Source organism: Ixodes scapularis, unplaced genomic scaffold (assembly GCF_016920785.2).
Source record: "Ixodes scapularis isolate PalLabHiFi unplaced genomic scaffold, ASM1692078v2 PGA_scaffold1__304_contigs__length_218370807, whole genome shotgun sequence".
NCBI classification, from domain to species: domain Eukaryota; kingdom Metazoa; phylum Arthropoda; class Arachnida; order Ixodida; family Ixodidae; genus Ixodes; species Ixodes scapularis.
In genome coordinates, this window is record NW_024609846.1 from 127,079,578 (window position 1) to 127,141,793 (window position 62,216).

Genomic DNA, 62,216 nt, shown 5'->3' on the forward strand with positions numbered 1-62,216 from the left:
TCAAGTAGCTCTTTTCCACGACGCGTAGTTTTTTCGCTCCCCCAGGCCGCGTTATGAGCGTTAAAGTCTCCTGTCAAAAACGGGCCCTGGGCACTGTCTAATAATAGCATCCAATCTAGAAACGTCAAACACACAGGACGGGGCTACATATGAAGCAATTATTGTGAATGAAACCTTCCCCCTACGAACAGTTACACAGACGTATTCATGATTCGGGTGTGATGAGACATCATGGTGAACATAAATTAGGTATTTCCGAAGAGCCATAAATACCCACTAATGCCAGAATCCCGAGCCGACTGAAACACTTCGTATCCGGATAGGGGGAAATCTGCGGCTACACGCGATTCACAGATGGCTAGGATCGGGAACCGGCACTTGAATGCATACTGCCTGAAGTCTGAAAGACGTGAAGGTAACCCTCTTGCATTCCACTCGAACACTGTGGCTTGTTTTACATCATCTTCAAAAGAAGAGGCATTAGCCATTAGACTGATGCAATCTGGTGATCACTGTTACAATTGCGGGTTTAAAGACAATATTTCCCTCGAGGTTGCTCTTAAAGGCGCAGGATGGCAGCTTGGAAGTAAAACTTTCAAGGAAAGAAAAGATACCACTTATTATGTCGCCGACCGTCATCAATCCGAGCGCTGGGAATTGTGGATCCCTTGTGGACCCAGCATGGGTATCTGTGTTCTTGTTAGGCTGCTTGTTGCGTTTAGATGGAGGTGGCGGAGCAGTTCTTGATGTCTCTGTAGCTCCTTGTGGTTCTTTTGGCTTAGGTTTTCTGGGGGTCCTCTGCTGTACTTGCTGCTGAGGGGTCGTCGAGGTTGATGATTCCTGAAGAGCATCCAGTGGTGGGAAAGGCGACAAAGGTGGAGGGTCGTCCTTAATGGGAGGGGTCAGTCGCGGGCCATGCACGAAGTTTTTTGTCTTGTTGAGCGCAGCCAAACGTACTTTGCAATTTACATAGTCTGCTGGATGTTCTCCGCCGCAGTTAGCGCGCTTTGGTGGTGTCCCGTTTTCACAGTCTTTGGTAGAACGTGGTTCACCACATTTCTTGCATTTTAAGGTGTTCTTACAATATTTTGCCCAGTCTTGGGTAAGTTACTTTTAAAAAGTAATTCGTTACAGTTACAGTTACTTTCAGAAAAAAGTAGCGAAGTTACCGTTACAGTTACCGCAACAAAATAGTAACTCGTTACAGTTACAGTTACTTTTAAAAGTAACGACGTTACTTTTCAGTTACTTTTCTATAACACCAAAAAATAGGAAAAACTGGAAAACGCCCCTCACCAAGCTCTATTGCATAAAATAAACAGTACGCTTTTTACTTCATATTGTAACTTAGCAGAAGTTGCTTCTCAAAACTAGTGTTTGAAAATTTCCACGCCAGAGTAGTGGCGCAAATCAAAATACGAAACATGCGCAGTGTGGAGTTCAGGCGCTAATCAAAATACGAAACATGTGCAGTGACCTCCGGGTGTATTGTTGTTTCACGGTTGATTCACCCGATTAAAAAGCGTTTTCACACAAAAAGAAAAACCACAAAATAAATAGTGCTTCAAGACACTAAGATGTAAGTGTTCAGTCACAAAGTACAAGCGCGTGCGTGAATATAACTAGATTTTTTTTTCATGATATCTACACGTGGCTATATTCGGGTCGTGACTCGTGAGAAGGAACGTATTCACAAGTTTGTGCAAGGCCAACATGACACTCAAAATGTCGGAATAGACGATTTTAAAAGTGCAACGAGAATCTAAATTGTACTCGATCAGTGATGTATTATTCATAAAACACTGAAAAGTAACGACAAAAGTAACGTCGTTACTTTCATCGTTACCTCAGAAAAAGTAATAGAACTACAGTTACAAGTTACATTTTAAAGAAGTAACTCGTTACAGTTACAAGTTACCAAAAAAGTAACGAAATTACAGTAACGCGTTACTAGTAACGCGTTACTACCCAAGACTGATTTTGCCACATGGCCAAGGGCTTGACAATTGAAGCACTTCGGAGGAGCCTCAATGTACTCGACGACTTCGTGCCGAGTAAATCCTAGGTTCACTTTCGTCGGCCGCTCTGTGTTCGGACGAAACGTGAGAACGACGCTATCTGATGGACTTGCGGCGTCGCCAGGCTTCCCTCGGCGATGATAGAGGCGGCGAGCCGCGATGACACCTTCTGGTTGTAAGTATTCTCTTAATTCTGCATTCGTATACCACGTGGGCACTGCCTTGATCAGTCCATAGTTCTGAAGGTAGGCGCTGGGTATGGTGACTTGTATGGGTATGTCACCGAGACAGCGAACTTGCAAGAGATTGTTCACTGAAGTGGCGTCCGCTACTTCCGCCAGGAGACCCTGCATGGCAGTGAAGCGATGGCGTATGATGGGGCCGCCTGCTGCCGTATTGACTTGCGTGCTCAATATCAGCGGATTTTGTTGCTGGAGGCGATGGCTCTTGTCGGCCGGTGTCAGTAGTACCGGGATTCGCGAACGGTTTAAACATTTGTGGAGGGCGGAAAAGCATTTCCTGTGATTTCAGATAAAGCTTCAGATAATTGGAAACCTTGATTTTAAGACACAATATGGCCAAGTGTCGTTACTCTGAAGCGTAGCTTATTTAGTGGCACTACATGGCCCCTTTAGCACGGGTATGCGTGCCACACCAGATAAAAACAGACATTTTGCATGCCGGTAAACTTCCGGACGACCACTTGACCCGTTGGCAAGAACACCTTGTATCCGGCGTCCGTCTCTTTTGATGACGTTAACAATCCTCTGTAGACCACCATGCTGTCCTTCTCGGTTTTACTCCGTCGACTGTTCATCGCCCAAAATGAGGGTGATACTGTCGTCGACGTCGCTCCTCGCCAGTCGGTGAGATAATCTCATCTTGAATGAATGATTGGGTCTTGGTGTATGGTGCTAAGCATACACTCTCTTACTATGGGGCAATAGGCCTCCTGCGCTGAAGCTCTGAACAAACTGTAGCGCCCTCATTTTGGGTAGTACAAGCTCACTAGATTGAGCCTCGCACTACTTATGGCACGTTGGTTGAGCTTTTTTAATTCTGTCCGGTGCTGATGAACGAAAAAAGACCTTTGGAAGCCAGAAATCGGCCAGACCCAACGCCGCAAGACAATCAAAAGTGTCGAATTCATGACACCACCGCTAGGGTACGCGTCTCTTATCTCTGGGTGGTGACGTCAAAACACCTGTGTCGCGACGTTTTCATTTTTCTTTTTATTTGTCATGTCTACTTTGGAACACGTGAAAGGGCATCTCGTGGCTCACGCTCTTAGCGTCTTAGGTTTGACGGCGTTCGAATTTTCATTGTTTCTTTGTATTTTCATCGTGATCTCGCGCTGCGCACCAAAGCAGGCACGCTTCTGCATGCGTGACAGTTTGAGACGCTAAAGTTTGTACTACCCAAAACAAGGCCTAACAAGTCCCTTTTCACAGCACCCCCTGGGCAACGCAGGAGGCCCATCGTCCTGTCATGGCCGGCATAATCGGATTTTGTTCCATAGGAGCGAAGTCCGAAAGTACAAGAACGGTACGTTCGTCCCACGAAGCGGCCGCCATCTCGGCGGCGCGGGAAACCAATCGCCTTTTCCGTGCACGCTGAAAATCGTCTCATTTCACAGAAGAATCAGGCACCGCTCCTTCAGAGGCCCGTGCCGTACCGCCATGCAAAGCGTCTTTTAGGTCTTTTACCACTTTTCGATGGACCTTTTGGCGAATATGTGCTGTCACCTATGGGGCGATGGACGAACCTGAGGCGCACTGGGTTGGAGATTATTTGTAAGAAAACAACGTCCACGTTAGGCTTCTTGTGTGCTACCGGTTCGTTTTCTTTTTGCTGCTCTTAGTTTTCTTTCGCTGCTCGCATTTATACATCGGCCAAACTGGCCGACGTAGGGTGCCTCAATGTCCTTCTGTTTAGGGTGATGCCACCCTTTGTAGTATCAGATGCCGACGGCACGCGCTCACGGGGAAAATACAAAGAAATCGACGAAAACAAAATGTCGCCATAGCACAGTCAGCGCCACAAGCGCGTGCAGGGACACGCTCTTTCACGCGCTTCTACACAAAAAATAAAAATAAACGTGTGTGACAAAATGGCGAGATGCCACCACCCTAAGCAAAGCACACATGAAGGCACCCTAGGCCGACGTATAAATGATAGAGCAAGGGAGCACGCAGCCTCGGTGAGAAGCACATCAGCAGGACATTTGTCAGCTCATTGCCGGATCTGTGGATGCAATGCCGAGCTCACCAGCATAACCGTCCTTCATAGGAATAAGAACTCCTTCGTGCGTGAAGTGCTGGAGGCCTTGGCCATCGAAGAAAAAGGAGAAGATTGCGGTCTGCCACACCCCGTTGAAAACTAGGGTAAAAGGTTTTTATAAGTGTTTATTCTGCCGTTAGACGAAGAAAAAGAAAGAAAAAAAGGGCCTAGGCCGGGAAGAAGACAAAGTAAAATTCAGTTGATAGTCAGCGTTGTCTTTGTCCAGTCCTTTCCTTCGTGTCCTTGTTTTTTCGTGTTCAGCTGACCTGATTGCCAACAAACAAACGAAAACTGCGTCGCTCGGATGTATGCGCTCGTCAGCAATCAATTCGTCCATGGATATTTGAATTCGCGTTCCTGGCCAATGAATGCCCTTACAGAACTTATCGTGCACTTGTGAATGCCAAGTTCTACGGTGTGCTTAAAAAGCGCGGTGGAACCTTGGGGTGACATGTGTGAACATGTCATCGCACCGGTGCCCTAGCATGTCACGCCTGCGTGATTTCACAGTTCCCTTTTGAGTTGAGGATTACAGGTAAGGAAGAAGAAATTTAAAAAATAATTTCATGGCCCTTTTAACACGGATATCTGTGCTACACCAGATAAAAATAATGACTTTTTGAATGCCGGTAAACTTCCGAACGACCATTTGGCCTGTCGGAAAGAACACTTCATATCCGGTGTCCGTCTCTTTTGATGGCGTTAACAATCCTCTAGAGACCACCATGCCGTTCTTCTTGGTTGAACCCCGTCGGCTGTTCATCGCCCAAACGAGGTTGAGACCGTCGTCGACGTCGCTCCTCGCCAGTCGTTGAGAAAATCTCTTCTTGAAGGGATGATGGGGTCTTGAAGAAGTATGATGCTAAGCATATACTTGCTCACTATGGGGCAGTCGAGCAGCAGTCATGTCCCGAGGCAATCGTTCTCTCGTGGCCGGCGTAATCGGATTTTGTTCCATCGGAGCGAAGTCCGAAAGTACTAGGACAGTACGTTCTTCCCACGAAGCGGCCGCCATTCCGGCGGCGCCGAAAACCACTCGCCTTGTCCGTGCCCGTAGGATACCATAGCAGCTCTCGTCGCCCGACAGTCCCCGGCTGCAAATCGTCTCACTTTTCAGAAAAAAAGAGGCACCGTTCCTCCAGAGGTTCTTGTCGTACCGCGATGCCAAGCGTCTTATACCACTTTTCAATGAACGAATGGAGATATCAGCTAGAACTATAGACTAAAAAAGTTGCCGCCCGGCGTCGCTAGAAGCACGGTTACCATGGCAACCTCCCAGGCCCGAAATGAAGACCACTATCAGCGCTTCTGACGTCGTGCATCTAGATAATTTTGCGTCGCGTCGCTACTCTGGCAGCTACGCTGCCATATACAGTGGTTCTAGCACATCTCGGCGGCACAAGCTCTCGTGACTTAAGGGGTATTGACACGAGGGAGAAATCCCAGGGATTTCTCCCTCGTGTGAATACCCCTTTAACGCTATGCGCTCGCGCCTCTAGCCTTCGCTGCGGTACAACACGTGAAACGAAGTATAGTCGTTCGGTGCTCATGAAGTAAGCACGAGCGATTGCAAGCTTGCCAAAGGTATACCCTCGCGTGCATGATGCTCGTGTTTGAGCATAGCCTTCTTTATTCTACAAAGCCTCTCGAATCGCGAAAGACTGGTTTGAGGCTTGTCGCTGTCGTTTGTTTCTGTCTGTCACTCTAGTGGGACACGGGCACTAGGCGAACGGCGGCGGAGCATCCACTCGTGACACGTGCATTGCGCATTCCCACGACACTGGTTGGCGTAACAAACGCCGAGCGTGAATTTTATAAAGAAGCTTTACTATTCTCCGTTCACCCTTAAACAGGTACGGAAACAAAATGACAAAATGGCTGACCTTTTTCACAAAAGCGCAGCCATCTAATACCCCTGTCAGATGGGCACGTTAAATGACATTTCAGCAAAATGACATTGCAGGTCGGCCAATCCGCGTGTTTAACATGCCACGCGGAGCGTGCACGCGCCACGCGCAGTACCATGGATCACGAGCTGATTCGCCGAGCGGTGAATGACATTGGATCAAAATGACATTTACTTTCCCGTCTGACAGGGGCATTAAATGTCGTCACTTCTGATATGCAGCAAAACATCGTTTTGGTCTTTCCACGCCGCTAGAAGGTGCTTACGAAAAATGCGTGATTGTCACACATTCTTCTTCTGCCTCACCTATATTTTCTTGCATATTCCAGGTTGAAATGTTTTATTGTTTTTTCGTCCCGCATACCAGTTACGTGACTGAGAACGAAAGGAAACAAAAAACGTCTATACTGAGAGAGTTTGACCAGTGGGCGGAGCTTGTTGTCCGCTAGAACCAGCGCATGTAACGATAACACAAAATGGCGTAACTTCTTTGTCTAGTTCATTCCTGAGAAATCGCATACAGTTCCCATGAGTCAGAGCCACAAAATGGCGGACAGAAGTAGTCATCCCCCGGATGTCAGACTACACTGCTGTGGTTGCCAGGCTGTTAAAATATCCTTAAAGGGCAACACCGCTTCATTTTTGATATTTAGAAAATTATGCAGCCCTCTTCGGTATCATAAAGGAAGACCCCACGTCAAAGATTACGATCTAATTCCGTCTATATACTTAATAAACTGGCCAGCAAACTTTCAAATGAGGCAAGTCGCCAAAATCTGCCAACTCCAGCGTACGACGTGAGACGCAATCGTCAGGGCAGTCAATGTGACGGAGTTGGAGCGGCCAACGTTGATCCAATACGTCAGAGGCATGTCTACGTCATTCTCACGTTTCGTTTGTTTTTTACTTTTCAGAGCAAAATTGAACGATGACGTCATGAGTTTCTTCTCCCGGTGTTGGCTGAACGGCGTCCACGTGATCACCGTAACGCGGATGCGCTGGTTTGCGCTGCCCTGCGTGCTCATCGGTCTCTTTCTCCGCTCCCCCTCTCCTCTTTCCATCACCTTCCACGCCATGCGAAGCGACCTGCCCGCGTCGCGTGTCTTGTACCTCGCCCCCACGAACGTCGCAAGACCACGTGGCTCGACGTGACGTGGCCATGATGGATGGATGGATGTTAATGGCTATTCCCTTTGTAACGAGCGGTAGCTTGCGCCACCTAGCCTAAGTCTAAAAAGAAAAAAACGTGATTCCTCCCGCCCTTTTAAGACCAATATTTCTCCCCCTAACTATCACCAGGCAGTGTGGGATATCACCAGGATATATGACCTTCGGGGGATCGGGAAAAAAAACTAAAAAACATCACCCCCCTGCCTCTTCCCCCCGGCGAGGGAGTCGCCAATTTTCCTCTGGTCAAACCTTTTCGGCGTTACCCCAGTACCGGACCCACTGGGAGACAGGGTTGAGACTTTGGGCCGGAGCCACGCCGGAGGGAGTCCCAATTTTCCTCTGTCCCGCCTGTTCCCAGCTGTGCTAGTTAGTTGTCCATCATTTAATTTTCCCTAGATAGTTTCCACCAATCTTCTAATCGTCTCTTTGTCACTGTAATCTTTTTCTCTACCGTCCTTCCATCGTTGCTAGTGAAACCCAGGGCCCCGGCCAAATCCGTTACCCCTTCAGGGAGGGCAGGACGAAGCCCCGTGCACTTCAAAACCAAGTGCTCCAGTGTCTCGCTATCATTATGGCAGGCGGCACATAATGTGTCGGTCTCCTGAAATTTAGCCCTATACGTCCTCGTCCTCAAAACTCCCGTTCTTGCTTCGAACAGCAAAGCACTTCCCAATGAATTGTCAAATAGATTTTCCTTTCTTATCTCCAGCTTTCGTGACCTGTACACTGCTAAAGCTGATTTCTCCTGTAATGTCCCCTCCCACATTTTCCTCTCCGCCTCTTTCACCTTCTTTTTCACTGACGTAGTCTGTTCAGCCCCATCACCAGTGTGTAGATATTTAAATGTAAGCTTTCGGGTTCGGTTTGTCCATTTTGTGTTTAAACTTTTCATGTATAAATACTTCAATACCTTCCGTGCCCACCACGTATCATCCATGACTCTGACACGATACCAATGTTGCCTGACGTAACCGAAGTTTCGGTTTCGCTATCAGCTGATGTTTAAATTAAGAATACACAAATGATATTCCACATTTCGCGAATCCGAAGACGTAGAGCTGTATAGACGCTTTGCAGCAGCTGTGCATGGACGCCGCCATAACTGACCTTCAGTTTTTGTTTCCTCTCATTCCGTTTATTTCACTTCATCATTACCATGGCAGGCCAGGCTATTGCCATATTAGATTCAACTGTGTCCTTTTCTAAAGCATCGGCCTTTGTAGAGGATCGTCAACTACCGTTTCAGTTGCTCGGCATCTCAGTAAGACAAGAGAAGGTCAGCAATGGCGGCTGTAATTTGGCGCGTGCGTAAAGCGTCTATAGTAGTGCTTTGTGAAGTGGAATCACATGTAAGCCTAAATTTTTCGGAATTGAGCAGAGTTGCCCTTTAAGAAGGCCAAACTCTCTCAGCATAAACGACTCTGGGACAGAGTTCAGCCCTCCGCCGAACACGGGCCTTGAAGACTAAAGATGCCTCCATCAGGACTTGACCCCTTTTTCCGGACAAGCGGTGAGCGAGAACACCACAGACTGTAGAATTTGATCCCAACTGATTACAAGCAGTTTCATAGTGTCAACTGAATGCTTTGTAAGCTCGCTCCAGCACCCGCGCAGCAGCACGAAACGAATGCGCGGCCTAGTCCACTTTAGAATTTGTGATTAGTCAGGGCTGATTTCAAAACAACTTCAACCTCTTACTTTCGTTCTGATTCTAAGCAACAAATTGCTTAGCTGGCTAACAAGATACTATGTATCTGGTGTGGCTAGACTGATAGCATGGGCACCGCCGTGCAGATCATACAGAGGTGGTGTTTCGGCCACAATTTCGGAGAAGCAAAAAAGACCCGCACCATTAGTTCCAGCCTGCTATGCCGAGCCAGGCAACGAGCACACCTCCCCTTCCAGCCCCAAACCCCTCGATGTGTTTGTGTTAACTTTATCGAGGGACTTTTCCCGGCCCACCCTATCCGCGCCAACGAATGTCCATCATTCATTGGTCATGCCGTCGAAAATGTCACAAACATAAAAACTATTTAGTTGGTTTAGTTGCACGATGTTTTACACGAGCGAGCGGTCTTAGTGCGGGCGCGTCGGTTCCTCGTTCCAAAAGCGAACCTCAGACTCTGTACACAGACGCCAGCGTCCTCCGGCGGCATACCGAACCCAACAGGGATCGTCAGCCCCCTGAGGTGAAACCGAAACTGAACTTGTTGACCAGCCCCTGGAAACATATCCGTAACTGAACTTGTGTGATGTCCACACTCACATACCCTGAGCATGTATTGGACGGGATGGCTGCGTCAGCGTTCGGCGTGCGTATTGAAAACGAGCGACGCGTCAGCGTTCGGCAAGGACTCGAATTCAATCACGCGCTCCGTGTCCATGCAAGGGCAACCACCAATGTTGCTTCATGCTTTTTTTTTTTAATGGTTCGACAGCTACAGCACTAAAGGTTAAACTTCGTTCCGTTCAGCACAAGAGTATTAAAAACACGAATAATGGATACACACACAAGAGATAATGGATATACACACACACGTTATAAAATTGTAAAAAAGAAATACTAGCGCACATTGATGTGGTTTTCGTAAACAATGTCGTTAAAACAAAGATTTGTAAAAAATTAAATAAGTCATCAAGCAGTCAAAAAATCACTTTCGGTAAAAATTATAAAAATGAAGAAGGTAGATCATACATTCATAAATGCCAGGCACGTCTGAAATTAGCAATTTGGCATTGTCCAAACAGTAAAATCTAAAAATAAACGTTATCACAAGGTATAGAAGATGTGAAATAAAAACGGATGCACAAAAAATGCTGGTTAAAATACTCAAAAATGTGTTGCAACATATCTATAGAATTATTAACTCACTGGCAATTAAAAAGAAGCGTAAATCATTTTTAAATGTAGTTTGGTTTCCAGTAATTGTGAACTTATTGCCGACTGCATTTACGAGCTGGGGAACCTGTAAATTGACCATTCGTTTGCCGTAGTTAGTCCTAATAGATGCTAGTCTGTATTTCCTTATTTCCCTTAAATTATGTTCACACAGATTTGCAGAAATGAGGTCAAAGCCGCTTACTCCGTTTCTATAAATAAACTGCCCAAGCTTATAATGCTAAAATTTAGAAAGTAGAAGGATATTTATATGTCAAATAGGCTTTCGGCTTCACTACCATGATTCGAGTTGGCCATTATTCTTAACTTAAATGTAAACTTATATGTACATTACAGTTGGGTTTAACCGTGGTGCCCCAATCTGGTAAGCAGCAGTGAAGGTTTTCATAAAAGAGAATGTAGTATTTTTGTAACTTCTACCATGTCGGTAAGAGGTCTTTTGTCTTACAAATTATTTCTATTGTTCTAGAGAGGTCACCTTTTATGTGCTCAGTTTGTGTTATCCAGAATAGTTTGTCAAAAACCATACCCTAGGAATTTTCAATCAGTTATACGGTCTACATTGACTTAAAACGAAAGAAACACACAAGAGGACGTTGTTTATTGTCAAACATGGCTGTTCATTAATGTTTTAAAATGTTTTGGCATGAGCCGCCTGCTCAAGGCCACGGTCCCACTGAATGTGGCAGTTTAGGTACTTTTTGGCAGGTCATTACTCATCTCCTTTTAAATACTGTTTTGTAGGATTGATGTCATTCGAAAGGCAATGCAATCCTCTTTCATTTGATATTATGTGTGTGTTGGTTTTTACAGTTCATGCGCATTTATAGCGTTGCGAATATAATGTCGAAGACCCTCACTTGCTCCGCTAGTTCATGTTTTATGAACGATCCATTAAAGATAACACGGTTCCAATATAGCAGTTTTGTTAAGATGATGTCGGAGCAAAATGTAACGATACGCTTTTTTGGTATTTGCTCTACTTTGTTTTTTTCATCCCTCCAAATATTGCCCTAAAATTGACATTTTTCAGTACAAATATGTTTTTAATGACAAGCGCTAGGACAATGAAATTAGATACAGATGTAGTGCTTATAATTGGTAATATGCAGAAAATATATAATGTTGTGTAATTTGTTTTTGTTTAGATATTTTATATCAAACGTAGCACTTTTTGATGCTTCGAGTCATGGTACTTCAAATGCTGTTGAGGAAATAATTAAACTATGACAAAATCTTTGATAACATTTAGAGCTACAATGGTTGCCCAAGGGGTGGACGATGGCTTTGTTTCATTTTCAAAGTCATAACGCTCCAGGAGCCCTTCAAACTTACCTGTTTTTGACGCATATCTTTTTTGGACATCAAACAGATTTATTGGCATCTAATAACATTTATTGCTTGGAATAGATATACATTGCAATGTATTAAATTGTCACAATGATCTTGCTTTGGTTTTTTAATAGGTGTAGAACTTAGATAATTTTAAAAACAATTAAAAACTGTTTGGGTGTTTTGTTGCGCTAGCTGGCAAATGGCAGACAAACTGCTGATTTCTAATGTTCAAAAAATTTTCGAGGGCGGCGTTGGCGTCTGTATCATCATCAATCTCCGTGTCTTTTTACCTTCACATTATAAAAATATATTGGAAGATTTAGTATCGATAAATGAATGGTTTAAGTAGTGAGTCAGGTTAATAAATCTAAGACAAATAATCACACACGCGTAGCGTGATATAATGTGTTCATTATTCGATATCATTGAATCAATACACAATAAAGACGAAAAGGAAAATAAAACACCCGAGTTCACTTCATGCCTAGAGTCACTAAATGAGCTTTAGAGTATCGGCACTCCGTTCCCCAAAATTGTTTTGGGCGCCGCCATTTTGGGTCTTGTTCAGAGCAAACGCAACGGCCGATCCTCATGATCCAAAAGTACGACTTCCTCAGCATTAGATGCGGTGCTAGGAAGCTGATGCAATATTGCAATGCTCTGTCGCGGGTTGTTTAAACATTTCTGGGGGACGGAAAAGCGTTTCCTGTGATTTTAGATGAAGCTTGAGATAACTGGCAACCAATTTTAAGCCACAATATGGCCCAGTGTCGTTACTCTGAACCGTAGCTAATTTACTGGCACAAGCGGGAACAATGAGGAAGAGGCAGCTAGGTGACAAAAGGTAGTGGCTTGTGGAATCCACGGGGCTTACGTCATAGCCCCTCCAGGTATGACAAGACTCTTGAACAAGAGCATGAATAATGTCATTAAATAAGCTACGCTTTAGTGTAGCGACACTTGGCCATATTGTGGCTTAAAATCATGTTTGCCAGTTATTTGAAGCTTTATCTGAAATCACAAGAAACGCTTTTCCGTCCTCCACTTTAAACCGTTTGCGACAAAGCAAAGCAACATTACATGAGCTTCCTTACACCGAATCTAATGCTGAGGATGTCGCACTTTTGAATCATGACGATCGGCAGTTGCGCCTGGTCTGCACAAGCACCAAAATGGCGGCGTTCACGACACTGTCGGGGAAAAGAGTGCCGATATTCTAAGCGCCGTTCAGTTATAGGCTTTAGTTCCCGCGAAACCCCTTTTCCCTGATTGAAACTGAAACTAAATACGAATAATACACCATTATTATATCTTATTTAGTTATAACCAACTACACATAATGAGGGGAGGAAGCGGCCGGTAGGAGAAACGCGGGTTTTATGTGCGACCGTTCTAACCGTCTCAAAAGAGAGAACGCGCGAGCTTTCGCTGGTTTAAAAAGGGCATCCAAAGAAAAGAGGCGACACGCTGTGTTCTTTGTTATTATGCGTCTAATTGCAAATTGTTGTGTGTATGTTTATACAGCCGGAAGTTAGTCTAACTTATGGCGAATTCGGGTGGTCAATCTCCGGCGAGCTCACGCCGGCGGCACAGGCAACGAAAACCGCGCCAGCGGCGCACCACGTGACCCTCTCCACCCGAACACAAAGCGCCTGCAACTGGCGTTTTCGTCTGCCTGGGTCGCTCGTGAACTTCGTTAACTTCTTCCACAATTATTTTATGATACAATAGGCACGCTCTAGGCATCAGCAACATATATTCGGACTCTGAGATGTGGGTAAACAAATTGTAATATATTTTGTTTAGATTCTCGAGGAACTGTTGCCATCTCACAAGGATCCTAGAAGGCTCACCAGCGTCGCCATTTTATATTCCATTTTCTTGTTATTACCTTTTTTCTGGAATCCTCAGCATTTTGATTTGACCCAGCCCTCTAAAATAGTAATGCGCGTTCAAGTGTCGAGCTGCAGCACTATCAATACATTTTTTACAGCGTTGTAATAACACGCTGTGTCCCATAGGAAACTGATCTTGCGGAAGCTTCCTTTAAAATATTTTATCTTTATCTCCGTTGTTTTTGCTGTCTTTCTCGGACCACAGAGGGGTGTCTGTCTCAATGGCTTCGTTTTCTACTAGAACACGCTCTCGGCGACCATTGTTTCGTTTGGTTCCCTTTCCCGATTCGGATGTGACGATACCGGATACAGTCTGGCAGACAAGCTGCCCGACCTCTTGGAGCTCGGGCAAAAATTGTGCCGGTAAATTGCCAGCACACGCCTGAGAACTGCCACCCGAACGGCGCGCACTCGCCAGCCTTTGACCACGCGAACGCCCTTGGCGGAGATATGGCAAAATATTTTGCCGGGAAATGACCACGCGAATTCGCCATTAGTGGGCGTCTGGTGTCTCAGCTGTAGATGAGCAATTTAGCCAGTGCGGTACAACCGCAAACCTTGGGTCTTTAACGTGCACCACGCAGTAGGGATACACGACCGCACGCCGATGCTCATCCAGATCGAAACGGGCAGGGGCGGGGTGGGTTCTGCAGCGCGAGCTTTCGCTCCAAGCGCTCCGAGCTGGTGTGCGCTAGACCATGCACTCGGCCACCAACTCCCCCCCCCCCCCCCCCCCTTTGTGCGTCTAAAATATATGCAGGTATAGGTATTTGAAGATCAACGATGGACGTCGATCGTCTCGAGGCAATGTAACGTAATAGCATCATATCAATAATAAATTTGTTGAAGGACTGAACGACTCAATTTTTCAATTCTTTTATTGTAATATGGCGGCAGCCTATTGTACTTACTGTTGATGAAGAGCAATATGAGGTGACGAGGTAATGATTAAATGATGAGGCTCTATAAGGACGACGACATTAGTGGAAGTCGAACCACAACCTACAGTGCCAGACTTGTTTCAAGTGTCGTGTACCCAAAGACTTCCTTCACCCGCAACATAATATGGTAGAATCAATGAGGATGCTGCTTTACAACTGTACGTAGAACAGGAAAGCTGCATTGTGCAGACGTGCGGTCTATTCGTTAATATGAGGGACGGATTTCTAGCAGCATTCCCTGATTGACTACTTGGAACAAATGGCCTCGTTGGCGTAAAGTGTCCCCGTTCCAAAAGATTCTTGAAGCATACTTAAACCGCAAAGGAGTATGAGGCGAAAAATAAGAAATAGGAGCCTGGTGTGAAAGGTCCAAATCACCACAATAGCTTCTACTGTCAAATACAAGGGCAGTTACACAATACACAAAGAGAGTTTTGTGATTTAGTTATATTTACACTCAAGGGCATTGATATCCAACGTATTCAGAGAGATGACACCTTCTGGTCAACCAACATAGAGCCTTTTCTACTCAAGTTTTACATGGAAGGCCCGACTTTCGCTGAAATTCCTCACGTAGACGAGTTGTCCGACCGAATAAACTGCCATTACTCCCGATCTGGGAATCTCTCGATCTTCGTTCGTATGCCATAGTATCATGAGATCGAGGGGTGTGGCTCTTCGTCCGCCGAATATTGCTTCGGCGGGTGTTTTTACCGTGTAATATGAGACCGTCGCGTGCTGCTGGAACAAGAACCTGGCGATTCTTCACTGAACTGCTTCTTCCGTAAGCTTCAAAAAGGCATTTTTCCGTTTCGCACACCATCTGTTCTGCTTGCCTGTTAGTTGCAGGATGGTATGGTTCACTAATGTGATGCCTGATGCCGGTTTTTTTTTTCTTCAAAAACTTCTTTATTTTATTTGAAGCAAGATTTGGCGCGTTATCAGAGAAAAGTATTTTCAGTAGGGCAAAAGTAGGTAAAAGAGACCGTAGAACATCAATGACGTGCTTGGACGTCGTGGCAGGCATCGTGTAAACTTCCAGCCACTTAGAGTACGCATCGACCATGACTTCGCAGATGTGGATACGTTTCGCCACCCACCGACTGAACAGTGGATCGTTTTCAGTTTCTGTTCATGATGGCGTTGGACTCTAGGAAGACGATGAGTCTTTACAGAAAGTTTCTGGGAACCCCCTATAATGTAACAACCTTTACAACATCTTCCGGACCCCGTGAAACACAATATTTCTTGACGTTATTTTAGTCGTCATTAAAATGGTGAGATAAGTTCCGTAAATCGCGAAGCAGTTTACTTGACGTCCGCTTCCACTGGTGTCTTGGAAGATTGAGTCTACTGAGCGTGCATTCCTGCAGAAGAAATTCCCATTGATAGAATATTGACACGTCAATCAACATTTGATTCCTTCTTGGTAACATTTATTGCGAAAGCCCGTTACAACCGCCGAACCGCACCTCCCTATATCAGAGAACAATTTATACCCAGCCTGAAATTCTCGCATACATCCGTTTGCTGGGCCACGCTACTTGAGCTAGCTGAGCACAGCTGGCAGCGGCGCGAGCAAGGCCCCGAGGGGAACGTGATGGTGCTCGAGCCATCCCACCGTGAACCGGTATTTCGGCCACCCCACGGGTGTGTGTCGCCATCTATTGGTTGAACTAACGCCTTGTTCAAGATGGCTGCCGTGGGACCGCAGCCTTAAATCTCGTAGGTGGTTATTAGCTTCTTCTATATTATCTACGGAGGTACCAGAAAAAAAGAGACTAATATCATCAGCATACATGACAAGGTTTGGAGAAACTTCGATGATTACAATGTCGTCTAAATAGATTACAAAAAGCAGTGGTCCCAACGCTCATCCCTGAGGGACCCCATATTTAACGGTCTTACGACCAGAATTATTGTCATTAATTTGTACGAACTGCTCGCGATTTTGTAGGAAACTCTTTATTAAATCCAATGATCCAATAGGATGTTATGAAGGATAGTGTCAAATGCTTTTCGAAAATCTAAGTATATGCCAAGAGTAAGAGGCATCTTCTGTTGATTTGCCCTTTTGAAATACGTACTGAGCTGTAGATAGAACTAAAATATTTTTTATGAAACTTTGAATTTGTCTGTTTATTTATTTTTCAAAAACTTTTGATTGTACGGGGAGCAAAGAGATCGGACGGTAGTTGCTAATATCCTTTTTATCGCCCATTATATGAATTACAGTTACTCTCGCAGTTTTGAAGGCACGTAGGAAACTACCAGCTTCAAATATAAGATTCTTAATATGTAGCAAGGGCCCACTTATAATGGTAGATATGTGTTTTATCGGTTTGGCTTTTATGTTATCATCCCCGGAAAGCACTTTTATTTTTAGTGATTTTATGACTGCCTCAACCTCAAAAGAAGTGGCAGGATTCAGCATAATAGTATGTTCTAGGTGGGCTCGTGTAAAAATACTTGATGACGTGGTATTCGGGCGATTGTATGTACCGACGTTTATAAAATAGTCATTGATCGCATCTGCCATGTCACGTCCACTGAAAACGCCTGACCCAATCTGCAGTTCATTGGGTGGCGCATGGTTAGAATTGGGCTTGATGCTAGAGTTTAAGGCGTGCCAGGCACACCCGTGAGCGATATGAAGGTGAACAGCCCTCTTCTTGGTTTTTGACGCTCCTGCAAGTTTTGGAACAAGCTCTGTTCCAGAAGAGGGCTAGAACGCAAAGTTTAGACCCCACGCCACGTACCATATGAGACGTTGGGAGTTAATATAGCTTTAGGGAGCCGTAAAACAGGCAAGAAACCAGGTAAGGTGTTCACCTTCATATTGCCGGCGGCTGTACGTTTAGAATCATATTGAATACAAACTTGTGCCCGTTACTTGGAAATTGTAATGGATTACAATCACAAATTACCGACCCTGAAATGTAATGGATTACCGTTGCAAATTCCTTTCGGTGAAAAGTAATGGATTACTTTACTCGTTACGTTACAAATTACTTTTACATTACTTTTCCCGCACACCCATCAAGAAAACAACAGAACCAATCTTGATGTTAAAAAAAAATGTTCAGCAATACTACTTTCCATTTCTCGTACTCAGGAGAAGAAAACACGATGAAAGGCGATGGAATGAGGCAGATCCTCTCAGTGTTGTCTTCTTGATCTTTGTTTTTCGCATATTTGTATAGGACTTGCACGTTTTTTGAGTGGTTGTAATGACCGGTCATACAAAACTCGTGTTTTCTTCTCGGTTGTTCTACTCTTCACAACGTTTTTTTTTTAGCTTGCTAGGTTTTGTGCTGCTGAATTGCCTGCTCCCTTTTCTGTATTATGTTCATATTTTAAGAAAAAGTAACGAATAATTGAAGTAATCCGTTATTAATGATTGTAACGAAATAACATTAAAAATTACTGCCCCAGAAACGTAACGTGACATTTACATAATTACTTGAAAAATTTACGGATTACTTCCCAAGTCTAATTGAATGTTAATAAAATTGCTAACGTGGTAATGAGATTTAACTTTTTTAAAGTCACGGTTCAGTGCATTTCTAAATTGCTTATATTCTAGTAGTACGAAGTTATCCCTAGGTTTCTGGAACTTTTCAAACAGTTTGTTTTTCTTCTTGATGTGCTGTAACAATTATCTTGATTTCCATGATTTCCTACGCTTATATCACCGTGTTCTAAATTGTTCTAGAGGAAAAGCTGCGTCATAGCATCTTTTAAGAGCTGTCAAGAAAGCGAAATAGAATTCATCAACATCACGACTAGCCATCACACAATCCCAGTTAGTATCGGAGACCATTTTGTGAAATGCCTCCATGCTATGTTGATTGATCTTCTGAAAAATTTGGCTCCCGGTTGGTGGAAAAAGTTTGGTTCTGAGTAGTTGGGCTCTGATAAATCATGTTCAAATAAAAATATCGGCGAGCATAAATACCCTGTCAGTGTTCTTTAAGGTAAACCAACCTTAAGCTGACTTGAAAATCCCTTTTAACAAAGAGAGGCGAGGAGGTATTATCTGGACTCCCAGTACCTTTGACGTCACAATTTCCCGCGGTGGTTTTTCACTTCTTGGTTTTACCTTGTTTGCTGTTCTATGTATATACTTGACTCTGCAGCGAGAAACCTTTTACGGTATGTTTCAGCACCAATATCTAGCGTTTAGCATTTTTGTCAGTTTCCTTGTAAAAACTAATATATTGTGTCCACTAATACTCGGTCTCAAAAAAAAAAAAAAGAACACCACGCGGTTTTGTTTGTGTGTCAGTTTAGGCGGTAAACCCTTCGCCAAAAATTCTGTATTTTTCTAATAAAATAAATCAGACCAGCTCTAGGACTGCTCCAACAGTTGGTATTATGTAATCAAATAAAATGCCCTTTTTTTCCTTTTTTTTTTTTGTGACGTGTTTGACGGGGCCTTTTGCGGGATTTTGCCGGAGCGCTGCTAAACGCGAAGCCTCAAAGTGTCCGTAACGACTTCCGTTCTGCGGTAAAACCCCGGAGTAAATACATGCATCCCACCCCTTCTTTCTCTTTCATCTAACGTATCTCTCTCGACAGCACAGTGAGAACTATGCTCTCGCTTAACCAATCAACTTTCCCCCTTTCATCACCCGACTCCATTTTCTGCGCGCGGTTAAGGGGCGGGAACGTGTCCACGTGACGAAAGATTGACGCGAGACAGGTCCAACAAGCAAGTATAGTTCCCCCCGCACTGTCGGCTTGGTGGTGAACGGAGTATATATCCAGCCGTACGTGACGAATTCCCTTGCGGAGTCACGGAATCGTCGATCCTTAGGCTTCGCAAAAGTAGCTTCCTGTCACGAACGCGACACGACATTGTGATCGTAATTCCTGCCAAGTAGTCTACCGCGGGTCGTGCGTTTTGACTTCCGGTGGTAAAGGTGAGGTCTGAGAGAAGGACAAAAAAAGGGAAATGACGAAACCAGGACGCAGTCGTCGCGCCGATTTATGAGATATGCTTGGCGACCCCCTTGGCGGATATGCGGGATAACATCACTGCTGGTGTTATATAGCAGCTCGTCCAAATCTCCGCTTCCCTGTATCGTGATCTGTGAACGGCAGTGCAAACTAAGAGGCCGCCGAACACAACATACTACAATCTCAGCTTAGTTTTCGGCATGTGCCCATGTGCATCGCTTTACCACCAGTTGCAAACTCTAAAGTGTTTAGAATCTTAACGTCTCTCTACGAGTTTTATGCTTCTCGACATATTGGCTACCCAAGGCTCCCCGATTTTCATTTATTAACTCTCTTTTCCTCTTCATTTTAAAGTAATCCTGGCTTGAATGAGTCCGTAACATACTTCATCTTGTATTACAAGATTGCTCTCATTTCCTGGCCACATCAGGTCAGGCGAGGACCACGCACAGATTTTTTTTATAAGAATTCACAATAAGTTCACCCAAGATACAATACAAAGAGCAAAGATAAAAAAGAATATTAGCATGGCCTCGTTAACCAACGATCGAATGTCGCAGCACTGGATGTGGTGTTTACTTAAGCTACAAAAACCGCAAAAGAAAGTAACTGTTATTAATGTCAAGGTAATGTTTACAAAAGCTGTAAACGCGTTTGGGAACCAGTCACGTGTTTCAAAGGTGACGCTTAATTTTTAGCAAGGCGTTTTGCGAACGTCGTTTTTTAGTGTGAAAGAATTGATTTGTAACTTTCAAATATCTTTAGAATTAACGAGCAACCGCTCTTTCGGTTAGGATCAATTGTTGGAATCCTGGAAGTTTGCATTTTGAACAAATATAGATTACTAAAAGATGTAATACAAAAGGCGTTTTTGCCTTTTGTATTATATCTTTTATATAAAGAAGAAAAAAAAGTTTTTTTTTTCTTTTTTTCATGATATACCGATGGATATCTGTTTTTGTTCAACATATTTTACGGTCTGTTATAATACCTTGACGTGTATTACTGTTTTTTTTTAAAATTATATCAGCACGTAAAACAAAAGGTAATTCCGAAAATAACCTTTTTCTTTTTTACATAGGTTTAATGAAATAAAATGCCTCCGTAACAAACAGTTATAAGCGAAGCACATCTAGAATTTTTCAAATACATATTTTGTTTTATAACTACCTCGTCATCACATCAAGCAGCTTCTTCTTTTTTGTCACGTTAAATTTACATCATAAAACGGTACGAGGAGGTCACAATTTGCCAGTTTTTATTTATTTATTCATTTATTTACCCTCAAGGCCTAGGCATTATAGAGGGGAGTGGTTACATTTCATAAGATATTACAGACATTGTGCTGTTATTAGTACAGACAAATAAGAGGCTCCTAAATATAGAATAATAGCTAAGGCGTGCCTGAAAGTTTATTTGTTATCTTGTTTTGTAATATTTTTATGAGCATAAAAATGTATTCTGACATCGTCGTTATTGTTATAATGTGTAATTCCGTTAAGAATAATTGAATCTCTTATTTGACTTAAAAACGCAAAACATTGTAAGATCGCTGCCGGTGGAGCCCGGCGCTTTAGTATTAAAAAGAGTATACACACTAGTTCTGGCAGATTGAAGTTTCCACCTGTCATCCAGACTTTATCATGACCTCTACGTTTTTTTTTTTTTGTTTTTTTTTTTCTACAATTTCAGCTATTAGAATGCGGAAGTCGGATCGGGTCTTACCTCTTTCCTCACGATTCAGTGGCATCACCGCTTTCCCACCGTGCGGCAACCAACGTCTATAAGGAAGTGAACCCTAGTTTCCCTACTTAGTAAAACCTTGCCGCGTCCGGCAGCAATCGTCACATCTAATTCGAGACCTCAATATGACCCCGACGCGTATTCAACATCAGCCTACTGCCTCGCCTGCGAGTTGAAGGGCGTTCTGGACATTACCGATGTAAATGAGCGACTAAATTGTTTTAGGGCGAGGAAAAGGAAACGATCAGCTTTTCACTACATTGCAAGAGTTTGTGATTAACCTATACTCCGTCTCACCTTAGCATGGACTAACTGCGAAGGCTCTGCGAGCGCGAGCAGCTGGCCTTGACTGCTTCGACTGGAGCACTCGTTGCACGAGCGCCGGTGCAGCCACCGAGGCTTCATCCAAAGCAACAGCTCGCTCTTTTAGCATGCGCGGCTAACAATAATAGTTCACGCTAAGGTGAGACGAAGTATATAGGCCAACACGCTGTTTACAAACGAGCCCTGCACGAGGTGTGGGCAAACGCGCAGTTTCCGCACGAGGTGTGCGCACTGCGCGTGCACAGGAACGCATGCGCAGCATCTGCGCATGCGCCTTGCCAATAGCTGCACCTAGAGCCACTAAGTCAGCTGCGCTTAAAGTATCGGCAATCCGTTCCCCGACATTGTTGTGGGCGCCGCCATTTCGGCTCGTATGCAGAGCAGGCGCAACTGCCGGTCGTCGGGATTCAAAAGTGCGACTTCTTCAGCATTAGATTCGCTGTTAGGAAGGACATGTAATATTGCTTTGCTCTGTTGCGAACTGTTTAAACATTTGTGGAGGACGGAAAAGCGTCTCCTGCGACTTCAGATAAAGCTTTAAATGACTGGCAAACATGATTTTAAGACAATATGGCCAAGTGTCGTTACTCTGAAGTGTAGCTTATTTAGTGGCACTAGTTGCACCAGCGCAGCGGCCTGACGTCAGCGCCGCGTGTTGGCGTACAGACCTTTGTTTTAAGGGCGCCACTATCTTGAAAATTTCGGCGCCGACGACGCCGTTTAGCGGCTTAAAATATCGGCTCGTTCTGGCAATTCATCTATCTAGGTAGGCAACGGTGTGGATATGTTCGAGTGTACTTGGCTAGACTTGGCTTTGGCGGCTACAATAACTTGGCCGGAACTTGGCCGGAACTTGGCCGGCTGGATCGAGCTGGCTAATGACATACCATCACCATGCCTCCTCGAAGGAAGCAGGACAACGACGGTGGGGTGCTTTGATTGAGTTTAACAACAAAGGTGTATATGAGCATTTTAATGTAGTCGATGGAGTTAAGCTTTCGACATTTGACAGCTGCGCATCTTGAGTAATGGCACGTAGACAATTTTCATGGGATCAGTTACACCAGGTTGGAATTGGTCCTCTTGCCACAGACGAATCCGTGAGCGTAAACGTGAGGATGAGTATGACACAAAGCCCTCGCGATTCATGCTCGCAATCGATTGATTTCATAGAAAACGATCCTTGTAGTACGTTTGAAGGTCAATAACATTGCAGCCACACTCGCGCTGCAGCTTCTTGTGCTCATTGCACATTTTCCGCGATTGTTTTTATTCTTATTCAAATGATTTGTTCACACGACGACGACGCAGTAATTGCCAGACAACAGTAGATTTTGGGAATTGTAATGTGGGTAAAAAGAAGCACTCTGAACTCACGCACGACGTCCGTTTCTAAGCCTTTTCGCCCATACCTTTGCGGCTGCATACCCTGAGTCAGCGGGCAATCCAAAAATGCGCCGGGACGAGGGTCCATCAGTTAAGCGCTGGTATGAGGTTATCCGAAGAAGGTCTAGAGTCTTCGTCAGTTATTTCGCGCTATGTTGTAAAGGCTTATACTCTTGCTTCACACTTGGTGTATAACGCTGTCAAAGCTGCTGGCGCGAGGAAGGGGTTTTATTTCGCAGATCATTTGCTCGCGTTCTCGCGCACGCCCAAAAGAAACCATATACCTAGATGAAGCCACGCGCTCGCGCCAGTGGCTTTGACAGCGTTGTACACCTAGTACATTGTACTCAGCGTTGTAGACTACGCATAAGTACTAAGCAGTGACGATGTAGAAATCAGGAGTGACGTTTAACATGTCTTGTCATTTGGCTGATAAGAAACAATTCACAAAATTATCAATCACTGACATGCTTCGTGTGAGTGGAAGTCTGTTTGCAATTAATAACAACACTTAAGTCACCCATTCACAAGTTCGCTCTATTTCAAAACAATGAAGGGGATACATGCTAAAAAAAATTGCTTGTTCGCTTCTGCAAATTGAATCACTTTTATTTTATTTTTTCTGGGTTAAATACGACATTGTCATTTTCGGAGAACTTTAATTTGGCTGTGAGGTTGTGTTGCATTTGCGAAGAGGTCACCAGTTGCGTAATCCCTCGAAACATTGTTACGTTAACAAAAAACTGTAACAAAATGAAATATATTAGGAGCGACACAGCGTTGTTTCCAAAGACATTAAAAAAAATGGAGACGTGCTTGATCATCGGATATTCTAGCTAAAAGACCTGCAAAAGTACAATCTCCAACAATATGAAAGGCCTTTTGATCAGGCAGTTTTAGGCGGCTGTACTAAGGCCCCTGTACAAGATCCAGTTTTGTCAAGCCACATTACACCGGCTGAGGAAAAAGAAACGAAACTTTGCTCCATTTTCTCTCTAAAGTAAAGTGTCTCTAGCGAAATCGTGCTAAGTACGACCGCATAAACTGTCTCGGCGAATGGGTCCTCCATACTGTGGGAGGCTGTACCATTGGCATCAGTAGTAGGCGAGAGCACAAGTGACTATAGTGGTCGCAACAGCTTAAGTGAAATTGTTTCCTGACTTATCAATCGCGCTTTCGTTTAGTACACAAGGCCAGAAAAGCTTGGAGATACCAATAAGGAAACCGGTGTTTTCTTTGTTAAAAAACAAACAAAAAAACTTTGAACCCGTGGTACAATCCACTCCAATGACGAATCGCTGTGCTTCGGCTACAAAACGTTTCCTGTCAGCTAAAAAAAAAAAAAAAAAACTATGTCTTTTTTTTTGAAGTTTTGAGATGATCAATCTTGCTTTAGTTGGTACACTATACTAAAGCTTTTTAGGGCGCAGAACTTAAGTGCCCATGTCCGGGTTAAGCGGCGTCGGCGTCGGCGTAACCGCACGTTGCATTATGGAACGTTTCCCCGTTAAAGTTAGCAGGGAAATTTTTCCACTAAATTTAGAGGGAAAAATTTATTCGCTAAATTTAGCGGGGATTTATTTTTTTTTTTTTTTTTGCTAAATTTAGCGGGGAGAGGTTTCCGCTAAATTTAGCGGGACAACTTCCCGCTGAATTGAGCGGAAACATTTTCCCGCTAAATTTTACGGAAAACTTTCCCCGCTAACTTTAGTGGGTTAAATGTCCCCGCTAAATTTAGCGAGGAAATCGAAGTCACCTGACCTCAACACCAATTTAAATTCCCCGCTACATTTAGCGGGGAAAATGACACCCCGAATTCGTGTCACGTCGCCCATGAACAAATTCAGTGGCAGGAGGAGAGGAGGCGGAGGGCAGAGGAAGACGGGATCGGTTCGGAGGAGGAGGAGGAGGGGCATAAATTATTTCCGCACCCTCCCCTCCTCCTCCTCAAGAGCTGCTCACTAGTTTCACATTACAGAGATTTGCAAACGTCTTTCATTTTCAGAGCACAGCTCTTAGGCGCCCGTTTCCTGGATGAGCGGCGCCGCTATCGCCGTTGCCGTCGGCACAACCGCGCGTTGCATTACGGGACGTCTTTCATAATGACGCCACACGTGACGTTACGTGGGTAAACTTTTTCCGCTAAATTTAGTGGAACAATGTTTTCGCTAAATCTAACGGGTAAATTTTCCCACGCAATTTAGCGGGAAAATTTTACACTCGTGACGTTACACGTGACGTCACTGTGACGTCACGTGACTGAATGCGGCGTCACGTGAAATTTAGCGGAAACATTTCCCCACTAAATTGGGCGGGGAAATCGACGTCACGTGACCTCAACACCAATTCAACTTCTTCGCTAAATTTAGCGAGAAAATGTTCGCTAAATTTTCCTCTAGGTTCAGCATTAAAATGTTGGTCGATTTCCCGCTAAATGACAGAGGAGCGTTAAAGGGGGGAGGGGAGGGCACGGCGGGGAGGAAGGGCATACCCTCCCCTCTCTACCCTCATCTCCTTTTCCTCTAGAACCGGGCTCTAATTTGGCATTACAGAAAATTGTAAACGTCTTTCTTTGATATTGTAGTGAGTGCGCAGGCGAGCTGGTGGAAATTAACCATTCTGATGTTAGCCTGAGACTGAGGCAGGAAAAGAGGAAATTTCAAAGTAGAAGAGAAAGGAACAGTCGAGGATACGTCTCTAACACAGCTTTCTCTTCTACTTGAAATTTCCTCTTTTCCTGCCTCAGTCTCCGGCTAACATCAAAATGGTCTTTCTTTCTTTCTTTCTTTCTTTTTTTGCGCATTTTAGCCATTTTTAAAATTAATATACCTGAGTCTTAGTCGTCACAATGCAGATTCCAAATTTTCAGTATATACACACGAGAATTTAAAAAATGGAAGAAAATCAACCAATATTTAAAAGAAAACGTGAGAATGAGTTTTCTCTGCTTGGGAGAAGAGCGTGTTGGTTTAAGTCATGGATGAAGAAAGAATAAAACAATTAAAACAGGGACAACACAACCACACCTTTCAACTAGCAACAGACGAGTAAACTTTCAAACAGCGAGCAGCCGACTATACCCAGTAGGAGTAGGGGAGAGAAGGGGGAGAGAGAAGGAAAGAAAAGAAACGCGAAGTGCAAGTCAGGGTGGTAGGGTTATCTCGGATTTTAAAAATTCAACCTCAGTTTTCGTCAGCAGGAGGGAAGGGTTAGACACGTTGTTTTTTGCTGTGGTCATCGCGAATGATTCTATGATTTCCCTGCCGAATCTGCTGTCATGCCCCCCCAGGATTTTTGTGTCATCAAAGAGGGGATGACAACGCAAACACGAACGGGCATGTATGACTATGGGATGATAAAAATCTGGAGAGGCCTTAGAAACTCCGTTGTGATGTTCGCGGAGTTTGTGATTGGTGCATCTGCCGGTCTGTCCTATGTATTGATGGCCGCAGCTCAAGGGGATGGAGTAAACTTTCTTCTCTTTGCATGGAATGAATTTCTTTTCGTGTTTGACGGTGCAGCCGATCGGAATCCGGTTGTTGTTCACTTGTTGAGACGCATGCGGCACGAGAAGACAACATTCGTGTCGAACTTTGAGGCACCATAAAATGCCCACCGGATAAAATCCATTGCCTCAAAGTTCGACACGAATGTTGTCTTCTCGTGCCGCATGCGTCTTAAACAACTCTGTCAACAAGTGAACAACAACCGGACTCCGATCGGCTGCACCGTCAAACACGAAAAGAAATTCATTCCATGCAAAGAGAAGAAAGTTTACTCCATCCCCTTGAGCTGCGGCCATCAATACATAGGACAGACCGGCAGATGCACCAATCACAGACTCCGCGAAAATCACAACGAAGTTTCTAAGGCCTTTCCACATTCTTATCATCCCATAGTCATACATGCCCGTTCGTGTTTGCGTTGTCATCCCCTCTTTGATGACACAAAAATCCTGGAGGGGCATGACAGCAGATTAGGCAGGGAAATCATAGAATCATTCGCGATGACCACAGCAAAAAACAACGTGTCTAACCCTTCCCTCCTGCTGACGAAAACTGAGGTTGAATTTTTAAAATCCGAGATAACCCTACCACCCTGACTTGCACTTCGCGTTTCTTTTCTTTCCTCCTCTCTCCCCCTTCTCTCCCCTACTCCTACTGGGTATAGTCGGCTGCTCGCTGTTTGAAAGTTTACTCGTCTGTTGCTAGTTGAAAGATGTGGTTGTGTTGTCCCTGTTTTAATTGTTTTATTCTTTCTTCATCCATGAGTTTTCTCGCAAGCATAAATAAAATATGCTTACTGTTTTAATCGTAATCTCGAAACTTCCATCATCACATACTATGTGGTGCCTTGGAACCGCGACAAGGTTCACCAGGACAGCAAATAAGTACCCCGCCTTCAAAATATTTAGAACACGTGTATCAGAATCTCTGTCACCACAGGAAACAATCTAAGTGCCGCGAAAATAGTTTTCGCCGCTGCAGTTAGCCACGTGTTTGTAGGACAGAAAGCGTTGTAATTCGATAGGACACGGTTCACTTAAAACCGGTTGTTTTACTTCGAAAGCAACTCACGTTTCAATGGTGCAACGAAAGCGTATGTATAGATGCCTCCGCACCACCGGAGTTTATGTCAGTTCAAACAGGTTCACGCGTGCACAGTCTTTTAAAAAACTGTAAAAAAAAAAACAAAAAAAAAACCCCGTCGAAACGGGTTGTTTTTTGGACAAAGTTGTGAGTCCCTGAAGGCATCGTGCGTGTTCGCATCAACGGCAACATAAAACGACAAACTGCCGAGCGTCGTCCTCCATTGAACTTTTTTGCTAAATTACTGAAGCACCGAGGAGCGTGGGCGTGTGTAGTTACACGTGCTGCGCGTGCTGCCTCCTTCAGCAGTAACTCTTCCAAAGCAATAAAACCCAAAACAAATCGCGCTCGGCACGAATGATCATCGGCGCCTTATTTTGGTTATTTATTTCGAATGTATTAAACAGATAAGCCGAGCGCGAGCAGCGCGTGTGCTTACGTTCCCAGCATTCTCCTACATACCTGGGTAATCTGGCCAAATGTTTATTCGGTGCCCAAGAGAGCTTCCATTTCAACCACCGCGGCAAGCGGCGCGATGTCGTAGACGGCCGTCGCGCACGAGTGAAGCCGCGTGGCCGCGTTACCAGAACGGCCTTGTGGAAACGCCTGCACTCAGGACAGCACTCTTTATTCCTGCGGCGCGCCAAAACAAAATCCTTACTTCAAATCGTTGCCAAAATTGCATGAGTTGAAATCTAAACGGTCCAGTTGCTGTTCGATTTACACCGAGACCCTTTCCTCCATTCGGCGTTCGACTTCGAAGCTTCGAACGCAGGAACACCGTGCTCAAGTCGAACTCCCGAGACACCACCAGCGCCGCCAGCGCCGATGTCTCCAAAGAATCCTTTCAATAAATGCACGGGCAGATCCCCGTCCTAATCCCCCTACCCCTAGCCCCCATAACCTTAGCAGCTCCATGGGCGCCTGATAAGTGGAAATACAAGAATAAGTGCTTTCCATCAGTCAGGCGGGCCAACACCGCTGTTTGAAGCGAGCCCTCTTTTCTCTGACGCCAAGTTGTCAAGGTCATCTGTGTACTTGTTTTCGTAATAAAGTTTAAATGAGAAATAACATTGCACAACACTATACCCGACCTTTTATTTTTTTCAATAGATTGACGTTTTTTGTTTTCTTTAACTCGCCGTACATTGGACACAAACGATAAAGCCACAAGTTGGGCCGTTTGGCACTCGGAATTACATTTTTTGCGAACGTCGGAACAGTTTGCTTTACGTGGAATGGGACGGTTAAGAAGAACAGGAAGGTACTATGTATAGTGGCCTTGAGCAGGGCAACCTGCTTTGCGGCGGGCACCAAACACTATTATGCGTGCGATAATTATCCGGGATGTAGCTCTTACGTTCTCCAGAGGCGTTCTGAGAAATAACGCTGAACGATCCTCGCGTCGCTAGACATTGCGCTTGTGGCTGGAATAGCGCGCCCGACATAGCAACCCTTTCCTCCGGGGGCAACAGTTGACGCACCTGCCGCATGGAGGCGAGGGAATCGCTTGCTTACCTTGTTTCACCTTCTCGCCCCTGGCACTTCTTTTTTTTTTTGTACAATCGCACGTTCGTTTCCTATTGATAACCACCCAGTGCCAGAGCGGCAGTCCTCACGTGCGGCGCGCTCTCGCCTCGCGACGATCAACGTAGTCGAGCCCGTCGACACATGACACTTCATCTGAGCTTCCCGCGTTGGCCCAAGACGTGTGAATCTCGTGTTTCAAGCTTCCGATCCGGTCGTCTAAAAGCGGCGGTCGGCGGATGCAGAAAGTGAAACGGCGCTAGTCAGCGCATGCCTGCATTTTGGATTCCTGCGTCAGGATACTGACTTTGAAACAGGAAGATACCTGACAGGTGAAAGAGGAGGTGCGTGAAAGTGAGTGGAGAAAGGGCAAAAGAACGACAATGAGCGCGGTGAACAGCCGTAACGCCTTCGGAAAGATCAACCTTGAACCCTGGGATATTGTGGTCGTGGTGACGTACTTCGTAGCTGTGATAGCTGTTGGAATTTGGGTGAGTACCATTTTTTACTGAAAGTCACGTGGATTATACTAATTGCAATTATAACCCAATGGCTGTTCTATTTTATGTAGGCTTAAATATGTAGCGCTCGAACATGCGCACAGTACGTAAATTTAAGATTCATTGTTCTGAGGAACCGCATTTTTCAGGACAGCAGGTCCTAGCGTACAGCAACACTGTTGTAGCCGGAATTTTCTAGAAAATATTGGAAAGGCAAGGGGGAACCCACGAAAAGAAACATGATTGCTACTTTTAACTTAAAAATACGGTCTAGGTCATGACTGGTAAACACCTACACCGTTCGTGAAAAGCGTAAATTCTGCATGAGCCCAAATACACAAAAGAATGTACTGAAGGTCACGCGTCCCATTCTGGTCGTTACTATGTTTCTCTCCTCCTCCACATGAACACAATATGATAATGTTATTGTTTGCTTATTTGAAATCTCAGAAGTATTTATTAGATTAGGGCTTTATTCAAAATGCTCACTGTAGTTAATTTTCTAGAAAGGGGGGGGGGGGGGGAGGTTCTGTTGGTCAGTTGGTGTAATACACAAACTCAAGTCTCTGACGTCATTCCACTGCGGTGGCGCTGCTTTCTGCACTGCGCATGCGTAGATGCTTTGCCTCAGGCGAATATGGTTTCTGCGCGCATGCAGTGGGGGGAACATTAATTGCCTGAGCGAATTACTATTTAATTGTCGCTCTTTGAAGTGGCGCTTGTGAAACTATGTACCGTGCAGCTCGCATTCGGTGTGGAGATCAAGAATCAGCAGGGAATTAATACATTTGTGCTGGCAAGTTTCACCCTTATGCTTACGCGATACGAATCCCAATGTATAAAAATTTCAGCATGTAGAATGGTATATGTTTGGTCTATAACAAATCCTGATTTACGTTAGTCGACCATTTTAGGATTGTTTGTAGTTCTCTTTGAATTGTAATGTTTCAGTAACAGAAAATGCAGTGGCTAGTAAGTAGGCAGTATAGGCAATACAAGTATAATAAATAATTAGCAAATATTTGCTGACATGGAGTACGTCTACGTCTTCCGGCTGTCAATCAGAGTTTTGGCAAGCTATAGTTTCGAGCAGGAACAGCCTGGCTCTGCGTTATCTCTTTTTTTTTTATATCTTTTCTGATACCATTGTATTGTGTGAGAGAACAGGAAAAGGCAAGGCATTGATTACAATAATATAGAGCGTCATTTTCGTTTATTGTGCGCGATGTCCGATTGACGTGTACTCTTCAAACGCCGCTCCACTTTTTCCGTAGTAGGTGCGGCGTCACCGCGACAAAAAATACGAGCTTGGCATTCGTGATTTGTATCATAGTTCGCAGAGGCTCACCTATCAATTCTAAATTCACGGGTGAGCGCAACGCATAATTTCGAGGTCATTGAACTGCTACTTGTCTTGGAGTTTTGGCTGCGTGCTTTTGCCTCATAAACTGCCTTAGGCTGCAAGTAAAAAAGTACATGCTAAAAGCGCTAGGTCACGGTGTGTTCACTGCGATAGATTGATCCAGTCGATAATAGCGCGCACACACATACTCACAAAAAATATGACAAATGCCGTGACGCTGCAGTTTCGTCGCTGTTCGATTCACTTGATTAGCTTAGCGCTCTCTGCGCTCTTACTTTATCATATTTGTTTATTCTTAATTTGAAATACTCTGTACCTTGCTATTTACAAATATTCACCATGCAATCAAAAAAACAATTCAGCTAAGGAAAAACAAAAATGGCTTGCACAGGTAGTGGTTGCAAAAAAAAAAAAAAAAAAAGATAAACTAAATGGTGGATAAAAATTGGCTATTGGAACAAGCGAATCACGTACCTTCTTGACTTCGGAAATGGTCACGTTTGATATCATCAAATCTAAAATGTTTCCAGCACAGTTTTTAATCATATTGTGCTCATGAAGCCAGTTAGAATTGATACAATGCCTCAGACACTGCGCTTTCTCTTATATTGCAGCACAGTCACTCTCGATAAGGCCTGAACGCCAGCCTACTTTTGTAACATTAAAATCACCGTAAATGTGCACCTTGCATTTGGAAAAATCAATTCGCTTCTCAAGGTGTGCAACATGGTCTACAAAAAAGCTAACGTCAGAATATGGCAGAAAATAGTAACAGCCAACAAGATAGTTCTAGCCGTCTGACGCCGGTATTTCCAACCAAACGCACTCCTCATACGTCTCCAGATCTTTTCGCCTAAATGGATAAAATTTAGACTTGTATGCTATATACAAGAACACCACCTCCGTGTTTGACCGATTCATTGTAATTTCTGTTGGCCCTAAAAACAGATAATTGACCTGAAAATAGGAACTACTTATGCAAGCTCCATTGAGCCACGTTTCCGTCAGGCAAATTATATATTCACAGAAAAGAGAATTAGAAAAAAATACTTCATTCGATCCTGAAACCTCTCGTATTTTGATAGTACATGTTAATTTGCCTTGTCATTCTTGGAGGTAATTAGAGTGGTATCAGGATCTTCGAAATGCCGTGAAGGCGACAACTTTTCATTCACAGGGCGACGGACCCAGCCGACATTCCACGCATAAAGTTTGTTTACGAGTTCAAACAATTCCTTATTCATAGAGATGTGGAAGGAACTGTACGTCATATACCTGGTTTTCAGTTTGGTGGACGTGATGGTCTTGTCCCCAAAAAGCCACGTCAGAATTTCTTGTACATCCTATGGTTTATAGTCCGAAGCCAGACTGGAGACGAAGAGGCCTGTCGCCACAGACGGCTTTCTGATGACCATTGTTTGGGCGTACCAAACGTGGCTGGAGGCCTCGGTATCTTCGTTTCCTGGTCGGTCGAGTGGCGCAGAAACGTACAGTGTTGGCGGGCAGGGACTTGGACCGTACAAAGCTAAAGTCGAGACTCGGGCAAGTTGGTACATACTTCAGAATTAAAAACAGCGCGAAAAGACGCGGACGAGACGAAAACAGCGCTGCATCCGTGTTACTTCTTCGTCTGATCCTTGTCTTTTCGCGCTGTTTTTAAATTCTGAACTGAACAAAAAGGCTGGGTTTGAAGCCAGCGCCCGCAGCAGTTGGGAGATCCGCCACAACCGAAGCGAAACTATACCCGTCGTCGGAGCTGGTTGCCGGTCCCCGTTGAACAGCGGTGCACGATGTCCTGTTTGCCCAAGAAACATTCTCGTAGTTCATACACTCAACACGAAGCGAACTTTTTCCACTCGTAGCTGCCGCACTTCGCGGATAAGTTCGTCTATTTTCGCCACTGTTGACTCGAACAACCGGCTAACATTTGGCAAAGAATTACCGTAGTCAGCATTCGCAGAGTTCAGAAAGCCGCGATATCGTTGGGAGGCGTGTCAGCGATGCTGGCGTCGGAGAGAGCTCCGATGTTGACGGATAGCGTCGCTTCGTACACGGAAGGCACTTATACTTGCTGGTCCCGGAGTTCGTGAGATATTCCTCAGCCTGAACACTGATGCATTTACAAGGAAACGCAATTTACGAGACGCACAAGGGAAGAACTGGGACCTGGCACAAATCGACAGGGAGCATTCGCCCATAAACGGGCGTCTCACTCGCACCGGAACTGACTTACAGGAAAATATCCCCAGATGTGAGGAGACGTCGATTTTTCAGTACGATCCAGAAACCGACAGGTAATCGATGCACTTAAAAACTCCCACGTCGTCAAAAGTTTGGAATAAGGCAAGAATGAGCAAGTCGAAAATGAAGGCAACGCTGATTGTTTTTGCTTTTTTTTATTAATGCAGTGGTCATGGTCAAATGGATACCACGGGTTCACAGTTAATCAGCAGTATTACCTTGAAGTTATATCCAAGCCGAGAGAACGAGTGAGGAAGGAGAGAGCCATGTTATAAAAGATCAACGCGTGAATTGTGCATTAGGACAATGCTCCAGCTCACTGTTCTCTGTCTACAAAGCAATTTCCTGCGTATAATATCCCAGTGCTGGACTGTCCACCTTGATCGCCCGATTTAACGTCATGTGACTGTTAGTTGTTTCCTAAGGTAAAATCCGCACTAAATGGAACCCATTTTCAGACTATGGATGAAATAAAGGAAGAAAAGGCAGCTCTGCTGAGAGCTTTACCTGCAGTACTGTTTTAAGAATAGAAACTTCGTACGCAACTGTGAATAGGTAAGGGAGGGGAGTATGTTGAAGGGGATAACGTTAATTGTTAAAAGTTTAATAATAAATTACACTTTTTTCCACCAGCCCCGTTATTTAATAGCCACACCTATAATAAATGTTGGGTCACGCACTCAAACAACTTGACTATGCAATTCATTTGAGCGTATTTTAAATAATTCAAAATTGTAACAATGACAACTTGCTCGGGAATAGCATACCACTCAATTATATTTTTACAGAAGCAAAAGTATTTAAAAACGTCATTTCTGTACTGGAACGCAGCAAAACTTTTAGTGTTGGTCGTCCTTAGGAGCGCGACGAAAGTATAATAAATCTAATATAAAAATTTTGCTATTTTGTTCTAAAAGAAAAGAGAAGGCAATTTTGCAGATGGTGTTTTTTTTATACTTGCTTTCACCTGAGGTGAAACGAAGTATAGTGAAATAATTTTTTTTTGTTTCTCCCAAACAGTGTTTTGTTATGAAAACAAAGGACAAAACGAGAAATGCAATTATAATGAAACAAATGCGAGTCTCAAATACCAAGCGCACAGCCTCCGAGCGTAGTTATTTAGCCTCCGGAAGGTTTCCATAAAGTTAGCAAGGGTTGCTTTATCCTTGAGTTTCGAGCGTGGCTGGAAAATGCCGAGACTTGCTCTTGTATTCTTGCACTACGCGCCGAAGGGCAGGAAGCTAAAAAAACGTTGACGGCGTGGAAATCCCCAACGTGTCCGCCTCGCCGTGTACTCGCATAGCTTGCAAACATAAACCTTCTCGGAAGGCTCAGATTGGAAGTCAACCTCTTGTTAGGAGACGTTCGGAGCTTTGTCGTTTAGCCGGATCCTACAAAAAGCGTTTGCTTCAATATTTTTCCAAAACACACATGCACCTAAGAGTAAGCACCAAAAACAGAAGGATCCCAGAGAGGGGAAAAGTTTATAATAAAAATCTTGAAAATTTTGACGTGTGCAGAGACAACGAACAAGTGAAACGTAGTGCTAATATATGTGTGCATGCGTTGCCTTTTTTATGTCTAACCATATCTTGAGCTTCGTCATTAGTGATCGGCTGTCAGCGTGTTCTGTAGGAAAGTGAACATATACGTTCATAGAGTAAGAGATAACTGTGTCCTATCAAAACATCATACGCCAATTAGACTATCCCCGAGAGTTATTTTTTATATAACCTATCTAGAATTGTCGGCTTCCCTCAGACTTAGTTTAAATTATCTGGCGACCATTCTAAAAATGTTATGATTTTATGGTTTTTGGGTGTGTAATAAATTTACTTGTAATATTTGTCGCTTACCTACAGTCCATAGCATAATCCTTCATGCGTGATCTTGGCATCGTTAGCTCGCAATCTGAACATTGGCTTATCTTAATGTAATTGATGGAGATTATATGAGGTCTAGCCCCCAAAACTTGAGAGTATTGGGGCCTTTTATAATATGGACAAATGCTGGCCGTTTTAACAGGGTTTGCTAACAAATTGTTGTTCTCTAATGGCATACCAAGAGTTTGTGATGCAGTGCGTGAATATTGCCAAAAAGAACCGAGCACGCTCGTGCTTCAAGAGGAACAATTCTCGTTAACCAAAGCAATGTGTCCATCATCCAGCCAATAGTGATTTTTTTCTTATTTTTTGACAGTTAGTAGTCTAAACACGTGTTTTGATAATACCAAGATTACGCTGCCTTAGATTGTAATAATTTTGTAGACGTTAAATTATCAAAGCTCACTAACTCTTCTTTGAGATGACTTTATTCCTGGTATTCTGTACGAAGATACTCATATATTATAAATTGTTCTATACTTACCACCGGTACCATAATGAAGTTATGCACCTAGTGATAAGCAAGATAAAGTTTTCAGTGAAATAAAAGTATCATCGAAAACTTCACCAGGATTTATAAATCACGAAGAAAACTCAAGGTGCAACTTTACAATGAAAGTTTAAAAAAGAAAATAGCGGTGAGCTGAGGACACTGAAGGGATTTTGAAGTTATCTATGAATAAAATATACAGGCAGTTTTCTAATATAAGGAATAACAGTCATGTGGAACAGTCCATATCCGCGAAAGGTAAGTTGTTTATTTGTCAGGCGGCTGACGATTGTAATTCTATTATTATGTTGTGCCAGTTTTATGTTACCTTTCCAGTTATTTTATTTTCCTTGCCCAATGTGAGAGTGATTATGGCTTGAACTTATGCCCCTTGTTTTCGTTTCATTTTGTAAACTATGAATAAAAGGTAAAATTTAAAGGCTTGCAAGATGCTAAGTTTTACCTATTTTTAGGCTTGCGGCTTGAAATTCCTTGATTCTGATCGCATAAACACAGACGTAATCTTGATATAAAAAAAGGAACACAGAAATTTGTAGTTTCCGATATTCAACGGTTTCTACAAAGCAAGTGGGAAACAGTCTCCCTACCGTGACGTCCCCGTAACGGGCCTTCTAGCACGGGGCATCCGAACGTCTTGTAGCAACTTTGACTTTGATAACACCTTTGCATGTTATTAATTGTGAAGAATGTTTAAATAAACACTCATAGAAAGCAAAAAGCACAAAGCACGAAGCACTTCGACCTCGTCAAGCTGAGTCTGGATGTGCCTTGAATTTATTTCAGTCATCATGGAGGAGCAGTCGGGGCTCAATGAGCGGCTACTTTTTAGCGAGCAGAAGTATGCACTGGATACCCGTAAGTTCACGTATTTTTGTGTCTGTCTATAAGGAACTGTGGATTACGATTTCTGGGAAATTTACGAAAACTAAAGCACGATTTAAGAGAGGTAACTTGGGCGAGTTGGTGAATCATTACTAATTGAAAACAGCGCCGAAAATGACCGAGGATAGGTAGAAGGTGTATAAACAACAAGAGCTGTTTTTAACTGAAGTTAATAATGAAGAATCAAACATAAAGACGTTCAACCACCGAAACCGGAGTGCTTGTCGTGTCTACTCCTTCCACCTGTCCTTCGTCATTTTTTCTGTTTTCTGTTGTTGTATTTCTACAAAAGGTTTTATTGCTGAATTTGTTTCAAAAAGGCGCGAAATATTGATAAATTCTCTTGCTGAGTTGGTGATGGTATACTTGTATAATTATCAACTGTCATTTAACAACTAGAATATATAGCTCTATATTGATTGCAAGTATGGGAAGTGTGTGTGAAAACAAGCTTCTAAGCACCAATAAATGAAGAAATCATATGAAGCCTACGCGTGTATCCGCTTTATTCAGGATTTCAAAACGCCCGCTTTTTATCGCCGCGATCGGTTCCTCACTGAAGTGCCAAAAGCGTGCAGTTTCAACACGCAGTCACATAGGGTGTGAAATTACGTCAGGTAACTGGTTGCTGACATTCAAACGGCTCCGTTCCAGCATTTGCTTAGGTCTTTTAAAAACGATTAACGAAAACAAATGACACTTATGCAGGGTGTTCCGGTAAATGTATTGGCTGATATGTATGAGCTATCGCATATAAAGATCTACTAAATATCTTGTGAATACAAGGAATAACTTAAAACCTCTAAAAATAAAAAGTACTACCTTTATTTTATAAGAAACTATGTTACGAGGGATGGTCACATTTACTTAGTTTGGATAATTTCACTGGTAGGTGGGGGCTTCCCTGTTTGCCAGCAACATCGGGAGCGGACACTTCGTCGGCTTGGCTGGGTCGGGTGCCGCTTCTGGGATCGGCATCGCTGGGTTTGAACTCAACGTAAGTTTATCTCAGCATTCCTTAGAAAAAAAGTTACACTGGCTATTTATATCCTTGTGGATTTACTATTGTAGCCATCTACTAAAAAGACACAATTTTACATGAATTTCTACACCGATCTTTACGGATTAGACATTCGGTTCTTGACGGTAAATTTGGTAACCCCTTAATGCATATCTAGTTTACAACATAAACATTAAACGTTATTCAAAAGACGTTAGGGTTTTCAGGAATCGTTGATATACCAATCCCGGGAAATGTTAAAAATAACAAACGCATTTTAGATCAGAACATGAAAAAGCCCACCGTCTTTTGGCAAATATCTGTCGGTCGCCTGCAGCCTCTTCATCAGTCGTTTCACAGGTATAAATACGTTTTGTTATTATTTATGTGGTTTTGCGGCTATCAAATGGCAAGAACTGAGAAGATATCTGGATAATTGGATGCCTTTTCCTAAATGCACATTCCTCGAATAGGTAAATTAGCAGGTTACCAGTTTTAAGACGATTAGTTAGGATCTATATAACCTTTCCATATTCTTTTTATTTTAAGGTCATTACAGTTACTATTACACCCTGGCAGTATGAAGATCTAGCGTAACTGCGTTATTTGTCAAAGATATATTTATGAAAGAACTAATGTAGAGCCTTTCAGTATACAGATAGCCAGCTGAGGCGTGGGTAATTATGACTGCGTTTGAGAGTAGCATTCTGCGGCTGTGGTCGTGAAAGCAGTCAGCTATCCGCCAAAGCTGTGGAAATGTGGCGTTTATCAACCACCAGGATGCACTAGGGGTTTAAGAATTTCATACCTTCTAGACATTGGCATAATACGGCAGGGCGCTCATTGTTTCGACCAGTTTGCCATAAAAAGCTGTTCCCGAGTTAATCATCTGAATAAACGAGTCATGTCATGTGTAAAAGACTACAGGTAAAAGAGGCTCTGAAAAATAATCACCTTAAATTCCCAGTACTACAAGCATCACAATTAGTCAACTCCCTGTTATTGTTGCGGTTATGTGCAGCTGCTTGTTTACTTAGTGGGAAGTTTATACATTTAAGTCGTTACGATATCTGAGTTTTGACATTTACAGAAAACATCTTTCTTTCGTGTAGGCGCTGTTTGTCTTGATTTTGCTCGGCTGGTTCTTCGTTCCTGTTTACGTCGCCTCAGGGGTAAGCCTGGTTGAATATAATACATTCGAAGGACGTCAGTGGCCCAATGTGGACAACAAAGTAGCATAAGCCAAAAGACGTGACACCAGAAAAAAAAGGAAAGCATCATTAGCCCATAGGGCTTCCCTGTTTACAGTTTGTTAAACGGAAAACAAAAGTACATGGCCTCTAGAACTGTTGTATTGCCTAAGTCACAAATCCGTCCCGCTATCCACTATTCCCATTTGCATGCATTCCGAGACAAAATGCTGCAGTTATATGCAGTGCCCGAAACTTATGCCTGGTGACCTGAACCAATATTTCAACTTAAGATAAAGGCGTATCATTGAAGCTCAGACTCAGGTGAAGTACTCTGAAGGTAATTCTTTGGGCGCTTGTGAGGCAGTGGTAGGAAATTTATCTCCCACTTCTTTTTTCCCAGTGAGAGCAATACACTAGGCATCTTTGTGATTGGCGCGCCTTGAGTTCTGTAACAATGCTTTAAATCTCCATAATGCACTTCACCATCGATGGCTTTTCTCTTTTATCTGCTATGATCTAAATATCCCTGAAGTGAAATTGAAGCCTGCTCGATAACGAGATGGGAGTTGAGACTGCTGCTTTACGCTGAACAACCTGAAGTTGCGTATTTTCATAAAGCATAAAACGAAGTACGCATTTTACATAAGCAGAATCCTTTAATTTCAGTGACACAATATGCTATAAAAACTGTTGTCCTTAATTGTGGGGCCTTTCTGAAGGAGGTACTTTGGTCTGTGTCAGCTTTGGTTCGTAGGCGGTAATGTGGTTAGGCTAAGGCTTTTATTAAATACATATTTACAGGGTGATTCAAGGAGAGGCCAGGCTCTTTAAATCGACCGCAAAATTCGGTTTCTTAACCTGTCGCGCTACGACTTTGTGCAGCGTTGCCCACAGATGGTGCGTTTTTTTGTAAAATTTGCAAAGAGCGAACTTACCTGAGGAAAAAGGAAAGAAAGAAAAAGGCTTAGCTCCTATGGAAACGCAGCGACACCACCGGTCTTCAAACAACATGGCGCCGTTTCGCACGGGAGACAAGAGATGGCGCAAGCGGTCGCGATGCCAACTGCCGCCAACGAACGAGCATACGACGCCGAGAGCCGGCGTCTTTAGCAGACAAGGAACTGCAGTTCCGTTTGTTACCGCGCTTGTTTTTGTTTCTGCGTCTGTCACCGCCTGCGGAACGCGCGCCGCTTTTGGGTCGAAAAGATCGTCTGCTAAAGACGCCGGCTCTCGGCGCCGTATGCTCATTCGTTGGCGGTGTTCGACTTTTCGTTGCTCCATCATTTGTCTCCCGTGCGAAACGGCGCCATGTTGTTTGAAGACCGGTGGCGTCGCTGCGTTTCCATAGGAGCTAAGCCTTTTTCTTTCTTTACTTTTTCCTCATGTAAGTTCGCTCTTTGCAAATTTTACAAAAAAAAAAAAATGCACCATCTGTGGGCAACGCTGCACAAAGTCGTAGCACGATAGTTTAAAGGGGCACTGACATATCAAAATCGTAATTTATTTTATTATCCGAAACGATTGAAAATGATGCCGGGACATTACCCTCAAAATTCGAAACTTGGGAATTCAGCATTCGTGAATTAAAAAAACAATTTCCAAATGCCGAATTTGAAGTTCCCGCGCGATCCGCGCCATTGCAGTGAGTCAAATTTTGCGGTCTCCTGCGACTCGACTTTGTTTCGGACCTCCGCACCACGCTGTGAAGCAAAGCGCCGTTGCTACCGCGACCCGAAGAGAGGAGGAGGTGAGCAGGCGGGATAGAAGGGAGCCGGCGCGGGGAAAAACCGGTTTCTTCCCAGACTCGCTCGAGCGCCGCCAAATTTTCCGAGGGAGAACACAAATCCAGGAAGCGACATCAGACCGAAATCTGATTTTCGGTATTTCAAAAAGAAAGGCCGTAGTGCGTTCGTCATTGCGTTAAAAAACATGTTTTACGATTGCCGTTATTAAATGTTATAGAAATGTCGCCTACAAAGCTTCTAAATTTCCTGATTTTTGACGTCACCGATCAAAAGAAGCAAGGAGGTAAGCGCGGGAAATATAAACGCCAAAAATAAAAAGGCGCTCGCTCGCGCGGGGAAATGTTTTTTCGCGATGCGGTTTTTTTGCGTGTCTATGACTAAAACTTGCATCGTTTTAGACAATAAAAAAGAGTACGACCTTTGGGGTGTCAGTGCCCCTTTAAGAAACCGAATTTCGCGGTCGATTTAAAGAGCCTGGCCTCTCCTTGAATCACCCTGTACATTGGTGACAAAACCCGTCAGCGGTGCCAAGGCCACAGACAACAACCAATCAGCCACTTACAAATAGAGGTTGTCACAGGCTCTTGTTTTGGCTCTAGCAAGTATAAGTAAGAAATTACGCGCGACCTTTATCTATCTATAAAATCCTAAGGTACATGGAATGCAGCATCGATCGCTGATCGTTGAAATCTGCTAAAAGACATTAAGAAGTCGTTTCAGGGAGTAAAAAGTAACAATTTTAGTTTCTCCGCTGAAGTCACGTGACTTAATTTCCCAGCCAAAATTAGCGATTCAATTAATGTCACGTAATTTGACGTCATGCGATGTGCTCACGTGACGAAACATCACGGTTTCAAGTCCTGGCGGAAAGTGATTCCCTGACATCACGGGACGTCAATTTTGCTGCAAAATATGTGCGGGAATGGGCGGACGGAGGGACACATTTTTTGGGGTTAGGGGGTTGCGTTAGAGACCCTAAAAGGCTTTAAGATATACATATATCTAAAATGTTAGTTTTTGGACAACCGCCTTCATTTGTTCACACGCGCCTTCGTCACAATGTCATGATCCACTTATGTTTCCCCTCGGCAGGTGTATACTATGCCGGAATACCTTCGAAAAAGGTTTGGAGGCCAAAGAATTCGGATCTACCTCTCCGTGTTGGCGTTGCTGCTTTCCATATTCACCAAGATCTCGGTAGGCATTCGGGTTTTGCTCACATTTCTAGCATAGTCTGTTTTCTTCTGTTACTATAACGTGTTTACATGTGCGCATGACTATTTCCTGAAGAAAATTATGGAACTCAGCAAATTATTTTACACATCGTGTGGTTTTAAAAAAATTGACACAAGTAATTATGCTTACATGGTATTAACGTCGACGCCTTGGAGGACGCAACCGAGGCAATGTTGGTGAAATTATCTAAATAGCGAGAAAAAGTTTTTTTTTTTCAAATATAATTGCCTAATACACTTGACGAAAACTAGTTTTCATGATAAAAATGTTTTACACTCTTTATTTTGAGAAAATTTCCTGCATTATCATAGAGTGATCAGGTCCTGCAGTTACTGCACGTCTGGTAAACTAGAGAGCAATCAAATGCTTTGACTTTTTTGTCAGCAAAAAACGTTTAAATATTTATTCAACTTTTACATAACTTTTTTTCAATTTTTAAGAAACACTAGTCAAAATTCACTTATAGTTCCTTGGGTTCATATTAAAAATTAAAATTTCGATGAAAATATAAAGGTTATATAATAGACAAAATGTAAGGGCGCAAACGAGCTGGTGTACATTGCACATGGTTGAAAAAAACCCAAGACTGCGGGTAAACGACACAACACTAAAAAGTGTCTAACTCTTTAGAGACTTTTTAGTGTTGTGTCGTTTACACGCAGTCTCGGGGTTTTTTCAACCATATATAATAGCTCCAACAAGTTTGTCGCGAGCTCATGAAGAAATATTTTGTCGTTAAAAAACTTATACCTGCCAAAGATAAGCAGCCTAACGGGTTATGGCAACGCATAATGCCTGTATCGACAACAACGTAACCGCAGCTTGCATTTTTAGATCTCAGGTACAAACAAACGAACGATAAGGTACCGCTGGCTGTGTAGGTCATATGTTGAGGAAAGATTCTGTGTGCCTCCTTTGCAGGCTGATCTTTTTGCTGGGGCCATTTTCATCAAACAAGCACTGGGCTGGAACCTCTACTTGTCTGTTTGTGCTCTTCTTATTGTCGCCTGTCTCTTCACTGTTGCTGGTAAGGAGAGTAAATCAGTCTGAATCTGCTCTTGTGTTTAAAAATGTATTGGGCCAGAAAGAATTATACGCAGTTTATTTCTCGATCCACTAATACACACTTTTACGTCGTAGAGTACTGCCTCCGTATTGTGATTAAAGCCTCCAATGAGTTTCAACCCCTGGCACACCTTCCGACCAGAGAACTCGGATCATTGCTCTTTGTTTCTCCTCGGGGTACACTGCTAGCGGAGCGGCCATGTTTACAATAAAATAGAAGCAAGAAAAATGACGCTATCAAGGTCAAACTTCAAGAACGTAACCACACTAGTATCAACTCAAAGGGGTGTTGAACAAAAGGGAGTGTAAAAAAACTAAAGATGTGTTATGGCGAAAGTGCGGATAATTTTTTACCTAGCCCTCATATACACATAATACCGGGCTTGAATGCGCACTTTTTATTGTCTTTACAGGTGGTCTGAGCGCTGTAATCTGGACAGACTTTGTTCAAACTGTTCTCATTGTCATTGGGGCATTTGCACTTATGATTATGAGTAAGTATAATCCTTCAAGTTCAGTTATGCTTCTCCGGTTTTAATTTGTGATAGGGCTTGTGGTTGGTTGTTCCACTGTATTGTCGAACTCACACTTTCTAATCGCTGTCCAACTTCGGTCCATTGAGCCATATAGAAGTTAACAATGGGCGATAAATATTCATTTTAGTGAACACAGATAAACTTCAAAGTCTTCGTGACTCTGAAAGAAAACGACGTCCAACCATTATAAATGCCTTTAAAAAAAGAAAAAAAAAAAACCTTTTTTCTTATACATTTGTGTGTTTTATTTTTACGGCTAGCTTATATTTATGCCAAGCTTGATCTTTCTGAGGCGTGCGCATGCAGGACGAAAACATAGATTTTTTTTTTTTCTTTCAAACGCAAACAGCTTAATATTAACCTCCATGTTACTGTGCAAGCGAATTACTTAACGAGCGAATAGCCAGCTGGTTTAAAGGTGAGCGATTACTATTCTGGCTGCTTGTAACAACGCTAAACAAACCCCGCGAGGCAACAAATGTGACAAATTATAGTTCTTATCTGTCTGCAGTACGGTGCTAAGGTGAACAAGGTGATTATCGTTAAACATAATAAAAAGACTACAGTGAAAAGATCTGAACGAAAAGGTCCTGTGTTTATTCGTTTTGTTCATGCCTTTTGTGTGCTTTTTATGTGTTTATTCATCTCCAGCGCATACTAAAGCAAGAACATTGCATGGCAAACCTTAAGGCCCGTTTAATCACTCGCGTTTGCGTAGGACCGCGTTCTTGCCATCTCGAACGACTAGAGAACACACTGCCACGCTGGCGCCATCTATGAGGCGATCCTCGAACAGCATTCCACTAGAACGAAAGTTTTACGATTACTCCGAGATTAAATCTACTATATAGGGGAAATGATCGTTCATAACATGGTAAGAGTTTTTCAAGCCTAGAAAGAACATTATGTGCGAAAAACAGAAATGTACAGAAACTGCAAGTGTTCCACGGTTACCCGATAGATGACGCCAGCGTGCTTTCGTCGTAAGGGATTTTGAGCTTTTGAAGCACACGGACGTAAGCAGTCGCAAGTGCGGAAACCAACCTCTACGCCCGTTCTAGGTCTCGTTGAAGTCGGCGGCTACGACCAACTGATGAAGGCGTTCGCGACAGCCGAGCCTACAAACGCTAGCTACGCCCGCTACACGGCCACCAACGAGTCGTGCTCAAGGGTTCCCGACAACTACAACCACCTGTTGCGATCGCCTTTGGACTCTGAGCTGCCCTGGACTGGAATGGTCTTCGGCAGCGTTGTTTGCGCCATCTGGTACTGGTGCTCTGACCAGGTACACGCACCGGTTTCGTAATGGACCTTCTTACCAGAAACGAGCGCCGTCTGCGGGTTTGTCTGAACTACAAATGAAGGGCAACTCAACATGCCCCCCCTCGTAAAAAAAACCCTTGGCATTGTGCCGTTGCACCGGTTTTCACTGCTTCTTATTTACCACATTACCGATACTCAAAAATAACACCAGGGAAAAGGAAATATGCGCAACGATAGGTGCTGATAATGTTGGTCGTGCGGATCGGTGCCCTCAGACAATAGTTACAGCTCGAAGCAAGGCCAGGTGAGAGGGTGGACGCGCTTCGCATAAGCTTAATAAAAAAGGTCCGTTATAGGCTTGAAAATTAACCTCCTAAAAGTCCCAAGACAGCAGCCGAAGTCCGCGTATGTGTGTGTGTGTGTCTGTGTCTGTGTGTGTGGTTGTGTGTGCGTGTGCGCGTGCGTGCGTGTGTGTCATTGTGTTTGTGTGTGTGTGTAAGAGATGAAAATGTGCAATTGCGAAAGTCTACGATAAATTGCGTTTTAACTATTTAGAAAGAAGGATGTACGTGATATTAAATAGACGCTTTGTTCTAATGTTCATTTGTAGTGTAAGGTATTTAGTAGCAAGGCGTTGGATTACGATTGGCCACTGCGTGATCAAATGTTTGTGCTGCAAGCCTGTTCACGTGACCATGCAAGGAGGCCAATAGCTGTGCAAATTTGTTTTTTGTTAATTTGGCTTTAAATATAAATGTCTCCTTTTGTCAATTTATAACAAAATATTTCTAAAACACTCCTCGATGTACAAAATATGTAGTTATATCAAACATTTTCATCTTTGAACATTAGTTTTAATGGATTCTGTATACATTGTTTTTGTTTACAAGCACTGCGCCGTAGCGTGTTACTTCCGTGGCTATATGCGCATCAATTTGCAGACCAGTTGAGAAGTGAAATGCTTAAGGGTCATGACATTTCATATGCATTTCTAAACTGAGAGTCTCGCACGTAGTTCATTCAAACTCTAAACGTCTAAAGCTCCAAGATAGGAAACAACAAAGGGCTTCTCGGGTAAATTTCAGGTGATCGTTCAGCGCGCCCTCTCAGCGAAGAACATGGTGCATGCGAAGGCCGGGTGCGTCATGGCCGGCTACCTGAAGCTCCTTCCCATGTACCTCCTGGTGATTCCTGGCATGGCAGCCCGCGTTCTTTTTCCAGGTACGCTGACAGATGTCGCGTAAGTTGTTATATATGTAACAACTATCGCAGCCATGTCTGACTTGACAAAACATTTTGTACTCCAGACTCAGGGCTGCCTTGGTTTATAGCTGAAGAGAGCGTAATACCCACATTAGATATAGAAATATTCTGTATCTCTACACGAATTTGATTGGGATTTGCAAATGAATAGAGCACACTCAAAAATCGCTTGGATAAACAACTAATGTACGTATAGTTGTGTTCTACACTTCTGGTTTCTTTGCAGACTGTTCTGCTGAGACAGATTTTTCTTTCTACGCACTCTGTCTACTTCCTGGTTCCCTTCCATTTACTATAATTACCGTAGAATTGGTTATACAGAAAAAATAACGCGACTAAAAGATGGTTTAAAACACGAACAGTTGTGCACATATATCTTTTTTGTCATTTCCACTGTTACTAAGATAACGTAAACCTGTATTCTAATTCCCGCAGGTACAAACTTTTTGGTTAGAGGATTAAATTCAAGGTCGTGTATCATAACGTGCATTTCGTTCTTCTTTTAATTAAGGAAGTGATGCAAGAGAAATCTGTTGATAGAATTTAACGTATACCTTCCGGGAAGTGTGCGCATTATTACCAGACGAAATAAAAAAGACATTATTTTGTTCTACGTTCTTTAACTTTGCCAAGCATGCAGCAAATAACTACTCCGGTGTCTTGCATCGGCGACTGCCACTGGTCTAATGAAGACTTTGCAGATTGAGGCTGGTTGGCTGAAATAGGAGTTTTTCATCTATTTCTTTTAAGTAAAACACTCTTTTGTTTGCTGACAATTATCGGTGGCAAATAAAGTTAATTTGTATAGGCTTCCAGTCGCTACGAAATTTTTGTTTAAGTTGTGGGTATTTAGCGTTAGATAGCTTTCGATAATAAGTGTAGCATATAATCTCATCACACTAAACTATCTATAGGACGATCTCATCCAATCTTTCGCGTACTCTTACTGACCGGCCAGTTTTCACCTTGTCCTTGCAACAGATCTCGTCGCCTGCTCCAGTCCCGAGCGTTGCCGCGAAGTCTGCGACAACGAAAATGGATGCACAAATATTGCCTACCCATTATTGGTTGTCAAGCTTATGCCCGTTGGTAAGATATATGCGTAACGCTAGAAAAGCGAGCAAAAGGCCTTAAAACCTCTGTCACTTAATACATAAATCAGTGTCGTATTTATTTCATACTGGTAGGTTATACAAGCTTAGATAATGCTAGCCTGGTGCAGTATTACCTCTCTTGCTCTTGCGCTATATAACACTTAACAACTCTTAATCTCCAAACTTCTGAGAAGAACGATAAAGATGTCTGACTTACGTTGTTCTGAAGCACTTTTTTTCTGAATTGAGAGATCCATAAAATATGCACAGCAACTAGAATTAAACTAATAAATGTTCATTTCCACTTAAAAATAAGGATTTCAGCAGCCCGCATTTCACTTGAAACCCTATCATTTATTGCTAAATGTATTTCACAGGTGCGCGAGGCATGATGCTCTCCGTGATGCTGGCAGCACTGATGTCCTCGCTGACGTCCATCTTCAACAGCTCTTCGACCATCTTCACCATCGACATCTGGAAGAAGTTTCGCAAAAACGCGTCGGAGATGGAACTGCTCATTGTCGGAAGAACTTTCGTGGTTGTTCTGGTTGGCGTGAGCATCATCTGGATCCCCATCATCGAGGTATTCCCGAGCAGCCAGCTGTTCCACTACATTCAAGGCGTCACCAGTTATCTCGCGCCACCGGTCTGCGCCGTCTACGTCCTCGCTGTCTCCTGGAAACGTATTAATGAGCCGGTAAGTACGATAGCTAACAAACTCTGGGTTGTTTCTTTACGGGAGTGCCAACTGCAGTGCTTGAACCTATCCAGGAGCTGTACAGGGGCACAACGGTTGTGGTGTAGTGGGAGGGCATGAACACTCAACCAATCCCAGTGACCAGGAGCCACCGGCAGAAATGTTCCTATTCGCCACTCTTGTTTATATTGCCGGGCGCGCAGCTGACTAAGTAGGCAGCGCGCTCGTGGACTAACGGTTATCACGCTTGCATTCCACGCAAAAAGCAAAGGTTCGATGCCTGGTCGCGGGTACACATTTTTGTTGACTCTGTAATGTAATGTTCTGGTAAATTCGAGAACTGTTCTGGCTAATTTGAGGTTAAAATGTTCTACGCGCCGAACATTCAAGGCCGAATGTTACAGAAACCCACGCCGGTACAAAAGGTGCTCCGCGGGGCGAGCCGGAGTGAGTCTCGCCCCACCGTTCGATCCAGCTGTTACGCCGACTTCGACGCCTGCGACACTCTATTGTTATCCTCTGCTTTCTTTTTGGTTTTGGGCACAAGTTCGCCTCATTAAACGTTTCAGTTTCCTTAGTTATTCTTTGTTTCGTCAACTCATCAATCGTGACATAATTATAATGTCTAGATGGGAGGCCGAACTGAAAGAGTGCGAGATGTGTCTCGACCTTTTCTACATGAAGAACGGAAAGGTAGTGAAGCTGCTCCTTTCAGGACTTTTTCTACGCGGATTATGTGGTGCTTACAGCAGGGTCATTCGAGGAAATGCAGTAAATGTTGGACATATGCGCAAAGCAAGGGGACAGACTGGGGCTACAGTTCAGCTCTTGTAAATGAAAAGTGCTGAAGCGGGGGCATACAGAGGATGCCAGAGGGGCTTCAGACATGCCGCTGGTATAGCAGAAAAAGATCATGCAGCGTCACGAGGAGTGCAAGTACGTGGGTATAGAACTCTCCACGAGCGAGGACTACTTACAGGCACAAAAATCCGCAGTCAGGACAAAAGCCGTGAGAGGGAAGAGATTGCTGGTGGCAATGTTCATGTGGGCTTTCGACCGCTATGAGGTAGCTCGCAGCCTCTAGAAGATGGTGAAGGCGCCCGGTCTGACGTTCGCGCACAGCCGCGTCGGCCGAGTTGGCCGACGCGGCTGTGCGCGTCGGCCAACTCGGGAGTACCTACAAGTACGACAGCGGGAAGCAAGGCATATGGCTCGCGGGGCACACAGAAGAGCGCCGAACGAGGGGGTGCAGGAAGACCTTGGGCGTTCCGCTTCTGGAACGAGGGAGGCTGTGGGCAAACTGGCCAACGAAAGGTGACTGTGCAGCCTCGGTGAGGAGCGCTAAGCCAGGAAGATTTTCAAGTACCTAGTATACACGAGTACAAACAAGCGCCTGACCAGGCGAGTAGCCAAAATCGCGTGGAACTGCCAGGCACCGCCAAACATGCTTAATGGCCAACCGCTCCTAGATAGCGTTACTAACCTAAGGAAACACGTGCAGCAGGTGGAGACCAGGAGGTGAGCGGAGTCGGCTCCACGAAACCCGTCAATGCTGATGTACGCATCATCGAGGTTAAGCTTCGAGCGGTAACAGCTGTACGACGACTCTCGAGGCTGCGGCCTTCTTTTCGAGGGCCGCGCGGGAGCTTTGAAGACAAGAGTGGGGAGGTCGCGCTTTGACACCAGATCGCCAACCACCTGTGTCGTCTGCGGATCAGCAGATAAGACGACTGAACACCTGGTACAGGAGTGCGAGGACCTCAGCCCATGATTTTGTGCAGACGGGCTGACGGGGGCGTTGGGTTTCGGACGACGGGGGTTGAGGGCGACAATCAGGAACACGTGAAGCACATAGAGACCACCAAAAGCAGGCTAAACCAGTGGTGGGAGCGTTCCTGGTGGTTGTGTAGGACGCGAACTGGCCCGAACTAACTCCAAGTGTTTCAGACACAAGCCGGACTCTTGTGACTGACCCAGGCCAACCCACCGATCCAACACACAAAGAGCTCGGCTAATCTTGGCCGGGCACATGGTGGGCCCAGCCGAGCTAACTTTTAGCAGGCCCTCACCGGAACTTCGGGCGAGCAGCCCCTCGTTACAAAGGGGTTGGCATTAAATCAAATCAAACCCAAAAGCATATCATAATGATTATTTAGGCAATTCCCCACGCTGACTTTTATTAATATGACCAAGATCCTTCATTCCCGTCTCTTTTCGACCATTTATAAAATTGTCCGCTGTAACGAAGTCAATACTTTATTTGATACAAGCAATACTATTTTTTAATTCTCTTGAAGAAAATGCAAGTCACCATCTATCTGGAACATACACAGTGTTGCATTTGAGGATAACTATTTAATACGTCTCTGAAATAACAGGGTTCACAGCGGAGAATATTTGCCTGGGAATGTTCCCCAATACGCTTGCCTCAATATCTTTTGCTTCACACACGTCACTCGATATTCAAAGCTACGGATAAACACCAAACCAAGCAACACGAGATAGTGAGTCTGCGCTCGCTCTAATTTCACGGTTGTTTATAGTGCTGGACGTTACTCAGCTGCCTATTGCAAAGAGGACTCAGCTGTGTTCTCAGTCTAGAAGTTTCAATTCGCTCAACTGAGACGTTTAAATCCGCCCTATGAAGTCAGCGATCATCGGTTACCTTATTTTATACATTAAAAGCCAAGCTATGTGTGTCCTGTGGCAGCTCGACTTTATTTTAGAACATTTGCTGCAAAAACATTCATGGTGCCTTGGGGAATCTGACAGTGTACCTAAGAAAGTGACCTTTCTTTTGTTGCTTTACTTTTAAGCCTTTCGAGCTGGTGCTAGCCGCTGCTTGGCGATGTTCTGTTTTTTTGGAAGCAGCACTACAATTTACGCTACATTCGACTCGAGCGTGTGCTCACGCCACTCAAGGATGTGTTCTTAGCATATACTTTACCCAAAGTTAAACTCATCACCAAATACAAAGGAAATTGAGGCAGTAAAAATGTGCGAACGAGGTAAGAGTTGGCAAGTGAAACATCACAAGAAGATATTTGATACTGACGAATCACATTAACCCACAAATATGAAATCGCATAAGCGATAATGGAGGTACTTAAAATTTGAAGAATGAAAACAAGAGTGTTGCTGTCTCGTCCTCGCCCTTCCTTTTTTATTATTTCAATTTTAAGTGTCTACATTTTAACACACTCGTCTTAATCTGTCGATAACTGCGGACTGAGCAGTATTTTTAAATACGGGAGACAACCGCCCTCAAAAGTGCCCCTATGAAACAAGGTATTGGTCAGTCGTGGAAATACAACTTGCAGCTGGGAACTTCATCACTTTAGGCAGTTCGCTGCAAGAAAACCTACTCAAAACACTGGTGATAGCTTGAGTATCAACATGACCTAAGGAGGATGTGCCTTTTCTTCTAGCTCTGAAGAAAATAAAAATGTCGAGCATATAACGCCTTGCCCAGAATAGATGCTCATCTTCATTGTTTTGTTTATAAGTCGTACCCTGTTTTAAAGGTAGGACAATTATACTTTCTTCCGAGGAAATAAAGTTTTCAATGCACCTTTCAAGGTATCAAAAACGTTTTAAGTACTGATTTCTTGCCGATTTTCTAACAACTTATCAGATATTAGTTATAATGTATTACGCCAAACGACACCTATACTATTAGAAACAACTCAATACATTAACTAATGGCGTAGGAAGCATTTTAGATTTTGTTCTCTCAAATTTGCAAATTATAAGCTTAAGTCTTGCTTCCGATCTTTGGTACAAGTTGAGGCATCCACCTTTAATTGTTCATTTTTTTTCTTCCGTGGAAATCGCGAGTATCGTCGAGGCCGTACGCTTACTATTTTTGAAAGGGAGACTACTTGAGTTTGTATAAATCTATCGAAACTTTTGATTGGTCTTATGTTCTCTCGCTATGTCTGATGTCGATAGTGCAATCGAGACTAACCCTAATTGTACAAGATGCCATTGGCACTTCCGTGCCGAAACGTTCAACTAAATCTTCCAAATATCCTTAATGGTTTTCTATGAATTTAAAATATTATTTACTCAAGAAATAACATTTTTACCGGCTTTAAAAAAAACTTCGGTTCTTCTATCGAAAAAAAATGTAGTCTGTATTGTACTCTGGCGAAAAAAAAAACGTTCAAGCGTAATAAGCGTTTACATATTGATAGCGTAGAAAATAGCTTCATTTGCCGATCGACAATTTTCTTGAAGTTCACGTAACAACATACACGTGACGCTAGCCAAATTATCTCTAAGTGACTGTTCAGATAACGCCCAAGGTTGTTTTTTTCGGCACTTCATAAAGTTGGGAATGTTTTCGCGCATTATTTTAGAGGATATTTTTTCTGGTGGCCAGCAATCTGTTCGTCAGGGAGTTCGGCAGCTGACTGCATATTATTTCAGTGCTATAGAAGTATATTATGTTGGTATCGCAGGGGCAATAAGAAAGTTAACACTTAAGTTTTCATCTGGCGTCAATGGTGCACCAAGCTTTATTATCAAAGGTTAAGCTGTGCTGTTCATTCAAATTTTGAAACACATTTTCAACCTATCACTCAGCTCGGCCGTCTTACCGTCACTCAAAAATAAAGCGGCAGTTGTTTCTAACTTAAAATGTGTTCTACCAAGATGACTTTAACCCAAGACTGGAGCGTAAGGTGGAAGAATTTGCTGCAATGGAAGAAAATCAGCAGGGACAGACAACGTTTAGAGACGATGTCTACCCCTCCTACTTATATCTTCCACTGTAAAATATTTTCCCTCCTTCTGCTCCAGTCTCGGGTTAAAATCACCATGGTAAGCTTCCACCAGCCCGCCTGCGCACTGAATGTAATTTTGTAAAAAGTGGTGACGCTTTTATAGTCACGAACTACCGTCCCGTTTCCCTGCTGCGTAGATTTTTTTTTAAAGTTTTTGAGATAGTTTTGTTTAGCAGGATTCTCTTCTATTTTCGCCAAACATTTTCGTCCTCGCAGCATGATTCTTTAAATGGCAGGTCTGCAAAGACCGATTTGTGCACTATTTTTTTTTTAAATCACTGTGTGTCGTAATTGTTTTCAATAAAGAGCACGCAGATGCAATTTATATTGATTCGTCAAATACCTTTAACATATGAAAGCATTTATGTCTTTGATTTGTTATTTTCTTTTAGACTGTGATATTATATATTCAACATGAGATGTCTAAGATTTCACAGTGGTGTAAAATATCATTAATTGAGCCGTCTTTTAAAAACAAAAGCGATTTCTTTGTGTCGACGTCGTGGGCTTATTAATCATGATTATCATATTGAAGAAAAACAAATCGAACGGCTATCACTTTTATAAGAGCTTAGTGTATACATCGACTGCGCCTTAACTTCAAACGTCATGTATATTTTGCTGTCGGTTCTTCAATTAAAGTTATATGAATTATATCGTGTTTGACTAAGCATTTTAGAAGGCCCCATTGTTTGATACATCTTTTCAATATTTTAGTTGCTTCAAGCCTTGATTTTTTTCTGTTTTAAAACTTCGCATCTCTAACTCAGGCCCTAAACATTAAACGTGTGCGAAAATGATAAAAAAGTATATAATATATATTATATATGATATAATATGTGTTATATTATATTATTTCGCCACAAAATTTGTTAAACGATTGTGAGTCCTGAATCAAGCCCATCACCTTTTATTGAAAGCTCGATGGCTGTCAGCTAAGAGAGTTATTCACACTTAGATTTATATATACGGGGTTAACGTTTTCAGAATAAAATAAATGCAATAAAATAAATAAGCACTAAACCTAACTTTCGTAGCATGCTATGTCATTTAAGGTGCGTGTTCTCATTGCAGGGTGCTTTCTGGGGCCTGATGATTGGACTGGCTGCCGGCATGTCCCGCTTTATCTGGGAGTTCTCCTACCATGTCCCCGGCTGTGGAAGTCCGGACCCTGACCCGCGACCGGCCATCATTTCCAGCGTGCACTACCTTCACTTCGCGGTGCTTCTTTTCCTGATATCTGTCATCGCCACCGTCGTCATCAGCCTTCTCACGCCACCTATAGATGATAAAAAGGCAAGATTCAATCCAAGTAGCACAGTTCCTTAAGCAAAAGTTTTTTTTTTTTTTTTGTCTGGGAATTTAGAGGCTTAAAAAAACGGCGAAAAAGATCAGGTAGAACCAAGCTTCACCTTCGTTGGCCAGCGTCTGGATATGTCTGTCCCTAATTCGCCGGACAAGTGCGCCCAAGGTATGCTTCACTCCTAGTAGTGTGACTGTCATCTGGCATCTTTGGGGGGAGGGGGGGGGGGGGGAAGGGAGGGGGGTAATTTGCCAGACCAGTGCCATAGTCCCGCTTCACTTCTCGTTGTTCGGTTCTCACGTGGCAACTTTGGGCCGGAGATTTACGCTTCCCTGCTGGTCCTCTAAACTCGTCAAACACAAATTTCAGGCCTAAGTTGACGGAGCGCACCAATTGGACGATCACAACGATGACTTCGCGCTTTTGTCGCCGACGCTCAATCGGCGCGCTCCGCGAACTTTTCTATCAAAGTTTGTGTTTGACGAGTTGGGTGCCCCTGGTCCTTCGGTTTATTCGTGGCATCTTTGCCTCAAGCCTGGCGCCGTGGAAATCATTTGGCTCATAAAACAAATACCATAGAAACGCCGAAAACGTACTCTGGAACTAACTAACGCCTTGGAGCAAAACCGTATTAGGCCTATGTTTGGTCTCTAGGATTTTCGAGCCTGTGCCGATTGTTAAGCGTTTCTCTGGCGTGCTACCGGAAAAGGTTTGTGATTCGTGACTTTTTAACAAAAACTTAAATTATTAGAGGACATTCACAGAGGTCAAGAGGTATTAAGATTTCCTAAACGTTTGATATCAGGGGTCATAAGCTTCGAAGCATTTTTATTGTATTGAGCTACATAATAAAAATGTTAAACTAAGATAGAAAAGCCTAAATCGAAAAAAGGCTACCAGGACAACGATCGAAGTAGTACAAAAAGAAAATTACGATTTGGTAAGGATTCAGGAGAATTGGCTAATTCTATGTGAATTAATGAGGCTCTGTTCTCCAAAATGATAACGGGTGATTATCTTTTCTCAATACATGCAGCAAAATATAATGCTCCAGGAAAACATTTATTATTTTTGGTAGAAATATAATTTCTACCAACACTAATTTAACGGATGTATTACAATGCAATGGTGTTCTTGTTGATCTCTCGTATTTGTGTGTTTTTAATTTTACGTCCAGAAATATGTGCAAGCGTGAATCTTTTCACCAGCACCCTTGCACAGCGTTTTCTAGATGAAATGCGCAACTAAGCGCAAATAAACAATATATATATTATTTTACTTCACATTGCTCTCAAGGAAAGACTTCGCAAGTCACATGAAAATTGATAAACCTTTAGCTTATTAGTGTGAATCTAGAAAATGTGACGTGAAAGAGAAGTGCATGAAAGCCGGGGAGTGCCTGTGCACCGACAGCTGGATCGAGTTTAGCGCTAGTGCATTATAGAAGTTGGCATATTATACATTAGCAATAATTATCCTGTAATTAAAATAATTAAAACTATAATATTAGAGTTGTAGTCCTTAGCCTTGCTTAGTTTAACATATTGCACTTTGTTGTAGTTTAGCATCGTCTATTAATTAGTTAAGCGAAATACAGCTAGGGGTTGTTAATTTTAATCTAGTTTAATTTTGCATATTTCAAATGAGCGTCATCTCGTTTAATCGAATACAACTTAAGATGTTCATCCCTAGCCAGTCATACTGCAATTTCTAACGGCTGATGTAAAGCCTAGCTTTCTAAGAAAATACCTGGAGTCTCTTGACGTCATCATCTTACGCATTGCATTGGCCATAAGCATGACACTTTGTTTTGCTATTGGCGTTTTGCGTCGAGCTATAATGCAGCCACCGACTTTAAGACTTGCACAAGTTTCCACACCTTAACGATTTATCGTTCCTAACCCACGCCTTGCTTCGTGCAGCTCTACCGACTCACCTACGCTACGCGAAAGAGCACTGCGATCCGCGAGGACCTCGACCGACCACGCATCAAGTCTGTGTCTCAGGTCAACGGCGTTTACAACGGTACGGACAATGTGTCGTACACCAAGAGTTCGGAAAACCTGGCCAATGATATTCCGATGACAACCTTGAGACATTCGTCACCTCACGAATCGATTCGGCCTACTCATAAAGGTAAGATCTTCAATTAAGTCCGGATCCACTCTTCTAAATTGCAATACTAACCACTTCTCTCTTGGCTTATATTAAGTTTAAATATATTAATTTTTGGATACCTACAGTGGCAGGGCTTCATGAGCGATTACAGTAAATTGTGTGTGTGTGTGTGTGTGTGTTTGTGTGTGTGTGGGAGGGGGCTATGATGGAGGCAAAAACTGGAAACACCTCATTCTCAATGTTTAAAAAACGTTTATTTTTTAGAAGAAAAAAATTAATGTTATTTCTTTAAGGCACCACTTCTGCAGTACAATGTCCTTACCTTATAAATACAGTTACAATACAGTACAAGCATACAATACAAGACAATAAATACAATACAAGCATATATAACATTCAACTTTATAAGTCGAACGTACATCCTGCTGTAGCATGTCTTCTCCCGTGTTTAAGTTTCTTCAGCGTTTTTTGTTTTGTATGTTTTTAATCTTTAGATTTTTTTTCCTTTATTTGTTTTGCGGATTTGTTTCCGCAGAGGGGCAGAGATAAAGGCACAATGCCTGACCCCCCCCCCCTTCCCCCATCGTATACAGTTCAACATAGGAGCAACAAAAGTTTCAACAAAACTAAGGAAATAACCGCTGTAACGAAATAAAACACGGTATGAACAGAGCACATAAATGAGTGTCAGGAATAAACTCGAAATGAAACGTATACAAAACAGGTCGAACAATTATTTGGAGATAAAAAACATCTGCGCTTTCTGTTGATGCGCAAATGACAAAAGTTGCAATAGGTCAGACAGATACTGCTATGCAAATCCTTGAATACTGTACGGCAAAAATCAAACAATGTTGCACCTAAAAAAAAAGAAAAAAAGAAAACGTTTTTTACCAGAGAAAATGCCACATAATCGCCACTCGCATCTTTCTGAAAAATTGTTTAAAACTACCAAACGGCTGGTCAAAGTTTATGTTTATAACTGTTCTGTTAAGCATTTTAGTTATCTGAAAATGTGATGCTTGTCAACCATAGTTTGTTCTTACGTATGGCGCTTTTCGCTTTGGGTTCCATAGCAAGTCTAGATTAGAACTGTTAATGGGCGTCGAGTGGAGTCTAGTTCTATATATTCCTTGCAAGAGTTTAGAACAATAAATTTGATTTGCCTTGAGAATGTTATACTTGATAAAGAGTGGCTGCGTTTTTAAAATCCTTATATCGTCTTTATAATTTTCACATATCTATAGTATTTTTTTAATTATTAGTTTAATGTAGTGTGTAGCTGTTGTTGTACCCGACACCATGATGCCTTAACTGATCCTAGAATAAAATAGGGAGTAATATAGGGTTAGTTTAAGCCAGGCAGGAATTGGATTTTGAAGTTTATAAATAATGCCAGTAACTCGGGAAAAGTTAAACAAAACTGTGAAAGTTACACTTTAGCGTTTTGTGCAGGTGCGTTATACGGCCAGGGGGACATTATGTAGGTGGCTAATCATCGCTATAAGTGGGCCAATTATTTATAATACGTTAATTAACTTTTAATTAGTGAAAATAGATATATGGTTTCAATTAGAAACTCACTGAGTGTCATCGAAAACCATTAAAATCAACTCTTTTTAGAACGACTTGGAGCTCGTGGGAAACTCGGGGAAGCGCCAAGTTTACCACTCGTGAAGCAGGCGCAAAGCTAGCAGTGGCGAAACGCGATGATAATCTTATCATCCGCGTTCTGCCACTTGATAATCTTATCATCCGTCACCTTGTTTTGTTGTTGTTTAGTTGTGCTGTTTCGGCAGTGGAGTCGCTGTCGGCTGAGGCTACGCGAGAGTGCGCCAATAGGAGTTTATCTTGTCGATCGCATTCCCGCGTTCGCCGTGCTGTCTGTCCTCACCATTGCATGCACAATGCCAAAGACGCTCGTATTGGCCGAGAAACGCTTTCAGTGCGATGATGCTTCATAGCGATCTTGGTGTGGCTGGTTTTAACGACCCCTCCGAAGGTTCGAAGCTTTGAAAGGGTCCAAAATGGCGATCACCATGGCAACCGATAGCGATGAGCCGATCACCTGTGAGGTTTTGTCGCCTGTATGTTGCTATTTAGTTGTGTCCAGATAGCAAGCGGGAAGGCAAAGGCGCTATTTTCCCAGATCCAGTGACTTTATTTACTCGCCGCCTCCGGTCTCCAAAAACACAGACTTCCTTTCTCAAACCTACGCAAAAGAAGAAATATATATATATATATATATATATATATATATATATATATATATATATATATATATATATATATATATATATATATATATATATATATATATATATATATTGCGACACATTTATCTCCTAAAGGGCAGGGAAAAGGGGACTTGGAGGAAGGGACACATACATGAGATCAACTTGCTGCAACCTAAACCAAAATCAGGCTGACAAACGCGGTCCCCACTATCTCTTGCCTTCGTCTCCCCCTTTGAAAAGCGGCGCACGCGGCACAAGTAATTAGCCAGGAGGGCTTGCATCAGTTTGTGATAAATACCAGTGGATAAAGTACAAGGCCAGACACCTAATGTTTCCTTTACTGAAATATTTATGAATTTGTTTGTTTTTTTATTCACAAGTTCGAAGTAGTATGTTATAAATATATGTTGTTTTTTTTTTTTCTTGCTAACAGGTTTTTTCTACAGAAATAGATGCTACAGACGCCTCAGTGCCATTTCTATTTTGACGATATCAGGCTTAGGTGGGCGCTGCAAGAAAATTTTGCAATTATCTTTTGATCCAGTTACCGCAACATTTTCAAACTTTCGCGTTGTATCCCAACCTCTGGTGTCACATTCTCACGGAGTTCGAGCTTTCGTGCGATGCCTAGTTGATTTCTGCGGGCCGAAAAACAAGGTTTTCTTTTCTCGGGAACTCCCTGTATATTCTAGACCGTGCTCTCGACTAAAGACTCTTCATAAAATTTATCCTTCGTGTTTTTCACAAGTACCAACAACATTGTCCTGTCGTGTTTGCATCACTACTGCGTGATGCACGTTAAAGACCCCAGGCTAGCGGTTATACTGCACTGGCTAAATTGCTCATCTACATATTACAACGGTTAAACCAGCTGAACTACGAAATTAGGGAGAAAGGAGTAAAGACAGGTGATCGCTGGATCACCTGTAAAGACAGGTGATCACCAGCGATCACCTGTCTTTACTCCTTTCTCCCTAATTTCGTAGTTCAGCTGGTTTAACCGTTGTAATATGTACCACCAACTAGCTCAGCTTCTACCCCCTGCTCATCTACAGCTGGGAGACTCGTCGCCCGTTGAGGCAGACCAAGTTCTAGGCTGTATAAACACACACACAACCCAATTTTTTTTGTTCCTCTTCGCAGTCCGTGTTTCCTGAGCTGTTTTCCCCATCATGTGCAACGTCAACCAACTGGCCCAGTTCACCACCTTATTACCAACAACCATTGATATACGAACAGGCAAGACACGTGCCACGAGCAAGTTATGCGCCGCCATTCACTTCCAAGGGACTCAACTCATTTCAGCGCTTCGCTGCCGTTTGTATCCCAGGGCCGCACAAGTCACGGGCCTCGCGCACGGGAGTCTTTGATGTTACTTGAAAAACAAGGGCAAACATATTAGGGTGTTTTACACTTGTCGTAAGCAGTCGCGGTTAAGCTGGAACGCAGTCGATCTGACTCAAACACAAATGTGTGTGTGTAAACCAACCTTCAGGACGTGCGACAAATACCTCTACTTACAAAGAGCATTGTTTGCATCTCTTTTGACCCGTGACAGAAGTTTCCGGCCTCAAGCGAGCGCTGTTCTGCATCTGCGGCGTGACGTCCACCCAGCAAAAGGCAGAGGCGGAGGCGGCGAATCCGCTTCCCCGCCTTTCTCCGGCGGAAGAAGCCCACGAGGCTGCCCGGTCCCTGGAAGAACACCCGCTCTGGGGCAAGGTGTGCAACGTGAACGCTGTCGTGCTTCTGGTCGTGGCTTCCTTCGTGTTGGGATTCTACGCCTAGGCAGTCAGTCACGTGATCATTCGCATCATCGTCGTCTTCCATCACGTCATCTGAGAAAGGAGACGGATCTGACCAGCGGGTTTCGTTACGCAGCCGCTGCCGACGTGCGTTGTGGGAACTGTAGTATTTCTGCATGCCCGACAACTCCATGGCGGGTGTGCGCGAGCAGAGTACGAGGAATGTACTGTCGCCTGCCTCCTGTGGACCACCGTTATGGCGGTGTCACGTATTTGTAGAACTGTTAGTGAGATCGGTCTATTGCATCCTTGAAGACGACACTTTAATCCGGTGTTACGCATCGCTTCAAAATGTACCACCAGAATTGAGACTGGCGCATGTTGAAAGGGAATAGAACTTCATACTCCGTCGTGGTGGTGAGACTTTGGACATATTAAGGGATTACGATGTATGGTATGTTTTAGGTGTTATTTTATTTCGTTAAAATAGCTCAAATACTTCGTCCCCGTGTACGAAGAATGCATTTTCGGGAAAAATATTTCGTTATGTATATATCAATGAGCCATTGTGCTAATGCGCTGTCTGGACGGGTATTTATTTGTGTAGGACGAATACTTTCAATTTGTACTTGATATTTGTGATGGTTAATTATACCATCGAAAGCGTCTATGACCTTGAAAGTTTAACGGCTCCATATAGTCCTAAAGCATTATCTAAAAATGTAACGCTTAGACCATTATACTGTAGAAGCTGATTTTATGTTAAACATCTTGTAGGTGCTGACTTGTTAACACGACGTCTTTCACTATCATGGACGGATGCAAAACAGTTTTCTCAAACTCTTTTTTTTATTTGCATTTGGCAGGAGTCACATTGTTTTGCGCCATAAACTCACTTCAACATTGGTGACGTCCCCATGAAACGCGGGCATTCCTAAGATTTTATTTACGCTACCACTCAATACGATGAATAAACGTTTCACAGACCTGCTTTCCCTGTGTTTTTTGTTTAGATCATGTTGTTTAGTCAACGTTTTGTTATGATACAAATCATATCCTTCAAGCCAGCACAAAATGCTCATGACATTAAGTGATGAGTAATTATGAGTTATTACCTATTCACTATGAAAAAGCCATATGTTCATGGCTAAGTTTCACTTTAGACAATGGTTGACATATTAGCGTATGGTTGTTGGCCCTTTTTATGAAACGAAAACAAATGAGGATGTCATTAGTTTCGTGTAAAAATGCCTTATGTCAATTTTACGCATAAATTATTTGTTTTCCCTAAACATTCCGAGATTATACTCAGTTCTCTTTAGAGGAACAGGTTTTCTTCTCTTTACTCGCCTGCGCGTCTTGAGGAAATAGAAAAAAAAAAACTGTCGGCCTGACTGTTTTTCTTTTTTTTTTGCCTGTGTGCGCTTAGAGAAGACGGGAGGGGAGATTTGAAGGAACCTACAGCTAGATAAACTGCCTCACGAAGGACTGAATTCCGAAAAAAAAAATATTTATAACCTACAACTTCGAAATTGTATATAAAACGAACGAATTCATAAATATTTCACTAAAGAAAAAAATTAAATGTCTGTGCGTCCTTGTAATTTTTCCAGTAACTGGAATTTATCACGAACTGATACCAGCCCTCCTGGTATATTACTTGTGCCGCATACACCATAGTTATGCGCCCCACCAGCAACAAAAAACCAAAGTTCACTGCTCCGAAACTAGTCTTATGATGACCAACTTTTGTTCGGAATTTTTAATAGCGTCACAACATGCTTGCAGTCACAGGCTCCAACGTTTCTCGTAATGTTTAATGTTTAATGTTTAATGTTTTATTTGCTCAGGAGAGCGCGGCACCGCAGAAAGGCAAAAGCCCGTCCCAAGGAGGCCCGCGGTGCCGTGTCTAGTGATGGTGATTATGTGATGATGTAATGTACAGATGAAAGTGATGGTGATTATGATATGGTGTGTTAGGCCTAGCAGCAATCTTCGCGGTGATGGTCTTCGCGGTGCTGCCATGGGCTGCTTACTTCTGGCAGGCCGGTCTCAAGCGCCTGGGGAGGGCTCTTCGCGTGCCATACTTGCATACGAGCCGGCCGAATTACCGGCGGCGCAGGGAGTCCAGCACCCCCGCAGGGGTTGGCGCCGGTGTTGGCCAGGCGGCGGTCTTTACGAAAGCGGGCCTTGGAGTCTCCCAGCTTGCGGTCCAGCTTGTAACTGAGCAGCGTGTCGATCGAAGACATGGTCTGTGGCACTGGTTCGGCTGGATCTCTGAAGATCGAAAAGACACGTCTTACGCCCAGGTGGCTTCTTCCTGGCAGCCTAATCGCGCTTCCCGGGAGACCAAATGTTATCGTTTGATGTTCTAGCAGACAAGAGACTGGATTTAGATAAGATTCCTCGCCATACTCAAGAAAACAGCATTGTGCTGAAATCACTCGAATTCCGAAATACACGTTCGACAAACAATCTTCGGCAGTCAGCGTTGATATCATTTATGTCCTACGAAGTAATCTTTATAGTCGATATAAGAGGCTTGCATCTTACCTAGGAGAGGAAAGATTGTACGACTACCG

The 62,216-nt window shown here is 43.3% G+C and overlaps 1 protein-coding gene across 1 annotated transcript; it reads left to right on the top strand.

The window, feature by feature from the left end:
• The first annotated feature begins 29,062 nt into the window (after positions 1-29,062).
• Positions 29,063-60,625, top strand: LOC8039853 (sodium/glucose cotransporter 5). Its single transcript, XM_029986138.4, has 14 exons — positions 29,063-29,466; positions 36,257-36,328; positions 37,248-37,352; positions 38,468-38,527; positions 41,386-41,490; positions 42,451-42,556; positions 43,008-43,088; positions 44,192-44,415; positions 45,479-45,614; positions 46,638-46,745; positions 47,128-47,447; positions 53,309-53,530; positions 55,460-55,673; positions 59,451-60,625. Exons 1-14 carry the CDS (start codon positions 29,359-29,361, stop codon positions 59,675-59,677), a joined length of 2,088 nt encoding a protein of 695 aa, XP_029841998.3. The 5' UTR covers positions 29,063-29,358; the 3' UTR covers positions 59,678-60,625.
• The last annotated feature ends 1,591 nt before the right edge of the window (positions 60,626-62,216 follow it).

Bases quoted from the DNA above. Each gene is read 5' to 3' on its own strand.
- LOC8039853 (XM_029986138.4), top strand. From the start codon at position 29,359: ATGAGCGCGGTGAACAGCCGTAACGCCTTCGGAAAGATCAACCTTGAA. The intron at 38,528-41,385 runs GTAAGCCTGGTT...TCCCCTCGGCAG, and splicing joins CTGTTTACGTCGCCTCAGGG to GTGTATACTATGCCGGAATA. The intron at 41,491-42,450 runs GTAGGCATTCGG...CCTCCTTTGCAG, and splicing joins CCATATTCACCAAGATCTCG to GCTGATCTTTTTGCTGGGGC.